At 52.2% G+C, this 70,728-nt stretch overlaps 1 protein-coding gene across 1 annotated transcript; it reads left to right on the forward strand.

The window, feature by feature from the left end:
- Positions 1–528: 528 nt before the first annotated feature.
- On the forward strand, positions 529–31,033 carry LOC135885786 (alpha-2-macroglobulin-like protein 1). The gene is made up of 35 exons (XM_065413725.1): positions 529–587; positions 4,008–4,191; positions 5,293–5,458; positions 6,297–6,349; positions 7,714–7,734; positions 8,428–8,587; positions 9,071–9,155; positions 10,083–10,203; positions 10,425–10,539; positions 11,045–11,154; positions 11,927–12,094; positions 12,422–12,652; positions 13,414–13,477; positions 13,913–14,058; positions 14,971–15,120; positions 15,385–15,537; positions 16,529–16,640; positions 18,241–18,322; positions 19,704–19,929; positions 20,061–20,187; positions 20,864–20,985; positions 21,538–21,592; positions 22,426–22,509; positions 23,734–23,910; positions 24,499–24,580; positions 25,390–25,546; positions 25,900–25,974; positions 26,604–26,766; positions 27,673–27,887; positions 28,368–28,583; positions 28,710–28,834; positions 29,355–29,445; positions 30,321–30,389; positions 30,749–30,851; positions 30,993–31,033. Exons 1-35 carry the CDS (start codon positions 529–531, stop codon positions 31,031–31,033), a joined length of 4,308 nt encoding a protein of 1,435 aa, XP_065269797.1.
- Positions 31,034–70,728: the final 39,695 nt, after the last annotated feature.

A 70,728-nucleotide genomic window follows, 5' to 3' on the forward strand; every position in this document is an offset into this window, starting at 1 on the left:
GGGATCACAGGATTTGAGGGTGGTATGGTCAGAAGCATTCGCTATGAAATCCAGCCAAGTGTACATGCAAGAGGGGACTCATGATGATCCATCTCAAGGCAAAACAATGGGACAGAAGTTGCAAGCGGAACAGCGAGTGGGGTCAGCTTAGCAAACGTGAAATCTGCAGCTGCTCAACAGGGTGAAAAGCCAATTTGTCTGAATGACACTAATCGATGTGCGGGGGCGTGGGAAGCAGAGGGGTGCAGTGACTATTGGACAGAGTCCAGGAAGGCTTGGATTGGCTGGGGAGCATCCTGTATGATACACCCCTGGATCTGGGGGACTATAAATACTGGAGCGAGTGAGAGACAGGTGATCCCTTGGACTCTTGTTCCGCTTGCCCGTCCCCGGGGAGAAACAGCAGAACACAGGAGGTCTGGAGTTCTCCGAATGAGAGAACAAGCTTCATCACCAGCCTCCCTTCTCTCCTGACCTCCATCCTGAGACACTCCACCTCCCTGTGCTCCCCACGGGTCTCCCATGAAGATGTGGGCTCCCATCATCCTTAGCTGCATGTTCTACACCATGGTGACAGTGGCACAACCGTAAGAGATGTTGAAATACTTGATCAGTAGAGGTAACATTGAGGGGGTCAATGGGACCAAGATGTCACAGGAGGGAGGCAGCAACCATGCCTGTCCGTTCTCTGAAGGGACAGGCTTGGGGGTGGTTTGCAACATCCTACAAGCCCCATCTTATAGGACCAAATCCTACCAACCTGAGAAAGTCCCACTAAAATATATCAGAGAAATGTGATGATCATCTGGGTATATGGAAAGTTGCAACACCAAGGAGGGAGGGGTTGGCAGCTTGAGGGGGGAGGACCTAGGAGTAAAGGGGATGACATTGAACAAAGGAAGGGGGATGGAGGATTTGGGTCTGGGTGACCAGAAGATACTGCCCAACAGCAGGGCCTGTGAGACTGTGGAAGAATCTCCCCCAGGGAAGGGATGGGAGCTTCATTGCAAGTTGGGACATTGGGAACTAGGACTGGACAAAGCCTTGGAGAATAGACTGAACAATCCTGAGCTGGCTCCTGGGAGAATGGTCCAGATGTTAGAGATGGGTCCTAATCAGACCTGAGATTGGAATGACCCAGAGCTCTGGGACTGGTTTGGATTGGAAGTACACAACTGGTCCTTATCTCTATAAGGGCAGAGCCAAGCCCCCAGGTCTAAGTGTCCCCAGAACTTTGGCTGGTTTGGATCTAGATCCAGACCTGAACATTTCAGTCAGGCCCATTAGGTCTGTCCCCAGCTCTGATTTCTAGGACTCCAACAGGGAGCGGGGCCCCACTGGGGATGGTTCCCTTGTCCCAGGTGCAGGTGATTTCTCTATGCCAGGAGAGCTGTGCAGGCCCCTCACCTGTGCTACTGTATTGTGCTCCAAAGGGATACAGCAGTAGCCCCTGTGTGACATGTGCTGGTGGCTCTCAGTCTTGCTCCAAACAGGGGAGGTGTCTACGTTGTAAACCCTGCAATACTGCTGGCACTGATTGGTGCCGTGGGTGGCAGTCGAAGCAGAGAAGCCATGGACTGCATGGGGCCTGGAGACTCCCCTCTGCCCCCAGGGCAGAATCAAGTCCCAGTGTCGGGGCGCTGCCTTTCCTGAGGGATAAACACAGGACTTCAGCCTGTGGGTTTGTGGTTAATGCATAGGCTGGGAGTCTGGAGAGATCTGGCTCTACTGGCTTGGCCAGTGACTCTGTGTCCTTGGGTGGGTCACTTCTCCACCTTGGTTTCCCCGTCTCTCAGACGGAGTTAATGCTGCTGGAGGTAGGAGCAGGGTTCTGAGGAGGTACAGAGAATTATCTCAGGGGTGTGGCAGATGGAGCCTGCTCGCATACGCAGGGTCTAACTGATCGGCATTTTTAAGGTCGGAAAAGAATTGTCCCCTGGGTCAGATTGGCAGGGACCTTGGGTTTTTGCTTTTTGTTTTGCTTTCCTCTGCAGCATGGATTGCCCGCTAGGATCACGTGGCTATATCTCATCGAATCAATTCCCTGTCATTGTGGGGGCCTTGGGCACAGATGCAACCTTGGTCCCTCCTAGATGATCTGGTGGTCCCTTCTGGCCTTAAACTCCAGACAGGTCCGCACAGAGGTTTCTGGGGACTTGGGGCAAAATCTGAAACTGAGCCACACACCCCTTCCAAAACATAACCACTGAGGGGAGGCTCTGGGCAGGAGGGTTTGGAGAGCGAGCCCACCTAGCACCCTGCAGTGGCTGCTCCTGTCCTTCAGGGCAGGGCACAGCTCTCTGCTCTGGATGTTGCAATCTGGCACATGGGGTCGCAGAGCTGCTCAGCTCTGGCACAGGTGGGCCCCCATCATGACGGAGGGATGGCTGGGCCAATCCAAAGTGGCGCTGCAATCCTGTGTGCCAGGCCACAAAGCCACTCACTCAAATTTGGCCCAGACCGGCCCCCATCATGACAGAAGAGTGGCCGGGCCAAACCTGAATGGTGCTGTGACCCCTTTGCCCTGCCACCACCTCCAAGTGGCCCTGACTCTGTGACCCACTTCAAGGGGTTGTGAGGCTAAATCCATTAATGTCTATAAAGTGCTTTGAGCTCCTGTGATGGAAGATGGTATGAGACAGATGAAATCCCAAAATATTTGCTCAGAGAAAACTCCCATTGGTGTCAAAACTGCCAGTGACAGAGTAAGAAATTAGTACAGACCTTAGGGTTTGACCTAAGGTTAAAAAATGGACTTAAAAGGGAAAGGGGATATATAGATATTCCATCTTCTTTTTTAAAAAAGGTGAGCTGCATTTCTAAGCCATACAGCATCTTCCCCACTTCTCCCCACCGTACCTGCAGGGCTTGGTCCTTCCATCTTTGCTCGGGATATGTTCCAACTTCACCACACGGTGGATTTTGATAACCTGGAGATCACAGAGTTATCTGCCACCTCTCCGATAACATACTGATTTGCCTCTGCAGCCATCACCATCCCATAGGAATTAGGAGATTATGGGCTGATCCCCCCAAAATGTTTGCCTAAATTTCTCTCTCCTTTGAGGTCAAAATAGTCTCTGGACTCTTTTCCCTCCTTCTCCCCACCAAATCATGCAGGGAGATCATCCTTCCACCAAGGAGTCATTTCTTTTGTATTTTACACCTAGGTGTAGTTTGGCACATGGAAAATGTGACACATCACTTGATGGGGGGATTTGTTCTTCACCTCTCCAACAGCCCCCGAGCCCACAGAGCTTCCTGCACTCACCCATGATCACATACACGCCCCTGAGGGTGAGACTCCTCAGAGAATGGATGCAAACATAGGTGCCAACTCCGTGGGTACTCCGGGGCTGGAGCACCCATGGGAAAAAAATAGTGGGTGCTCAGCACCCATTGGCGGCCCCCCCCCCGATCAGCTCCTCTCCCTTCCCCCAGCCCCTCCCAGCTGCCAGCGGGCCCCGCTGATCAACACCTCCCCCTCCCTCCCAGCGCCTCCCACCCACCATGGATCAGCTGTTCATCAGCGTTCAGGAGGTGCTGGGGGGAGGAGTGAAGGGGGCACACTTGGGGGAGGGGATGGATCGGGGCAGGGCAGGGGCAGGAGGGGAAGAGGTGGGGTGGGAGCTTGGTGGAAGGAGTGGAGTGGGGGCAGGGCCTGGGGCAGAGTGGGGGTCTAGCACCTCCTGGCAACTTATAAAAATGGCACCTACAGATGCAGAGATCAGGGCGAGATCCTGTTTTCTTTCCATTGGCGGCTTGCTCCTCATTGAATTTATTGAATTTATCACATTCCCCTCACGATTCTACATAATTTGTCAAATCCACTCCCTGATCCTATAGACATTGTTATACTCTCTCCCAGCCAATCTGATAGATGTTGTCACCCCCATCCCTATAAAAGTTGTCACATGGATCCTATAGCATTAGTCCCATTTGTTCCCATGAGGGTGAGCCTCCTAATATAAACTGAATTGTTCTTCTGTTCTTTGTGCCTCCTGCAGGAGATACCTGATCGTTATCCCAGCTGAACTGACCTTCCCATCGGCCCAGAGAGTGTGCTTGGACCTGAGAGGGGTGGAGAAGCCCATTCGAGTGGCCTTGACTCTTGTGCATGCGTCCAGGAGCCTTGTCCTCTTCCGAAGGGTCATCCGGAACAACAGGATCTTGGAATGCTCCAAGTTTTGGGTGAGCAGCTCTCCCGGGGACGAGCCAGGCTCCCACTGCTGACAGCTCCCAGGCTGCTGGTCACATCATAGGTTCTCTCACCAGAGAAAGAGAAAGGAAAAGATTCAGAGAATGAGAAAGTAAAACTGATGCGGGAAGGTGAGAAAGGAGGAGGAGGGAAAGTGAAGCAGAAAAAAGCCAGGAAGGATGGTAAATGGCAGCCTGCATAGTCTCTTCTCTGTTTCTGCATTTATCTGTGTGGCTTCATCGTAATGCTCCTGTTTGGTGAGGTGAAATGTGTCTGACATGCTGCCCTTAGTACCAGATACGTGACCTAGAAACAGCAGAATTCCCCTGGCACGCTGCCTATTAAGGAAGCTCTGGCCATCTTGGCTTTTCCCCACTGTGTCTCTTCATTCACCTCTCCAAATGTCTTGCCTTAAGTTCTCGTCTCTCCCTGATTTCTTCCTTGATGGGCATTTATTGGCCTTAAAAGGTCTGAATTGGCAGCCCTGGGGAGTGGTGGTCTCTGGTTATCCCTGAGTAGGCAAAGCATGGTGCTTCCTACATATCATGTCCACCACCCATGTGCCTCTGTCCTAAACCATCTCTACGAGTGAGGGGGAATTTCAGCCCCCATGAGCCATTCAGTCACTGATCTCCATACAGAGATGGCCAGTGAGGGGGACCAGTTAGTGCTGATTTGTGGTGTCCTGCTAAGGATTGGAGTGAGCCCCCCACAACTCATTACACTGGTGAGACCAGGCAGTGCACAGGCCATCATACAGGCTGCTCCTGCACTAGGGCAAACACCCCCCCCCCCGCTAACATCTCTGCCGTTCACACACCTGCCAGGGCTCCACAGCCCAAACCCAAGAGCAGAACAAAGGCACCATTCGCTGTTCCAGCAGACGGAGCCCCTGGCCACTGAGAGAACGGATTGCATCAGTGGCAGGTGTCCTTCCCGGCAGGGAGGGAATTAGTTGGACGCAAGACACCAGGGAGCAGGGAGAAGATCGTCTGCTTTGATACCATTGGGACAGGGGAGAATGCGCTGCGCTCCTTTCCCATCCCCCGGTTCTCCCCAGTGAGCAAACGATGGCTCCCTCTCTCCGTGTGCAGGTCCCGTCTCCCACTGGGGGCCGGGAGGAGGTTTGCACCGTGCAGCTGACCATCTCCAACGGCCGCTACTTCAATGTGAAGGAAGAGAAGAAGGTCCTGATCCGCAGGGGTGACAGCAGCACCTTCGTCCAGACGGACAAACCCGTTTACACGCCAGGGCAGAAAGGTGAGAGCTGTGAGTGTATCACACCTGCAGCTCTCCGGGCTTGGTCAGGGCTGCCCCACGTTTGTCCCCACAGGCCTGAGGCAGCTGCTGTACGTGTTGCCTGCTGGAAGAAGCAACGGTGGGGAGCAGGTAGGCGGGAGGCCTGACTTGCTGGTCCTTCCTCAGTCAGTGCCTGAGCTGCTCCACCCTCTGCTGGGGGCTCTGGCCACAGAGCATCAGCTGCGTGGCCTGTCCCTGTGGTTGGCAATGGGGGCTGGGGAATATTTGGGGTGCTCATGCATGTGATGGGAGCACATGGGTGGGAGGGAAGACAGACCACATGGAGGATGTACAGCGTGGGGAGACAGGCACACAAGGATGGAGGATATTGTGCAGGGCCTCAGGACTGCCAGGGGACACATTGGTGCCTGGGGGCGGGGGAACAAAGTCTGGAGATACATACAGTCAGCGATGGAGAACACTAGGGTCTAGGCAGGAATTAGCTGGGAGATGGGGACATGCAAGGGCCTAAGGATTGGGGAAAATCCACTCTTGTTCACCTCTCAAAAGGAGGAGCTTGAAGGCCTCCACCTGAGCTTAGCTCATAGCTGTTTATAGGCTTCACTGAGGAGAAAATATAACAGAGACAGACTGCGACCCATAAGCCTCGCAAATTGTCAGAGGAAGTGGGACAAAAATGTTGGGTGTGGGGTACAAATGGTAGAATTTCCTGGGTCTGGCAGAGCTGTGTGGGGAGCCCAGGACTGGACTAGCAGGGGCTGCAGGGCAGGACTGAAGTCCATTTCTGAATGTGTTCCATCTTCATAACTTTTCTTTCAATATTCTTTTCTCCCTTCAGTGAAGTTTCGGATTTTGACTCTGAATGAGGAGTTTGTTCCCCTTAACAGCAAGGTAAGGCACATTCAAGCGGACAAAGGGAAGTTTCCTGACTCCACATCCCCCGCCCTTCCTCCAGTCATCTCCACTCCCTGGCAATTCCAAGTCATGTCTGTCTCTTTCTCCATTAATGTACACAAGGTCTAATAGGCCCTACCCCTCAAGGTAACAGTCTCTAAACTGTTATTAACATTGGATGGGAGCTGGTGCCCGACTGCTAATGCTGAGGCTTAGGTCCAATGCTGTCTGAATCACCACATGGCCACTCCCCAGCATGCGGCTCAGAAATGCCGATTCTCTATTGAATGTATCCCAGCTCTCTTTTCTGGCTGGTTGCGGGATAGTCCAGAGATCTGCACCACACTCCCCTACCAAAGAGGACATGCCAGCCTGTGTAAGCGTCTGCAGACTTCAGCCATAATTACTATACAAATCACATGCACAGCAAGCTGGGACTAGAACTCTTGTCCTGCAGCTCTGAAAAGCTCCGGATTCTACTACCTGAGCCCAAAGAGAGCTTCTTCTGCTAACAACATTACTAATATTTATTTATATTATTGTCATGGGGCAGGACCCCATTGTGCTAGGTTCTGTACAAACACAGATCCGAAGAGGAGGAAATGTCCTCTTTTCGAGCCATCCACTAGAGGCTGCTATCACATGCTCACTCATACATACAGATAGAGCCTGAATCTCCTGTGCCTTGCACATTGTGTAGTCCTTTGCATCCTTTGTAGTCCTTTCCACCTCAGACCACATTAATACTCATTTTGCACAGGTGTAAATGATGGTGCAAGGCAGTGAGAAATCAGATCCAAAGCCAGTAATTCGCACCTGCTCCTGTGTTTATAATTCTGTAACCATTTCCCCTCACTAGTGGCTGGAAGAGTAAATACCCACTATAACCCTTCCCTGTGAAGCCAGTGATTTTAGAGCCAGGTGTTCTCTCCCATTACTGATGCTGTGTTGCCAACGCTCATGATTTTATTGTGAGTCTCGTGGTCTCTGAGTGCTTCTCTCAAAGCCTCAGCTGCTGGAATGATATTGTAAGAGAACATCAGCTTTCATTTGGTTTTAAAAAAGTAAGTTTCTAGCCCTTGTTGCAGAGAAAAGCTTGAAAATGTGAAGCAAGTGCACACCAAAGGCTCAGAAACCAGAAGACAAAGACAAAGAACCCAACCTTTATTACTTTAAAATATCTCATGAATTTTAAAGTCGATCTCGTGATTTTTTGGGAGAGGGCTGGACTAATTTTTTAACTTTTGGGGATGGCAATGCTGCTGCAGCATGTGTAACTAGCTAAGTGACAATGGCATTTTTCACATATCTGTCTGCTGGGTCATTACATTTTCTAATCCTGCTATCTGTTTACTTTTCAGTACTCTGTGATAGAACTCCAGGTGGGTATCTCATAACACCTAGATACCATGGTGATGGATGCTCCATGATACATACATAGATAATTTGAGTATTGAGTTAAAGATATTTCCCTTTGGACAGGTTGTGTGTGTGTTTTGTCCAGTCACTTTTCACAGCAGACATCCCAGAACCTCATGATCAATCTTTTATGAATGGGTAGGTTCTAGAGCTTCAAGCAACCTATGTTGATTCTTGAATTTCATTCCTAGATAAAGTGGGAGGTTCTAGAAGTAAGGGCCCTTAATAGTCTCCTTTTAAGCTATAATATGGAATAGAATTCTGAAGCTTTGAAGACTTCAGCTTTAAAACTTCATATACTATAAGATCTAGGCTCTTTAAAATTAGCAGCAATAAGGTAGAACTTTATTTTAGGCCTATTTAGTACTTAATGGGCAAAGAAACTAAAACCTTTATAACTTTGTGGGTTCTGGGATCTAGGCTCCTCTGAAACTTGGAACCTTTACCAATTTTTGTGTTATGAACTGTGGCTGAATAGACTTTAATGAGAAAAAAAAGCTAGTAGACTTAAAACTTTGAGTTTCACAACTCAGACCATTTTAGAACGTAATGAGCAAAAGCAACTAGAATTGTTAGAAAGTTCTGGACTCAGCCTTTTTAAATAAGCAAGTAGGCCAGTGCTAAGGTTAGCTGCCTTTTTTTCTCTCCGAGAGCAGGACCCCAACAGTAACCGGATTGGTCAATGGCTCGATGTGCGGCCGAGGCAGGGCATTGTGGATCTATCCTTCCAGTTAGCTGATGAACCTTCCCTGGGGACTTACACCATCAACGTGGCCAGCACAAAAGCTTCCAGTACCTTTAGTGTCAAGGAGTATGGTATGATAAAATGTGGAGGGGAGAGATATGAGGAGAGGAAACTCTTATCGATTGATTGTATTTCTAATGTCCAAAAAAATGTGAAGGCAAAACATTTTCATCTGAGTAGTGGGATAGTGATCATATACCATCTGAGAGCCAAGATTAATCACATGCCAGTGGAGGAGTCACACCTGGGGAGGATCGCACCTGATGGGGTGATGCGGGAATCATAGTCAGGACAAGTTGAAATGTCACTTCACCAAGTTGCCTAGTTAATACTTGGGCTGGAATAGTATGACAGCAGTGCTGGAAATTCCTCCAACACCATTTCATTGAGGGATCCCAGCAGTGACCTATAGGACATACTCCTCCCCTTGTTCATTCACTCCTTGCCTACACCCCCCTATACACCCACACACCCTGTTCTCTTGTGAGACCCCTCCCTAAGCCTATGTCCTGGCAGCCTGTTCTTCACCTGCTCTCTCTGGCTTTTCCTTCTAGTGCTGCCAAAATTCGAGGTTTTCTTTGAGGGGCCAATTCACATTTACGCATTGGATAAAACCTTCCCGCTCCGTGTGTGCGGCAGGTGAGGAGGCTGCTTTGCGGGGAGGGAGCTGCTAATCAATGGTCACACACCCCTTCCCCAAGCCCCCCTTCCCCTGAGTCCATCAAAGGAAGGAAATGGGAAAGGAGAAGGGGCAAACATTGGGTGCCTCTTCAGATACCAAGAGATTCACTGGGTAGTGCAAGATCCAAGCCATTGTCTTTCCCTGTGGAAGATCTACAGGAGTCCAGCTGGAGAGTGGTCCTCACTCGGAGTGGGGAGCCCTGTGCTAGGCTGGAGAGACTGTCCCCTGGGAAGATACACATGCCCACCTGGAAAGAGCTGGGGTAGGGTGAGGTACGCATACCAGCCTAGAGAGACCCTTCTTGAGGTGAAGGAACACGCACCATCATGTTTGGGAAGAACACACCACTTCTTATTGCTTAAACTCTGCTGATTGTATTTGCTTCATAGGTGGAGCGGGGTGGGTTTCAGTGGAGCCATAACTGTTAGCAATGGCTAAGGGGCGGGGGGAAGGAGGATGTGTGAACGCTCCATCGCTACTTGGATGGTGTAAACTCCACGGAGAGGGAGAAAATATTCAAGAAGGCACTGAATGGGGAGAGCCAGGAGCGAAGGGGTAAATTTCAGGCTGGGCAATGAGGAAACATTCCTATCACTGAGTTTCTAGTCTGTGACATCGTCCCCCCACCCAAGAAGTGTGGAAGCCCCAACTTGGGTTATTTGAAATCAAACTGAGAAAAGCCCTGAAGAAGAGACTGTAAAATGGGGATAATGGTACTGACCTCCCTCACAGTGGAGGTTTCATTTGTGAGTGTTTGAGATCCTCAGGAGGGAGGCAACCATAGAGGAGCACAGTGCTCATGCCACTGCACACTCTACAATATTTCTATCTTTCCTTAGTGTTTCTCTCCTGGTTTTCTTTCCCCTCTGCCCTGCTCCTCACAGGTACACCTATGGGAGAGCAGTGCAGGGCACCGTCCGGGTGACCCTGTGCCAGAAAGCTTGGAGGTACAAGCGGCCTCCAAGACACTTTGGCACAGATATCTGTGAAGAGTACAGTGGCCAGGTGAGCTGGTTAGCCCGAACGGAGAGGGTAAGCGGGTAGGAAGGGAGCACTGTGGAGACAGAGGTGTCAGGGAGAGGGAGAGACAGGAGAGGGCAGCAGCCCTGCCCATTTTGTAGCATGGGAAATAGTTGCACAAGGCCTGTGTGGCCCAGTAACTCCTTCCTGTCTCCACAGCCCCTCCACCCAGGCACAGCTAATGCATGCACCCTTTCCATTTCCAGACCACCAGCCGGGGCTGCTTCTCCACTTCTGTGAGCATGGCAGTCTTTAACCTCACCTCCTACGAGTATGACAGCAAGCTCAGTGCAGAGGCCTCTCTGGTGGAAGACGGCACAGGTGAGCATAGATGCATGAGACATGTGGGAGCACATGGTACAGGGAAGGTACCGAGATGGAGGTATTTCCAGACTGGTCGCACCAATGGAGTGGGAGGGGATCAGGAGCTCTTCATCCTTCTTTTTGTCCATTCCTTTCAGAGTGTTGCGTCAAGGCATCAGGAGAGCCAGAGAGCATTCTGGGCTGTGTGTGTCCTGCAGAGATCTCTGCTCTGAGGCAGTGTTGCTTCACAATGGGGTTGGGAGTGGCTGTGGATGTAGGGAGTGATTTTACAGAGGTGTGTTTGACAACTCTGGGGAAACACGCCATGCCAACAGTCTCCATGTCTCTGAAGGGTACACACGCCAAGCAGGAATTGTTTAGCAGGCTCCCAGTGGGGGTTACAGGAATAATGAAATGAAATTGAACAAAGGCTGGATAACCAGGGGCCATTCTCTAGGTGGAGTCATTCCCTGGTGCCAGCTTCACTAGCTCACATTCCTCACCCTCTCTCCCTTTCACTTAGGGGTGCAAATCAATGCCTCCAGCCAATTCCTCATCTCCAGGACAGCGGTGACTGCCACATTTGAGAAGCTGGATGATTACTACATCCCTGGAGTCCCCTACAGAGGGAAGGTGATTCTCCCCCTCTCTTTCCTTCCCCTAGTTTGCAAGTGAATTTAGTGGCTGATAAATTGTGCTGAACCAACACCTGGTGGAGAGCTGACAAGATCTCTTTGGCCCCACTATGCATACAGCTTCCCTCCCTCTCCCCCCTGCCAATGGGCCTTAGCCTTGCTTTAGATGTACTCCCACTGGGCTGGCAGAGATGTTCATTCAGCATCAGCTCCAGAGGTACAGCTACCTGTGGGGGACATGTCCCCTCACACCAGGGTCTTCCTGTGCTGTTATTGCTCTCTGCACTCTGCAGGAGTTGGGCATTTTCATGCCACATCCACCCCCCTTCCCCAGTTTGCTTAGGTAGTTTCACCTCTGATGTCTGCTGAGAGTCAAACAAAGGGGTTAATTAATGCCATTAGCAGATGCGGTTGGACCCCTGTCCAATAGGAACTGGACTGACCCACACCAACTCTTTTCACACAGGCCACCATATAGCTGAGGGTGGACAATTTTCAACCACTCTCAACTTGGCTGATGCTGAATACTTTGCTTTAGAGGTGGGAAAGCTTAATATCCCTTTTGCCTGACGTGGCTCCAGACTGGAACCAGTGCCCTAGAGGTGAAAAGAACCAGCTCCAATTCCCCTGAGCCAGCCAGTGCCCCTGCTCTGGGGCTAGATTGGAATCAGTGCTCTGGAGGTGCATTAGTCATGGGCCGGATGCTGATGAGTAGGACACTAAAGGAGATAAGTGATCTTAGTTTTTATGTCCCTCTGTGGTGCAACCAGATTAAACTACAGGATCATCGTGGGGATATTATGAAAAGCACAAAAGTTTACCTCATGCTAAGTTACATGGGGCGACGGTTTAACAAAACATACATCACAGATGGCACTGGGAGAGCTTCATTCAACATGGACACAACTGCCTGGAATAGCTCGTCGGTCTCTTTGGAGGTAAGTCCAGAAGATTCAACACTTGTGTTCGTGAACGTGAAGACTTGGAACTAAACAACCCAGCCAACACCCCTGAGTCTTGCCCTGCAGCCCCCCTGCTATTCCAGTCCTGGGCTCCCCACACAGCTCTGGCAGTGCCGAGTTATTAGGAATAGCCTTTCCCAAGGGAAGTGGTGGAAGCCCTATCTCTTGAGACATTTGTAGCTGGTCATGAACAAAGCCCTGGAGCATAGACTGCCTTGGTGTGGGTTGGGGAGAAGGAGGAGATAAAATGTGACTGTACAGGTCTTCATCCCTAATTTCTATGTGTCTGTGACCTTATCCTAGGGAAGATTCAAACTGGAGGATCTGGTGCAGGAACCTGGGAAAATCAACGTTGATTATGTGAACACTTACCAGTACCTGCAGCCGTTCCATGTCACAACCAAGAGCTTCCTGAAGATACACCCACTGCCGGGAACGCTGCCCTGTGGGCTGCAGAAGAATGTCCAGGTTACATTTGCCCTCAGCCGGAAGGACCTGGGAGAAGGAGCCAGCCGCATGGATTTCGCCTACTACGTGAGTCACAGTGGAGGGATAATCATGTATGGGGAAGGGGAGAGCAGCCCACATTGGGGTGGGTTGCCGAGCTGAAGCCTATAGGGAAATGCTGTAGCTGCCACTTAATTTGGCACTGAGGGAAAGTGCCAGATGGACAGGCACTCAGAGACCTCTGGGTGCAGTATGTGGAGCAGCAGTTCAAACTTCTCCACAACATGACCCTCAGCTGGGCCCTGGGGACATCTCCATGGGTGAGAGAGGAGTTCAGTCTGTGTGGCTTATTCCATCCTTGGCCTCTGCTGAGGCTGCCGAGAGTAGGCCACTCAGCATCAATAGGCATGGTGGGTTTTTAGGATGTGCATACTTCTCTCACTAGGAACTGGACTGAGAACCCCTCATTCCTTTCAGACAGGCTGCCAAACAGCCACCCAGTGGGAATGACTTCTGGTCACTATTCATCCAGGCTTGATTAGAGTCTGTTCTCTGGAGGTGAAAGACCCCATCTCCCACACCCTGATCCCCTGACGCACTCACTATCCATCCCTTGCCCCTGACCTGGAGTCGACTCATAACTGGTTCCCTTGGGGGGAAAGACTCCTCATCCCATTCCCTGATCTCCCTGAATCAGCCAGTGTCCTAGCGGTGAAAAGACCCTTATCTTAGAGCCTCAGTTCCATCAAGGGTACAACCTGTGTGCTATACTTGGGTGCATGGGGTGGGGTTGATTGCATTCTGGGGATAACAGCATGCAGGTTCATCCAGTTTTTCTCCTCCCTCAGGTCACTGGGAAAGCCGGGATTGTTGTTAGGGGCCAGAAGAACATACGGATTGGGAAACTGAGCAGTGAGTTCTGAAACCTGGTCCCAGGGCTGATCTAGAGGGTGGAGCCAGTTCCTGAAGGGCTCCTGGGGGCCAATGGATGTTTCATAGGTTTCCCTTGAAATCTCCCTTGGTTCTGAGTGACCTGGTTCCATGGCAGAGCTGTAACACATGGGCAATAGGTGAGAGAGAGGCTTGTGGGAAGAAATCATAGCAGCTGGGACAAAGGAAACTGAGGATGGAATGATGGAGTGGGGAGGGAGCGAAGGGAAGAGAGACTGAAAAGGATTGAGGGAAGGATAGAGCAGAGAGGAGGACATGGAAAAGAGAGTGGAGGGATAGTGGGAGATGCCTCGATACCACAGTGATGGGTGCATTAGACATTCAGGGAGGCAGAGGGGATAGGAGGAGATCTTGGTGGAATTGTGATGGAAACACTTTTTCTCTCTCTCTGTCAAGCACTGAAAGGCTCCTTCTCCATCCCTCTGACCTTCACCTCCGACTTCACGCCCGCCCCTTCATTAGTGGTGTATGCCATCTTCCCCAGCAAAGGGGTGGCAGCCGACAGCATCCAGTTTGATGTTGCCATGTGCTTCAAAAACCAGGTGAGACTCGCAACTGGGGGTGGTGCTGAGGGGAAAGAGCCGGGAGGGATTGGTGCACCTTGGGCAAACCGGAGCCCCAGAATCTTCAGAGGGGAGAAAATGGGTGCAAGCATTGTGTGAAAGCGCAGGTCCCAGGGGCACAGAGCTTCCACCTAGTAGTGACCAGTCTGTATGAGAGTATCCAGAGTGGTCAAGGCACCGGCTCCATCTAGTCTGGTCTCACTCCTTTTCCTATACCAGATCAGACCATAAGTCTGCCTAATGCAGTACCCCACCTTCCACTGTGCTGGATCAGAGCAATGGACCATCAAGTCTGGTTTCTTTCATCCAGCCATGGCCACTACCTGCTGTTACAGAGGAAAGCGAGGCATCAGGATGCATGTGGTCAGTTGTGCAGTGCTGTAGAGCCATTTACCCTGGGACTTATCACTGCATTGCCTGTCCCAGAGATCTCTTGCTGTCAGAGATGGCCTTTGGGGCCCCCAGAATCTGCGTCAAAGGGAGCCAGTGAATCCTGGGGGGAGTCGGCCTCTGTGGGACACTTCGGAGTGTGAAGTGGGGATCAGCTACTGTCTCAGTGCACGGAGCAGTGCTCTGCTAGCTGTGCCTAGCCTTGGGGCAGAGTTACAAGAGCAAAGGTCTGGGTGATCTCCACTGAAAAGACCTAGCCACCATGCCTTCCCAACCAGAACACTGGGTGGGGCTGAAAGGAAAGACCCACTGGCCCCACTGCCAGCCAGATCAGAGGCACAAAGAGTGAGTGAGCAGAGGAAAGAGCTGGAGAGGGTGTTTGCCATCTGTGAGTGGGGATGAGAAAAAGGAGGGGTGGAGATGGAGGGGTGGGAAGGCCCATAAAGGTAACATATCTTTTTCTCTTCCACTGTTGCTTGCTTTCCCCATGTGCTGATCAAGGTGAAGATGGGCTTCTCAGCTAAAGAAACTCTCCCAGGATCGACAGTCCAGCTCCAGCTTCAGGCGGCTTCTGGCTCGGTGTGTGCAGTCCGGGCAGTGGACAAGAGCGTGCTCCTCATGAGGCCAGAGAAAGAGCTGACCAACCAAACGGTGAATGACTATCTGTCCCTCAGACTCATGGTCACCCAGGACCAGGGATGGATTGAGGAGACACAAAGGGGGAGTGACTTGTGAACCAGCAGGTCTGCCGGGGAAGGGGCTGGAGGTGAAAGCTGGGGCTCTGGGGTGAAGGGTGAAGGGGAGTTTCTGTGCTAGGGAGGGGCAAGTGTGGGACATTTGTCTCTGCGATGGTGTGAGGGTGATAGATACCTGCTCCTCCCTGCCTGATTCTTTCCGTTCTGTTGGTTTCCCTAGGTCTATGAGTTATTCCCTTTCATACACCGCCATGGGTACCCCCACGAAGTTGAGGAATACCCAGATCTATGTGTGCTACTTCCACCTTTATTACCACTGGTGTCACGGAGGCCTTGGTATCCCTATCAGCCGGATGTCTTTAACCTCTTCAGGGTAACTGTCTCTGATCCTTTCCTGGAATTTGCATGGAAATGACATCCGGGAAAACACATGCGAATGGGAAAGTGCCCTCCCCCAACAGCTTTACTCTCTTCAGTCTATTCCCCCGTTCTTAGCTTTAGCGTCCCAAGTGGTGTGTGGCTTCCACCTCATCCCTTGGGGAGACTGTGCCGCAGCGCCTAGAGGTCATCATTACAGGACACTCCCGATTTCTAGATCATTTTCCTCCAGGGATAAGTGTTACCCTTCTTTACTCTTTCCCAACTAATAGCGAGGCAGTGACACTCACTGGCTGGGGCAGGGCAGGCGAGGTGGGCACCTCAGATTGGTGGCAGTAGAACACAGCACTCCTTGGCGGTGCGACCACATTGGGCAGGTGACTGGAGTCACTGGACATTAAATGGCCAATCCGAGTCTCTGAGACTCCCCCTTCTGATGAGGAGAGAGGATTGGAGGCTTCAGTCAGTGCTTGGGGTTGAGAATCAAATGGGGCCTTCAGGAGGTTGTCTGGGTGACTCAGTAGTGGGCACTCTCCCACCATGTGCAACGCAGCCCCAGGTGCCCATAGATTTGTCAAAGCGGGCAAGGCTGTGCCATGATCCTACAAGGCCATGCAGGGGAATCACGGGCAATGAGGCTCAGACCTCTGAACAGCCACAAAGCACGGATGGGCTACTCCTTTCCAGTGTGCCGAGAGGGGGCAGGCAATGGCTTTGCCCCCATGTGCCTGCCACTGGAGCTGGCAGGTCCAAGCGGGGAAGTAAACTGCACCCCAGAAAGGGACGCAGTGATGTGCCACCCTCCCAGAGCAAGCGGGGAACAGGAGTCTGAGGCGCATCCCCTCCTGAGGCAGAGCAGCCCCGCACCACCCCAGACGCAGGGCTGATCCCAGCAGCTCAGATTAGATCACGGTTATTAATGAATCTGACCTTGCCATATTGCAGCTGCTGCTCTCCCGCCCCATCACTCTTTTTCTTCGTAACAGAGCATAGGCCTGAAAATCTTTTCCAACCTCATGATAAAGAAGCCGACTCAGTGCTATTATCCCGTGGACAAGAGGCCGACAGCACCCCCACTAAGGCCCATCGGCATCCTGGGTAAGCTTTATCCATTCCCTCCCTCCAGCTGCTGGATGGGTATCCCTGCATCTGCCTGGCCAATGGATACTGAGAGAAAACCAGGGCTGAGGCCAAAACCCAGAAGGGGGAGTTGCCCAGTGCTTAGTCCTCAGCACAGGGAGTTCTGAGACCTGGGTTCTCTTCGCATCTGTGCCACTGGCCTGCTGTGTTGCCCTGAGCAAGTCACTCCCGCTGTGTGCCTCAGTTTCCCCATCTGTAAAAGGGGGATAATGATACTGCGCTGTCTCACAATGGGATTATAAAGCTTAAATCATTATTGTTTGCAAAGTGCTTTGAGCACCTTTGTTGCTGAGCAATGCAAAGTGTTATAATTTATAACTATAATTAACCTTACCTGATCTGCTCAGTTGCTATCAAATTATTCTCAAAACTCTGCCTCCGCTGGCCAAGGTAACAGTGATTTCCTTTGTAGCTATTCACTTTGCACTCTCTAAACCCTCTGGCTTCTTCAAACATTTCATGGCTGTCTGTCTCTGCTGTTTCTTTTCAGTACTTCCTTCCTCTTCCCCAAGCTGCTGAACAGATCCTCCACTCTCCCCTTTTCCTTTCTCCTTTGTTTGTCTTTCTTTCTGCTCCTTCAGAAGTCCAGGGGGGAGGGGGCAGCGGGACACCCCAGCAGTCAACTCCCAGCAAAAGAGCCATCCAAAACCAAGACAGAGTGAGCACAGATCCCGTTGAACTGGGACAGACTTAAACCACAGATCCATTGTGGGGGTAGCACTCTGGAGAAGCGTGATGCCAAGAGGTGGAGATTAGGGTCGGGTGGAGTTGTCTCCATGTTCCCTCCCTAGTGCATCTGGGACACTGCGTTAAGGCCCTGGTGACACTTCAATGGCCTTTGGATCAGGCCCAGAATTCAAACACAGTAGGCTGCCAATGGCAGGAGAGCAGTGATGTGACTGGTCATGCATTGAGGCAGCAGGGCCCACCAGAGGATCACAGTGGCACTTGCAATTCTCCCAGCGTGAAGGGAGGAAAGCCGAGCCCCACCGGCAGTGCCCTGGTGCTGATGGGTAGGCACAGCATAAGCAACCTCTGCTAAGGTCACCCTATGGAGGCCTCCCCTTCTCTCTTTTCCCCAGGGCCCTAGCCTCCCTAGGACAATGCAGCTTTCCTTTCCCCATTTCCCCTCCTTTCCCAAAGGAGCTCCCATCACCTCAGCCCAATCCCAAGTGCATCTCTCTGCCAGGCTCCTCTTTCCAGGTCCTTGGGACAGCCTAGCTGCCAGCCATCTCTCACCATGTGCCCCATGCTGGGAACACCCACTGCCCCTAATGGGTGCAGCACCCACTTGTCAGTGAGGGGCAGGGCTCCTTCTCAGCTTTGGCACTTTTGGGGGCATTGCGTAGAGACTAATGGGGGGCCAGTCTCCAGAAGTAAGCGTTGCTTTGTCCTTAATCTTCCATCTCCAGTGCCAGACTAACCCCTCACTCACAGACTATCAGCCCTTGCACCCTCCCTCTGCCAGCTGAACCTGCCGTCCCAGTGCTGGACAGTCTGTGACTGAGGGGGATAAGCTGCCCAAAACCTGACGGGGAATCTGTATTCTTTGTTTCAGAGGCTCCTCCAGAATCCACTATCCCAGGGAGAGTTCGCCAGTATTTCCCTGAAACCTGGCTCTGGGATTTGATCTCTGTCGGGTAGGTACTGGCAGCTGGAGGAATGCCATGGGGGCTGAAGGGAAACTGTGCCCTTTCTTGTTAAGTCTGAGTGATTTCTCCCCAGCATTTGTATTAAAGGCCAGATGTAAGAATTCTTAAAATCCCAAATGGAAAAGATTTACCAGTCCCTCCACTGTCCCAGCCAGTACAGGTTTGTTCTCACAACACATTCTCCAGTGCATTATCTAGTCCTGGTTGATGGTGATTCAAGCAATGGAGTTTCCATTGCTCCGTTTGGGGAGGTTTTCTCCCAGTCAGTAGATCCTAAGTGTTAGGGAATATTTCCTGATCTACATCCAGAATCTCTTACTTTGCTCAGTTTCTATCACATTTCCTCCTACATTATCTCTCTGTAGCCTCCTGAACCTACCTGGTCTTTGCATACCTCCAGACAGTTATCACCCCTTTGTTGTCCTTAGTCAAGCAAGACACATTTAATTCATTTGTCTTTGATCATAAATATCATGGCAGGTCCCTTCTACCCACATACCAGATGTACCAATGGAGTCACTGTTGACTCTTGAGAGCAGATCAAATGTATTTATACTGACTCCAAACACCTATTTTTGTCCCAGAGCAAGGGGTTGTCTCCTTTGGTCTTTCTCTTTGAAACAGAAGGGTTTTCTGAGTGTGGATCACATGATTAGACTCACTGCAGTGGAAGCAAAAGCCCGAATTCAAAGATCCCAAAGATCTTTGTGGAGAGGGCCTGAATTCCCCCATCTTGGGTCTGAATTTTGTAGCTGAACTCTATATTTGTAATGTGCCAAACCAAAACCCAGCTGTGAACCTGGGGAGCAAGGTTCAGCTCTCACCACACTTAACACAGAAAAACACTCCTTTTGGTTCAAGACCAAGCATCCCCACTCAGTGGGCATCCTCTACTTGGTTCAACACCAAGTTCTCAACTCGGTAGACACTCCCAGCTGAATGCAAAGTGTGGCTCCCACTCCCAGTATGTTTGGGTTGGAACCCACAAATCTGGAGTGTACCAGGAAACACTAACAATGAGGGTCTGCTGGACTATAGAAGAGTCTCCGCAAGGGAGGAGATGGAAGCTCCATCACTGAGGACATTTAAAATGAGCCCTGGACAAAGCCTAGGAGAACAGACTGTAGGGAGCCATCCTGGCCTGGGGGATGGACCAAATATGGCCCAGTACGAAGTCTCTTTCCATCTCTTTTTCATTCCTAAAGAGGGCTAATATCAATGGACTAGAGAGTTGTCCTGAGATTAGGGTTATTGGCTGCTCCATAATATCAGGATTGCGACTGCACACACTGAGCCTGGGACCCTGGCTTTGCTTCCTTTGTAAGGTGGTGGGTTAAATTGCTTTATGTGATGGCTCTCCCGCTCTCAGTCCCACTGGAAACAGGGACGTCCCAGTCACAGTGCCTGACACCATCACTGAGTGGAAAGCCGGGATGTTCTGCATGGCCAGGCTGGGCTTTGGACTCGCCCCAACCACGAGCCTTGTGACATTCCAGCCCTTCTTTGTGGATGTGACGCTGCCATACTCTGTGGTCCGGGGAGAGACCTTCACCCTAAAGGCCACCGTCTTCAACTACCTGCGGCAGTGCATCCAGGTGAGTGCCCTGCCATTCCACGTGGCAGCACGCCCGATGGAGCAGTCCCTGCCGTGCCCGAGAGCTCTGCATCCAGCAGCTGGGCTTTCCAGGCTGTGCTAATCACTTGCCTACCTCTATCGCTCGCTCAGATCCAAGTGTCCCTGGCTAAATCCCCCGACTTCCGGGTGGAGCTGTGCAGGAGCTGCAGGTACATCCACTGCCTGTGTGCAGAAGAATCCAGAACCTTCTCATGGAGCGTGACAGCCACAACATTGGGTAAGGCAGGGACAGTGGCGGAGGCGCGAGTAAGTCCATCACCACTGGACTGTGACGAAGAGGGGCTGGGTGGCACAGAGAGACTGGGGAGTGTTATATGGAGCCTTTCACCTCTGGGTCCCCACTTGGCTCTCAGTCCAGTTCCTAGTGGGACAAGACACAAAACCACCTTGGCACTAATTGCCTCCCCCATCCGTTGACAGGGTGGATGGGGTTTGGAGTCCCTCTCTCATGTCCCTTGAAGGTGGGGCAGACTCTTATTGACCTGGGGCACGGAGAGGCACACAGGTACATGCAGGGCAAGCTCGCATTGTTGCTGCCATACTGGACCCAGCCTGTCAATAAAGAGGGACTCCAGTTTCCAAGGAGCTGCTGAGTCTTCCCTCTCCACCTGCGTTGAAGTGCACTTGCCATTTACAGTGATCTTCTTAATGGGCCAAAATCACTCCTGGTGTAACATCACTGAGTCACTTACACCAGGGGTCAGCAATCCTGACTAGTCAACTAGACCAGCTGGCCGATCCAGGCCAATGAGACCATTCAGACTATCAGGACCAGCTAGAGTAAGACCTTCCAGCCCCCCGCCTGATCAGTGTCAGCAAAATGTCAGCTGGGGCACATGGCCTCAGCCTGGCACTAGTTGTGAGAAACAGACACTGTTCAATTTGATTGACAGGGGCGGTGAATATAACGGTCAGCACAGTGGTGATGGACAACACGCCACAGTGTGGAGGCAGGAGGACCTTCCCCCCAGCAATGCCACGGAAGGATACACTGATCAAACCCCTGCTAGTCCGGGTCAGTATGAGGCCAGGCTTCCCTCTGTCCCCATCTCCCTAGTTGAAGGGGAGAGGAGAGTTTGGGGAACAAACTTCTCATTCTGTGCCATTGGCTGGAGCCAGCATCCCAAAGCCTTTGCACCAGTCACTGCTGTCCCCAGCGCTCCTCTAACTCTCCTGCTTATACCCTCCCCGTGGCACCATTTCCCATGCCACCCTGCACGCCATACCCACGCTCCCATCTGTGCTCTTCTCGCCTCCATTCTCCATCAGACGTCAGCTCCGGCATGTGATCACAGACCAGGGTGCTGCCTCCCTCTAGGTTTGTTCTTCCTGTTCCCTTGACCTGACTGTGACTGGAACACTGGGGTCCTTGTGGTGGGCGGCTCCAGCCCAGCCCTCTGGGGATAAAGGAGAGAGACCCCAGCCCGAGGCTAATGGGGGTAAAGCTCCTGACAGCTCGGGCACAACCCCTTGAGACCCGAAATCACACATGGATTTTGCGGCTGTTTGGAAATCTTGTTTGTAACCCTGTTTGTCCCCTCCAATGCCCCTGTCTCTGCTCCAACAGCCGGAGGGAGTGCTCGTGGAGAAGGCTCACAGCTGCCTGCTGTGCCCTAGAGGAGGTAGGAGGGCTGCACCGGAGGGGTCTCAGGAGCCTTGTCCCTGCACTCATTGGGGGCAGGGAATGGGACTGGTGTGCAGGGGTGGCAGATAAAGGAATATGTAAAACTGTATTTCTCATTCCGCGTGACAGGAAAAGACAAAAAATAATCCCTCCCATTGGCATTCCACTGCGTCTACCACGCAACCTGGGGAGAGAGCGCCCTCTGCTGAGCCACCCATCCAGTTACCTCTAGCACAGCGCCCCCGAGCACCACACTGGGGCATTGAGGCCAGTGATAACTCAGAGGGAAGAACCCCTCCCCCATTGAGTCCCCCATGCCCCTCCCTGCAGCATTCTAGGTTTTTCCCAGGAAGATGCCCAGCCAAGTGGTGACCAAACTTGAATCTATATGCTTGGAGTTTGGGGTAATGGCTTTCATATTCTGATGCCATTTTATCTCCATAGTCACTCTGCCAGTGCCTTGTAAAGAGTTAGTGCAGGATCTACAACTACTGCTCTAACGGGGATCACAACAAGTAATTAAGGGCTGTTGGTGAGGGATGTGATGGAATAAATGGGGCTAGCCAGGTGAAAATGAGCAAAGGGAGGTACGTTAGACAGGATGATAACAAAGCTGGAAGAGTCTCCCCCAGAGGAGTGTTGGGAGCTCCATCACTGGGGAATTTTTAAAACTGGGACTAGCCAGAGCCCTGGAGAGTGGACTGCACTGGCCGGGATGATGGGGGCGATCAAGATGTGAACACCTCTGATTTATTGCTTACCACCTCGTCTCTTTGGGTGGATTCCTACAGCTTGATTTCTAATGCTGTTTCTTTAACGTGTGATCATCAGGAAATACAGTCAAAGACCCTGTGTCCCTCACCCTCCCTGCTAATGCAGTGAAAGGATCAGCCAGAGCTACCATCTCTGTCTTGGGTAAGTTGCCCCAGTGTGTGAGCTCACTGACCCCTGTTACAGACAAACAGGTGCTGATCTGGGCAGTCATGTCCCATTAGTGACAGGGGAAGCCTCAAAAGATTTGATGCTTGTTTATTAGTGAATCTCTGCAAGATTTTCCAACCACCTTGTTTCAGAAGTTCTAGATTGGCACCCCAACTTTAAAGGGGAAGGGAGTGTCCTGGGGGAAGATCCCCTGCACCTTCCTGAGCAGGACTTTGGACCAAAGAGGCTGCCCCCAGAGAATGCAGGCCAAGGCCTACAATGAGCCAGTGCCGGCTGGGACAGGACTTTGGGAGCCTGGCTGGGATATACTCAATAATGCTCACAGCCGTGTTGAGTTTCACAGCTATAATGCAGCCTTGCAGTGGAGAACAGACTGGCCTCGGCTGTACTGAAGACGAAGGGGATTCTTTACTGAGGCTGCTGGACACAGCCAGACCCTGAGGTTCTCTCTGGCTCTGACTTGTGGCTTCATTCATAGACTGTGCTGCCTAGTGACCCAGTACAGGGCTGCTACCGGACGAGGCAGTCATGGTCGGGGCTCCTGTCTGCACTATAAGAGACTTAATTTAAGAAAGCCCCTGGGATATAACAGAGAACAAGGCTTTCCCTCCCTCAGATTTACAGCATTTTCCACTTCCAGTCAGGTGAGAACAGCTACTGTCCTGTTTGGATTTCAGTGCTTCTGATCTGGCCTGATAAAAGATTGAGGCAACTGCAGTGATGAAACAGAATGACACCCGAGCTGCCACTTACCTACTAACACTATCTGATTGCCTTAAAGGCCAGTAAAATCTCAGGCCCTGCAAAAGTGCCTCTGTGTTACTCTCCCTGTGTAACCTGGTCACCTGTCAACACAGCCAGAGAAACAGCCCCATTGGTGTCCTTTTACAAGCAGGGCTCATTGTAATTAGAGTTCAGTGCAGCTTTTTTAACTGCAGGATTGTGGCAAAGGTTTCCAGTCGGTTCACATTGTATCCAACCTGTGTTGTTTTCTCCAGGTTAGACATTTGCCAAACACCCATAACTTCCCATGAGTCCCCCTTCTGCATTCCCTCCAGCCAGAGCTCTCATCCTGGTAATTAAAGATTGAGCTGTCAGATCCGGACTGGGCAGGGCACCCCAGGTTGTTTTGAATGATCAGCCACAAGAAAGCATTTAAGATTGCACTGAAGGTTTTTTTCCCCTCCGCCCCGGCAGGTGACATCATGGGGACGGCGCTGCAGAACCTGGACCGGCTGGTGCAGATGCCCAGTGGCTGTGGGGAGCAGAACATGGTGCTGTTTGCCCCCATCATCTATGTGCTGCAGTATCTGGAAAAGACCAGGCAGCTGACCCCGGAGATCAGGGAGAGGGCAACGGGATTCCTGCGCAGCGGCAAGTACCCTGAGCCCAGCTCCACTAGCATCCAACCTGGCACCTGCTGTGCCAATAGCCTCCTGCCCCTCTCCTGCACCCCCTGTCACTACTGGCACTGCTGTGCAGTATATGAGTTCATGGGTGCTGAGTTCTGCTCCCGCCGGTGGGTGCTTGACCCCACTCTGCCCCCAGCTCCGTCCCGACTGCACCCCTTCCATGAGGCCCCGCCCCCATTCCAACCCCTTCCTCAAAGTCTCCACCCCAACTCCACCCCCTCCCTGCCCCTATTCCAACTCCTTCTCCAAACTCCCACCCCAGCCCCGCCTCTTCCCCGCCTCCTCCCCTAAGCGCGCCACGTTCCCGCTCCTCCCGCTCCCTCCCGGAGCAGCCAAACAGCTGTTTGGTGGCAGCCAGGCAGGAAGCACTGGGAGGTAGGCGGAGGAGTGGGGACGCGGCGCGCTCAGGGAAGGAGGCGGAGGAAGGGGGGGGAAAGCTTGGCTGCTGGTGGGTGCAGAGCACCCACTAATTTTTCCCCGTGGGTGCTCCAGCCCCGGAGCACCCACGGAGTCGGCGCCTATGTATGAGTTTTCTTTCCTCTCTCCCCAGGGTACCAGAGGCAACTCCTGTATAAGCACAGACATGGTGCTTACAGCGCCTTTGGGGAGCACGATAGAGAGGGGAACACGTGGTAAGAGCTGGTGCCTTCCCTTGTTCTGATGCTCAGCCTGAACAGATGCCTGCTACCACAGCTGGGGAAAGATCATCTGATACACGCATGCCTTCACTGGGAGCAGTGACGCTGAGAAAGACCTAATGAGAGCAGATTAGATTGGAGTTGCCAATGTGATAAGGCTGCTAGATGGCCAGTGTGGTTTTGGGTGGCACATACAGAAGCATTGCCCCACAGAGCAGGGCAGGGGTGGGGAAAGCTAGTGCCCCTCTCTATGGCTCTGGGCATCCTAGGGGCAGGAAGCCATTGACGGACTGGAGAGAGCTCAGAGAAGAGAAACCAAAATGATCCAGTGGGTGGAGGAGAAATGGAAATTGCTGAATCTGCTTGGCGTGGCTCTGTGATGCCATAATCACCCCCCGCCCCCAGTCCCTTTAGACAACTGCCCACAGGTATCTGCAAGACATAAACAAGAAGGAGGGAGAGGAATTAGTGATTGCGGCATGACGGGCTACCTGGGGATCATGGGATGGAATTAAGAAAGGGGGAATATAGATTGAAGATTAGGAACTCTTCCTGGTAGTAAGAGGTGGGGACTGATTCTCAGGAGAAGAAAGCAAGGGCCCGTCACATCTCAAACTAGACTGGACAAAGCACTAGACATGTGCTGTAGGGAGGCCATGCTGAGTTAGTCCAACAGAGAAGAGCTGGATGGGCCAAAATGGGGAACTTCTACCTCTCACTTTCAATGGGCTTCTGCTGGGGAGCAATTTAAGCTTTTGTGTCTGTCTGTCTCGCCCCATGCCTCCCCACCCCCACCTTCCTAGGCTGACGGCATTTGTGGTTAAGAGTTTTGGACAAGCCAAAAAATCCATCTTCATAGATGATAAGAACATTCAAGATGCCCTGAAATGGCTGGAGCTTCACCAGCTCCCCAGCGGCTGCTTTACCAACAAAGGGAGACTCTTCCACTCTTCCATGAAGGTAAATAGCAGCCAAGCCAGACAGGAGAGCTGGGGGACTGAGCACACATGGGCAGACGCTGTGACTGCAAAGGATTGTGGGGGCCAAGGAGAATCCTGGGAGATCAGCCCTGGGATTCCTCTCACCAGCCCTATAGGGAACAGAGTCTGGGGTAGATCCCTTAGGATTCTCACAGGGGACACACCCCAAGGAGACACCTCCCCAACCCTAGAAACTCCTTTAAATAGGAAAATGGGTCTTGACTAGGCCCCGGGGCTCTCCATAGGGGACACGCCCATTAGAATGACATTTGATTGCTAACCTGTGCTGTGTGTCCACTCTCCCATCTCTCTGTGTGCTGGTACTTCCCACAGGGCGGTGTGAATGATGAGATCTCTCTGGGGGCCTACATCACCGCGGCACTGCTGGAGCTGGGGCAGCCACTGAAGGTGAGCCCGCCCGCCTCATCCCCCATCTCTCACTTTCCTCCTCTAGGGCCCCAGCTGGGCGCTGCTGTGAGGAAGCCGAGCGGGCTGGAATCCCTCTGGGCAGGCACTGACGGGGCACTGCTTTAGAGAAGCTCACACTGCTGCTGCAACCGTTTCCATGGCTGGGCACCACGCGGGCAGGGCTCTGAGGGTGTTCCACTGCTGGCACCTGCCAGGCCAGGTGTTGATAAGGCACTGCCTGGAGGAAGCTCACACTCAGCATAATTGGTCTGGTGTGACAGAGCAGTGGGGGTTAGTAATGCAGGAGTCCTGGTGCAGCTCCAGGGCAGGCACATTGTAGAGCTGTTGCGGTGTAGAGTTAAAGTCCACTCAGTGGGGCAGATTCTGCTCTGTTGCACAAGTGTAGCATTCGTGGAGTTACATCCGTTTCACAGAGATCAGAGTCTGGCCCATAGTGTTGCTGTGTCAGTGTAGCTGTTGTGCCAGTGCAGTCTCAAGGGGTCTCATTCATCCCTGGTGTAAGCCCATTGAAGTTAGTGCAATTGTCCCCAGGTTTGTACGTGCCTGCAGATAAAGAAATACCAGCTGTCTGAGATGTGACCTCTGTGTGGTCATCTTCTCCTGCACAGGGCAGCATGGTGCAGGCCGCCTTACGTTGCCTCATTCACGCCGTTCACAATGTCACCAACATTTACACGGAAGCCGTGTTGGCCTACGCCTTCGCCCTGGCCGGGGACTATGAGGTGACCCAGGAGCTGCTGTACAAGCTGGATGAACAGGCCATCAAATCAGGTACTAGGTTAGACTGGCAGCTCTTCAGGGCAGAGACTGTCGTCTGATTTGCTGGGAGCAAAAGCAGCATACACCTGCCCAGTGCGGTGTGAATGGTCAGTCGGCAGCAGCAGCGCTGGTCAAGCCCTGTGGGGTTTGAAGTCTGTAAAGCCAGGCAGGCTGCTTTGTGAGGGACTGAACAGGGGCTCAGGAGGCTGCTTTCGTGGCCTTTAACTGCACTGCAGGATCCAGGAGTTAGACCTGCTCAGACATACTCAGCACTAAAACCTAACACGCAAGTGCAAATGGCAAAACTCTCACCGACTTCCATGGGAGCAGAGGTAGGCCAGGGCTGAGTGCTTTTGAACCGCCCCCCCTCTGATTACAAACGCTCTGATTTCCTAGGATATTTAGGGCTGTTGGAGCACTTCCAGGAGCAGGTCTCCTGCTGGCTGGCTGTACAGTCACAGTGAACATGGTAACAGGCTACCGTATGTGAAGAGTGTGATCACCAAGAAGGAAGAGGAAGTGGATTGTGGGGTCAAGTATCAGGGGGTAGCCGTGTTAGTCTGTATCTACAAAAACAACAAGGAGTCTGGTGGCACCTTAAAGACTCCTTTAAGTGGGGGTGGATCTCACGGGCTGCAGTAGAGCAACGGGCGGCATTTCAGGTTGGACAATCAGGAAACACTTCCTAACACAGAGGAGTCTGTGAGAATGAGCAACTTTCCTCAAGGGAAGGGGTGGAAGGCCCATCATTCAGAACACTGAGATCTAGGACTGGACAAATCCCCAGAGCACAGACTGTAGGGAGCAATCCTGGGTTGGGCCCCCGGGGATGACTGGGATGATTCCTCTAGGGCTTTCCCCATCTCTGGAGATGCGTTTTCCCTCAGGTAACTTGTGTGTTATTTTTTCCTTCCCTAGGAGGCCAAATCCACTGGAGCCCCAAGCCCAGCACCCCGGCTGCCACAGATTTCTGGCCTAGGACTCAGTCAATGGATGTTGAGCTGACAGCCTATGTGCTCCTGGCTTACCTCTCCAAACCACGCATAAACGCAGGGGACATGGCCACTGCTGCCGGCATCGTGGCCTGGCTGGCTCGGCAGCAGAACGCCCGTGGAGGGTTTGCTTCCACGCAGGTGATGAGCGGCTCCCAGCAGAGACAGAGCCCCCCTCCCTCTAGGGCCTCAGGCAGAGGAATAGGTTGGGAGGTGAATCTCCACACAGGGCGGCTTTTTTGAACCTTGTGGCCCTGGGAGAGCAAACACCAGCACTGCTTTGCCCGGGGGGAGTTATCCCACTGCCTGGGAGGGTGAACGCAGGTGCTAGTGCCTTGGGGGGTGGTTGTTCTTGGGAGCTGGTGCCATGTACCCAGTGCTAATGTTGTGGGCTGTGGCCCCTGCTGCACTCAGGAACAGAGAATGTGAATCCTGGGGCTAATTCCTTTGGGGAGCGCCCCTGTACTCAGGCAGAGGGAGGAGAAGCCTAGCGCTCGTACCCAGGGGTGCAGATCCCGCTGCGCTTGGGGAATGGAGGGGGGTATCCCCCAGGTTACAGATCCCTCCCTGTGCCCACAGGGTTTGACACAAACAGTGAGGTAGCGGTCTCTCCCTCGCCAGGACACAGTGGTCGCACTGCAGGCCCTGGCTAAGTACGCAGCCCGGACATTCAGCACATTGGCACAGGTGACAGTGACGGTGAAGTCTCAGAGGAGCTTTGAGAGGAAGTTCCAGGTCACCCACAAGAACCGGCTGCTGCTGCAGCAAGCGGTGCTAACGGAAATCCCTGGGGAGTTCTCAGTGCAGGCCCAGGGCAGCGGCTGCGTCTACGCCCAGGTGAGTCACTGGGGAGTGTGTCTGAGACAAGGGGGAAGTGCTGCTGGTTAGGGGGTGGGAATTCTGCCCCTTCCCTCTGCACGGCATTTCCGATCTGTCGCTTCCCCTCCTCTCGCTCCTCTGCAGACAGTGCTGAGATACAATGAGCCTCCTCCACGGGTCTCCATGACCTTCTCTCTGCGTGTCACCACACAGCTGATCGACTGCGCCAAGGGCAATGAGCACTTCCTCACTGTCCAAATCCACGTCAGGTGACCCTGCAATTTCCCCCCATGTATACACCACTCGTCTGGGACGCAGCCCCTGCTTGGAGCAGAGCAGGGAGTGTTAGAGCTGGGCAGAGGATCAGGCCACCTGGCTGGGGGATGCAGAGAGCTTTGGCAGCTGGGAACGAAGCAAGCCAAAGGGCTGGGGTGCTTATCCATGTGGGGAAAGGAGAGCAGGGAGGGATGGGGAGGAAGGTCAGGACCAGTTGCCTGTCAAGGGGGTGAGACAGTGGGAGGGTCCTGCAGCTTTAACCAGCCGGGGGAGGAGTCTGATAGGTACAGAGAAGGGAATCGCTGAGGGATACCCAAGAGGATGGGGCAGCTCTGAGCAGGGTGATCCCATTAGCCCCCAGATCTTCGAATGCCAAGGCCTCATCTCCCTGCCAGGACGCTAAGCACCAGTCCCTGTGCATAGGAGGGATAGTGCTGGTGAGGATTGATGGGGAGGAAATGTTACAGCCTCATTTAGCCCTTGCTCACAGTCTGACCATCTCCCCACTTCCAGCTACATCGGGAGCAGAGTCACTTCTAACATGGTGATTGTGGAGGTCTCCCTGCTGTCTGGATTCAGTCTGTCTTCGGGCTCCCGCACATCGGTAAGGAACCTTGGCATCAGAATGGGGGCCATGGCGAAGGGTGAGATGGTAAATCACTGGTGGGATCTGTCCTTGCTGAGCGGGGAGGGGGCTTCCACAGACAGAGGCTCTTAGACAGCTGTGGGGACCCCTCTGTTCACTCGCTGCTCAGCCCTCACTCAGCTGCTCCTGCACCCTCCATAACACTTGGAGCCTTTGTACCACCTTGGGCCACCGCTGATCTCTCTCTACACACTACTCCCAGGCTGCCTAGCTTCTGGGAATTTGGAGCCTCCCCTCCCCTGTGTTTGGAGCAGTACTAGCATTCATGAGCTGGGCGAGGAGTCAGACCAAACAGCAGCTGGCCTGATTGTGAATCAGAGCTTATGTCCAGCAGGCAGATCCAGAACTGCTCCAGCTGCTGCAAAGAGGATTTACAGGCTGTAGCCATGTACACCATATCCATGCCCCTCGCTCCTGGGAGGGGGAGACTGTCCCAGCTCATTTGGAGAGCATCCGGGCAGGACCCTGCTCTTCCCTGGGCCTGCAAGAATTATCACGAGTAAAGCACACATTTTTAACAGTGACAGTAATGAACCACTGGAACATGTTACCAGCGGTCATGGTGGGTTCTCCATCACTGACAATGTTTAAACTAACTCTAGGAATTATTTGGGGGATGTTCTATGGTCTGTGTTGAGGTCACAGTGGTAAATTCTGGACTCGGAATCTATGAATAAACTCTCCATGAGGGGATGCCTGAGGAAATGAAACCTGACATAAGGGCAGGGGTGGGGCACTTCTCACACCATCCCTCCAAACCTATAGACCCTCTCACACTCCCTTCCCTGGGGGGAGGAGGAGGAGCTCAGAAATTCTCTTATCTCCTATCTCAGCTGCAGCAGAGACCCCTCGTCAGGAAAACGGAGGTGAAAATTGATGCAATCTTCATTTATCTGGAGAAGGTAAATTTGAGCAATAACTTTTGGTCTGGACAAGAAGTGGGGGTGGCTGGGCTACAGGGCAGGACTGAGGGGCATTGGCAGAGCTGTGTGGGGAGCCCAGCACTGGAATAGCAGGGGGCTGCAGGGCAGGACTGAGGGGCATGGGCAGAGCTGTGCAGTGGGGAAGCTTGTATAGCCCTGTTCCTCTGTCTGGTGTTTGCCAATCCTAGTAGTTGCTCCTTTTCTAAAGTCCTGACCCTCTAACACCCTGGAGAACTTTAAGTGGAGAAAGTCACATCAAGCCCTGATCAAGGCAGGTGTGTAACTTCTTTCTCTCTATCCCTCCCTTTCCCTGCTGGTCTCCCTCCTACCCCCACAAGCTGAGCGATGAGTCACAGACTTTCATCCTGCAACTGGAACAAGAGATCGAGGTGAAGGGCCTGAAACCAGCCAACATCAAAGTCTATGACTACTACCAGCCAGGTGGGTTGTGGTGGCTGCAGTGTATACAGGCAGGGAGCTGAGGCTCTTCCTGGCCTCCAAGCTGTGGCTGAAGGGAGCTGGTGTCAGACTCTGCACACTCTCCCCCAGGTGTAATTCTAGCTTTCTTGTTTCCCATTGCAGAGGAGCAAGCCCTGGCTTACTATAATGCTGTCTGCAGCTGAGGTAGGTGTGAGCTCTGGCCCACAGTGAGGCTAACCAGTGGCTCGGGAGCTGACAGCTGGGTGCGGGGTGGGTGAGAGTGGATGTCTAGGGTGGGGTATGATGGGAATCCAGAGGGCAGGAGGTGCCCCAGGAGAGAGTGGGGTGGCTGCTAGGTCATGGGGAGCACTTGTCAGGACACAGTGAGGAAGCCACTGCAGGGGACTGGAGAAGAGGGGCTGAGTGAGGGTTCTCCTGTAGGGGTGGAAGGACCGCTCTGTTGTGCTGGGTGCTGAAACCCTTGTGGTGGGAGGGAGGAGTTGTGGGGAGGCAGGAGCCCTGCTTGTTATGGGGTAAATAGGGAGCAGCAGCTGGGATGGTGCCACCTTGTCTAGGGGGAGGAGGAGGGATCTGGCCTTTGGAGTGGGGCTAAGCTATTTGTCCCTGCCACCTGGTGGCTCCTGCAACCACTGTGCACACCGGGCAGCTGTAGCTGGCTCTGTGCAAGCTGCCTCTGAAGGGATAAAATGGAGGCGCACTCCAGGCAGGGGCGGCTCTAGCTTTTTTGCTGCCCCAAGCATGGCAGTCAGGCGGCTTTCCGCAGCATGCCTGCAGGAGGTCCCCAGTCCCGCGGATTCGGCGGCATGCCTGCAGGAGGTCCACCGGTCTTGCGGCTTCGGTGTACCCACCGCCGAATTGCCACCGAATCCGCGGGACCAGCGGACCTCCCACAGGCATGCCGCCAAAGGCTGCCTGATTGCAGCCCTCGCAGGGACCAGCAGGGCGCCCCCTGCGGTTTGCCGCCCCAGGCACGCACTTGGAGCGCTGGTGCCTGGAGCCGCCGCTGACTCCAGGAAGCACTTCATTGGGGCTGGATCTAAGACAGAACTCTGACCAAGGAGCTCAGGAGCCCACCCACTGCTGACCAAGGCAGGGCCTGCGCCAAAGTCCACTGAGGCCAAGGGGAGTGGTTGGGCTGGATCACACCCATCCTGCCTGCCTTCTCTAACACTGCAGCCGAGCTGCTTTCCCAGATGATACCAAGGGGGACAGACTCTCCCAAGTGTTTGGGGTGAGCTGCTGCCCCCTGTCTGCTGGGTAATGGCTCTGCCCTGTCTTTCAGCGCAGGGGGAGGAGGCTGGATGGAAGCGAGGCATCCAGCAGTGACTCCCACCACAGCTCGATAACATTCCTGCAGCCTTCGGAAGGCAATGGCTGTGCTGCATTGTGGGGAACCTGTGCGGGATTCATGGAGGAGCTTCTGGCTGGGGAGCTTGGATTATGGCTTCCTGCCCTGCTCACAGTTCCTGTCTGACTTTTCTTTCCAGGGGGAGGGTGTCTTTGGCTTCAAGTCAATTTAAGCTGGGGAACTGCCCAAGGAAAAGAATTAAAACAATTGCATGCAAGGTTGGTTTGATGGTCATTGCAGAATGATGGGATCCCACAGGGATGATGTTGGTGCATGACCAGCAGATGCGAGTTCCCTGGTTCTGGCAATTGATTAGTCCCATCACCCATAATCTCTCACTATGGTATCTGACATCAGCGGGACATGATTGACAAAGGACTGTTGGAAAGCTGTCAGCAGCTGACTGTCCCAATCCTGTGAAGAGAAAAACAAACGACTTACAAAGTGTCCCTGACTGAGGTGGGGAGGGGAAAAGAAAAAAGAAACACACACATAACCCTGAGAAAAAATAACATAAGCAGCCGATGGAGATTTAGGACATTTTGGCCACATGGAACTTGACAGCAACAGCAAGGATAGCAATCCCCTCCTGCTGCTTCAGAATCCCAGGCCGCAACCACTTGAGCTAAAGCTAAAGGAGACTCTCACTCCACTGACAGCATAGGGTAGTGCTGATTCCATCCAGCAGAAGGTGGGATTGCCTATGCACACCAGCCTGTTCATTACAATCACATTCTCCTCCCCACCCCCCAATCTTTCATCTGAGAATGTTAAAGCACTTTGCACGCATGAATAAGCTGAGCATCACCTCACCCTTTGGAGACAGGTATCTTCCCACTCCCATGCCCGTTGTACAGATAAGGGGAAAGGAAAGGGCACAGATCAAATTATTTGTCCAGGGTCATCCAGCAGAGCCAAGAACAGGGCCTAGATGTCCAAAATCCAAGTCCAGTGCTCTGCTCATACACAGCCCTGCCTCACGAGGAGGATCCTGAAACAGACGTTGATCTCTGTCTAAATACAGAGTGATCAGGATCCATTCTGGGGCTCAGTTTCTGTGGGTGATCTGCCGGTCCGTGGCTTTGGTGTACCCGCCGCCGAATTGCTGCCGAAACCATGGGACCGGCGGACTTCCTGCAGGCACACCGCCGAAGGCCGCCTGACTGCCGCCTCACAGCGACCGGCAGGCTGCCCCCCGCGGCTTGCTGCTCCAGGCACGCGCTTGCTGCACTGGTGCCTGGACCCGCCCCTGCTAACTGGACAATCAGCGCACACAGATCCAGAAGGGGGCGATCTCTCCTGTGGCCACTAGAGGGCGCTGCAACATTGCACTTTCCCATTCTCCAGTTGTTTGGATTTATGTTGATCTGATCTGGCCACGGTCCCAATTAGATCAGATAAACAGGGTTCTGCTGTATGCCAGTCCCCTCCCACCCTCAACATGCTTTAATCCAGGTTGGTGTTTTTCTTGAATGAAACTTTCAGGCCTCCCAGCGTGCGCCAGACAGTCACATACAAAGCATGAGAGGACGCACCACCTACTCATCTCACAGGCAGGGAGCACCATAGTCTGGCACAGCATTTTCTTCTGTAAGAGGCAGGAAAATTGACTATGCAACACATTTGTCAGAAACCATGAAAGTAGAGCCAAATGCAATGCCAGCACACTTGCTCATAATAAAGAGAGAGCCTACCAATAACCTAGACTGGCTAGACTCCGAATTGCTGATCTGTGTGTCATAGGCTCTGCACTGGTAACAGCTATTGGGGATTCTCCTTTAGCTCAAGTGGTCAGGGCCTTGGCTTTTGGAGCAGTGCATTCCAAGAACAGTGATGTCCTTGGTGGCCACAGAGTTGGACCAGAACAACACCACTCCCTGACACGTCTCTAGCTCCTCTCCTCTTGAAGATCCCAGGGCAGATATGAGATGTTATTTCCCCTATTACCTAAACCACCCACCAGTGTGCATCTGGCCTCTCGGTTTACATTCCTTCACACAAAAGGAAGCTCCTTTGGGTTCTGGCCTCTTCTTTTGTTGGAAGGGTCAGGCCCCCAGAGGAGACAGCATCTGTCCATCCATTATGAAAACACTGGCACTGGCAGCCTGCCCTGAAGTTAGCAAGCTCTGGGCTCAGCTGGATCCACATGAAGAGCAAGTTCTACAGCCTTGGGTCTCTGGAGGGAAATCTCTGCCCACGGCCCCTATCTGCTTCACCCTAGCGCTCACTCCGCTGCAGTGCCCAGACTGCTCACTGGGACACAGGAGAGCACGCTCAACTAGCCAGTGTACAGCAGGGGGCAGGCCTGCCCCGGGACGCAATGCTGAGGGAGGGATTAGCCAGATATTAGCTATCAGACAGGTCTCACCAGCAGCTTCGATTTGTAGGAGTCTGAGGTCCTGAGCTGCCACTACAAATTGCTCATTAAGGGCCTAATCCTGAGAGGTGTGGAGCTACCATGACAGGCATCGACTTCAAGGGGCGCTGTGAGTGCCCAGCGCCTAGCAGGAGCAGGCCCCAGACTTCTGCAGTAGTATAGCCACTGGTCAGCAGTTCTGAGCTCACCCAGCATGTAGTAATCATAGACCTTCACATTGGCAGGCTGTAGGTCCTTCACTTGGATGTCTTGCTGCACCACAAGGGTATAATACTGAGAGTCCCAAGTCAGCTAAAGAGCAGAGATGCAAAGGCAGACGTTACAGCCAGAACCAAGATCTTGTGTGATAATCCCTCATGTTCCCCTAGAGCCAGCCTCTATAGGGAGGGGTCACCCACCATGGCAATGCAGTAGTCTCAGGGGAGGAACTGCGCTGTCATCCTAGTCCCATTTAGAGAGTCCGCTTTTCACTATACACCATGGTCACCCCTGATCTCAGCTGTAGTCCCACGGGAGATCTCCCCTTTCTTTATACCTCGATGCTCAAATGTGCAAAAGTGGCCTTGAACTGTGGGTGCCTTCATTTGTGCCAATCTTTAGACACCTGGGGCCTGATTATCCCCTGCCATGCGCCTTGTGCAGTTATTTCCACCGGTGCAACGTGCAGTCAGAATGTTAGCACCAGCGTGAATGGGTGGAGAATTCGGATTTGGCAGCATGTCACATACTGTGGACTGGTGTAAAACAGAGTCAGTGTGCAACTGTCAGAGAGACACAGAGTTTAAAGCCAGAAGGGACGCCCCTCTTCTCCCCTGATCACCTAGTCTGACCTGCTGTATATCACAGGCCACCACTACCACTCAGCACCTACACACATTGCTGGCTTCATGGTGAGCTGGGGGTGATCAGCACTGCCCAGGTCAGGGCCGCAGCATGCACCGCTCTACATCCCATAAGGTGAGGCTCACCCCAGGGCTAGTAACATCCATGGTGCTTGGGAAGATGAGGGAGGACCCTGTCCTAGGAAGACTGGGTCCGCAGCAGCACTTAGGCCTCCCAAGAGGAGTGGGAAAGGGGGACCCTGGCTGGCTGGAGATTGCTACAGAGCTGGAGGCTAACAGAGCCAGAAGCCCCTGTGCACAGGGATGGCGAGTGGCAGCTGCGGATCTCCTACCGGCTATGAATGGTGACAGGAAAGCGGGTAGCCTTCAGGCCGATGCACTCCGTCCGCAGACAGTACAAAGGTGAGGTCGCTCCTTGCGGGAGGGATGTTGTATCACAGGGTGGTCTGTCAGGAGACACAGAGAGAGGCAGACATGGACAGAGAGCCCCAGTGCAGGGGCAGATGTCACAGAGCAAACCGTGCTCTCCAGGCCTTCTGCTGTCTCACACAGTCGGGGGAAAGGACCATTCAGAGGACTGGGCAGGTTGGGTGGCTGCACTGGCCTGCTGTGTCTGGCAATTGGTCACCAGGCCTCCTGGAAGACAGCAGCTCCTCCGGCCTGGTGGGGAGGGACTCCACCATCACTGACTGAGAGACATAAAACCCCCTCTTAGACCCCTAGCTACCCCATCCACCCAGCCCTGGGGACCTGGGGCAGGGTAGTTCCCAATTGCCTGCTCTCCAGTCCAGGCTGAATACCAGGGAGTTCGCTCGTCTCCTTCCTACACCAATGGCTGTCTCAATGGGGTCTTCCCCCAGAGAGGACCCCTCTCCCTTGCCCAGACTGACCTGGAGGAACAGGCACCCGTGGCCTTGAGCCTGCACTGTGTAGCTACTGGGGATGGCTGGCAGCTGCACCGTCTGCAGCAGAAGCTGGTTGGTGTCGTTCACCTGGATCTCATGGCTGAAGCCCTCAAAGGAGATGGAAGCGTGGAGGTCAGGGCCATCTTTGCTGTAGGTCTTGAGGCCATACAAGGCTAAGGCTTCAAGGGCAACCACAGTGCCCTGGGGAACAGACATATGATGGGGGAAACAGAGTCACATGCTTTCTGTGAACTCCCATCCCTCCTCCTGCCCCACCCCTCACACAACAGCGAGGGGCAACGTGGGGAGAGATAGAGGCTTCCCCTAGAACAGACAGCATGAGCTGGAGAAAGATTTCCCCCTCCCAGCCCCCATGTGCAGGTAGCTCCACACAGCCTCCCAAGCTAGGTGGTTTGTTCCCCTCAGGACAGCATTACGGCCTACAGCCCATTGCTCTTACAGGCCCCCAGATCAAGGTGGGTTCTCTGCCTGTGAGGGAAACAGCAGGTTACCTGGGTTGAGGCAAAGCCTCCATCGTGTTTCTGTTGCTTGGTGAGCCAGCTCACGATCTGGGACGCTCTTCTGATGTCAGCAGAAGATAAGTCCCTCAGTCATGCCCTGCAGCCCCCCTGCTATTCCCATCCTGGGCTCCCTACACAGCTCTGCCAATGCCCCTCAGTCCTGTCCTGCAGCCCCCTGCTATTTCTGTCCTGGGTTCACCTCACAGCTGTGTCAGTGTCTCCGTCCTGACCTCCAGATTGTCATACCTGCTAGGATGGCTGATTGATCCAATCTGTTTACTATTTCTTTCCTCATTACCTCATCCCCAGCCAGAGCCAAGGCAATTGCTGCTAGTGCCTGGCTGTAGAGGCTGGAACTGCCAGGATCAGCATTGACTAGGTCCTTTAGGCACTTCAGAGCTTTCTGCAAGACTGGGTCCTAGAATGCAAACAAGGGAGTAACAGATATTATCGAGGTACCTAACGGAGGGCAGTGCAGACAGAATGTGTGCAAAGTTATGCAGAGTGTACAGAGCGTGTGCTCTGACTAGGCAGTCGGCGAACACCTGGAGCACATGCAGATCATGCTGCCAGCGAGCATGCGTGCGTGCAGAGCTCACTGTTTTCAGAGAGCATGTTCCTGCTGCTGATACTCACCGACTGCTGCACCCCCGAGCGAATGAGGGCTGTGGTAATGGCAGTGCTCAGCCCAAGTCCTTCCTCCACTGCACCCTATAATTCCCCAACAGCCAGAGCAGAGGAAAGGAAACACAATGAGCACAGAGCACCGGGAGGTTTCCAGTCTCTGCTTCCCCAGCCCAGCTCTCCCTAAGCCACCTCCCTAAATGAAACACAGCTGCACCTTCCACAGCCATGGTACCATTCACCTGGGAGGAGGTGGTCTGGGAAGGGTGTTTGAGCTTCCCCCTCTGATGAAGCAGCTTTCACCTCACAGCACACACCTTCCTAGCACAAACTGCTCTCTTCTTCTAGAGAGCACTGGGCTGATTTCCCTTCCCTGACCACCTTGTCTCCCAGTGTGCCCAGTCTCCCATTCCCAGCTTCTGGGAAACAGAGGCTACGGACACCATCCCTCCCCATCCTGGCTAATAGCCACTGATGGACCTATCCTCCATGAACTTATCTAGTTCTTTTTTGAACCCTGTTATAGTCTTGGCCTTCACAACATCCTCTGGCAAAGAGTTCCACAGGTTGACTGTGTGTTGTGTGAAGAAATACTTCCTTTTGTTTGTTTTAAACCTGCTGCCTATTAATTTCATTTGGTGACCCCTAGTTCTTGTGTTATGCGAAGGGATAAATAACACTTCCTTATTTACTTTCTCCACACCAGTCATGATTTTATAGACCTCTATCATATCCCTCCTTAGTCGTCTCTGTTCCAAGATGAAAAGTCCCAGTCTGATTAATCTCTCCTCATACAGCAGCCGTTCCAGACCCCTAATCACTTTTGTTGCCCTTTTCTGAACCTTTTCCAATTCCAATATATCTTTTTTGAGATGGGGCGACCACATCTGCACACAGTATTCAAAGTGCGGGCGTACCATGGATTTCTATCAAGATGCACCTCGTGTTGGTGATGCACCCGCCCCCCCCCCACACACACATTTCCTTTCTGTCACTCTCTGCCCTCTGAGTAGGATTCAGTACTGGGGAAGGCAGACCAGGCTGCTTGCTGAGGGTTCACGGGACGGTCTGGCAGCAGGGGCGGTTGCTGCGAGGGTAGTAGGCAGGGTTAGTTGGAGATGGGGTTGGTTGAGGACACTTCTGGGCTGTCCCTTTCCCAGAGGAGCAGGGATCTCCCACAGCCACTGTTAGAGAGCAGGGAAAATAACCAAATTTTGGGTTGCCTGCCAATTCCAAAATATTGGATTGGGGGTGGGGGGGAAATCACTTTGCATCAAATTGAAAATGAAACTTTTTTGCAAATCGAAACATGGAAAAATATTTCCTTTTGGTTTGAACAAAACGTTTTGTTCCGATTTTGAGCCTCTCTGTAACGCTTGCATTGTTTTAAAAATTAAATGAAAAGAAACTTTGAAACAAAAAGTTGTTTTGAAGCCCCCCAAAAAATCAAAATGTTTTATCAGTCCCTCCCCCCCCCCCCCCCCCCCCGCAAAACAATTCAGCAAGACCCACCCAAATTCGCAAACTGTTTCGGTGCTGCTCAATTTGCATTTGTCACCAAAAAAGTTTCAGCCAAAATTTTTGGCCTAGCTCTACATTTACAACCCCCGTTAAATATGGCCCCGACCAAGCACAGCCCTGGATCAGAGGAGATCCAACCCTGATATTCTATGATTCTTTGGAGCCAGGAACGGATCTCAGGAGGTCATCTAGTCCAACTCCCTGCTCAAAGCAGGACCAATCCCCAACTAAATCATCCCAGCCAGGGCTTTGTCAGGCCTGACCTTAAAAACCTCTAAGGAAGGAGATTCCAACACCTCCCTAGGTAACCCATTCCAGTGCTTCACCACCCTCCCAGTGAAAAAGTTTTTCCTAATATCCAATCTAAACTTCCCCCACTGCAACTTGAGACCATTGCTCCTTGTTCTGTCATCTGGTACCACTGAGAACAGTCTAGATCAGTGCTTCTCAAAGCCGGTCCACCACTTGGTCAGGGAAAGCCCCTATCGGTCCGGGCCGGTTTGTTTACCTGCCGCGTCCGCAGGTTCGGCCAATCGCGGCTCCCACTGGCCGCGGTTCACTGCTCCAGGCCAATGGGGGCTGCAGGAAGCGGCGTGGGCCGAGGGATGTGCTGGCTGCCCTTCCCGCAGCCCCCATTGGTCTGGAGCGGCGAACCGCGGCCAGTGGGAGCTGCGATCGGCCGAACCTGCGGACGCGGCAGGTAAACAAACTGGCCCGGACCGCCAGAGGCTTTCCCTGAACAAGCGGCGGCCCGACTTTGAGAAGCACTGGTCTAGATCCATCCTCTTTTGAACCCCCTTTCAGGTAGTTGAAAACAGCTATCAAATCCCCCCTCATTTTCTCTTCTGCAGACTAAACAATCCCAGTTTCTTCAGCCTCTCCTCATAAGTCATGTGCTCCAGCCCCCTAATAATTTTTGTTGCCCTCCGCTGGACTCTTTCCAATTTTTCCACATCCTTCTTGTAGTGTGGGGCCCAAAACTGGACACAGTACTCCAGATGAGGCCTCACCAATGTCGAATAGAGGGGATTGATTACGTCCCTCGATCTGCTGGCAATGCCCCTATTTATACAGCCCAAAATGCCGTTAGCCTTCTTGGCAACAAGGGCACACTGTCGACTCATATCCAGCTTCTCGTCCACTGTGACCCCTAGGTCCTTTTCTGCAGCACTGCTGCCTAGCCATTCGGTCCCTAGTCTGTAGCAGTGCATGGGATTCTTCTGTTCTAAGTGCAGGACTCTGCACTTGTCCTTGTTGAACCTCATCAGGTTTCTTTTGGCCCAATCCTCTAATTCGTCTAGGTCCCTCTGTATCCTATCCCTACCCTCCAGCATATCTACCACTCCCATAGGCGGCAGGTTTGTATAATTTTTGGGGGTGCCCAAAATGGTGGAGCCCCCCCCCCGCCCTGTAAGCCAATATATATATTTTATTAAATAGTGTAAACATGGACTGGAAGCCGTAAGCATTTAAGTGCAATGTTTCTCTTTATTGCACAATATCACTATCAGAAAAATCCATTGTTGATTATTAGTGGTCCTACAAATCAAGAATTTGTTGCTGGGATAAAATGAAGCTACAATGCATTGGCGCCACAAGATTACAAGGGTCAATTAAAAGTGGAAAGTCAGAAGCAGCACTTGCCTGCTTCAATATACAGTATTATATTTTGTTGCACCTGTTGTGACGAAGTGGGAATGTTCTTAATGTTTTCTCTGAATACTGTGTGGGTGCCTCAGTTTCCCCTGCAAGGTGCCAACTGAAGGTGTTGGGGACAAAGAGATCAGGTGGCCTCCTTGTCCGGAAGAGACACAAAGGCCAGAGGAGGGAGTGTCAGTTTGGAGCTGGCTCGGGAAATGGGGAGAGGCCCAGAACTTGGGTCTGGGCTCCCCGCCCCCCAAGATGGACCTGACTGAGGGGTCCTGTTTTCTGTACCTACAAGCTCTGTTTTAGACTGTGTTCCTGTCGTCTAATAAACCTTCTGTTTTCCCGGCTGGCTGAGAGTCATGTCTGACTGCAGAGTTGGGGTGCAAGGACCTCTGGCTGCCCCAGGACTCCGCCTGGGCGGACTCGCTGCGGGAAGCGCACGGTGTGGAAGGGGATGCTGAATGCTCCGAGGTCAGACCCAGGAAGGTGTAAGCTTCTTGCCCTGGAGACAGTATGCTCAGAGAGAGGAGTCTCCCCCAGAGTCCTGACTGGCTTTGAAGGAGTGGTTCCAGAGCATCCCAGCATCCCCTTCCACACCATGCGCTTCCTGGAAGTCCACACAGGCACTAACACTCCCTCCTCTGGCCTTTGTCTCTTTTCCAGGCATTAGGAGGCCACCTGATCTCTTTGTTCTCCAACACCGTCAGTTGGCACCTTGCAGGAGAGTGGCCTAGGCCATTAGTTGTCCGGAGACAGGGTTTCGGCCATTCTCTGTGCAGACACCATCACACTGGCCCTCTAGGGCTCTACAACAATCACACCCCCTTATCCCACCATCTAGATCCTTAAGAAATGCATAGGGGAAACTGAGGCACCCACACAGTATTCAGAGAAAACATTAAGAACATTCCCACTTTGTAACACCTATATACGACTAGTTATATACTTTAAAGGGTGTAAAATAATCAAGTATTGTGCTAAACACAATGATACTCCAAACTGACCACCAACTTTAAGTTGTGTGTTTTTCCCCTCAGGTGAGGGCTCTGGGGTGGGGCTGGGGATGAGGGGCTCACAGTGCAGGAGGGTGCTCAGGGTTGGGGTGCTGGGGGCACAGGCTCTGGGGTGGGGCAGGGCTGGGGATGAGGAACTTGGGGTACAGACAGGCTGCCCCAGGGCTAGGGCCAGAGAGGACTCACCCCCCACTGGCAGCAGCAACCTCCAGGGGAGGGACCCCTCCTCTTCCCCCGCAGCACACTCACTCTGCACCACGGTCACTGCACATGCTCCTAGGGCCTCTCTCAGGTCCAGAAAGCCCACTCGCCTCCCCTATGGTGGGTACCGGGGGGGGAGGGGCGGGTTGCCATAATGTGTGGCCTCCCATGCTGCTGCCCCTCACCATAGCCTCACTGGGGATGGGGCTGCCCCTTGCCCAGCGTGGGGCAGGAGTGGGGACTGCAGGGTGGTGGCTGTGGGGGGGTGGGGCAGGGTGTCACAAAATTCACCCAAGCCCCAGCTGCTCAGGTCTAGGAAGCCCCCCTCCCCAGTGGCGTAGCCAGGTTCTAACATCAGGGGGAGCGAACACATTAAAAAAGGCGCCACCCGACATATCAAATTACTAATCAGGTAGTAGGGTTTACAATGTTATAACAAGAGATTATGCTATTACCATTATCCAGTCAACTTGCACACTACTATTTTGAATTAGTGATAATTCACAGAGAGAGAAAGAAGAAAGCTGAATTTAGAGAACAATTATTAACCAGATTCCTGGTTATTCACCAGCCACTTTGCTCCAGTCCATAGCACAAAGCACCATAAACCCAGTAGAATCTGGCCAAGGGACTATTCACCTTAAATTGGCATCTGCTACACTCCCCCCCTCCCCCATTCCCAGTCACCACTATTCAGGAGATAGCTAAGTGAAAAGGTGGCATGGCTGAAGCATTTAGCAGGCAATTGAAAACTAGTCTAGAGTCTGTACAGTCCCTGAGAACACTGCTTAATTCTGAGCACTGGGTCTGCAGCTAGTCAGCAGTGAGACTGAGGAGACATAACTGGCACCTTAAAGCACATTTACCCCTCCTTCCTTCACAAGCTGCACTAAGCAGAGTTTCACAGCCCGGGGCGCAGCACGGGGGGGGGGGGTAAGTACGGGAGGGGGGGCAATAACCCAAAGTCGCGCCTTTGCCTCCTGGGCCTGCCGCTCCCTCAGCCCCCTCCGCTGAAGAGAGACCACAAGGAAAAAACATCCCCCCCCTTTTCCTTCCTTCTCCACCGGCACCAGCTGGGCTTCAGAGCCCCCTTCCCTGCCTCGCGGCTGCCTCGCTCTGCATGGGGCTGCCGGGGACCGGGGACTGCTGCTCCTCAGGCCCCCGCTGCGCTGGGGGGGCTGCGCTGCCACCCCTTCCAGTCCACCCCGGCTTAGGGAGCCTCCTCCTCCTCATCCCCAGGGAGCCCAGCAACCAGACGATGCCGCCTGCAGCCCAGGAGCTAGCGAGCAGGGCTGGGGATGCAGGGGGCGGTGCGGAGCCCAGAGCCAGCCGGCGGCCACACGCAAAACCCGGCTCCAGACTCCGAGTCCGGAGCCCAGTGCTGGCTGCCTGGAAACTGGAAAGGCGCCGCTTTTGGAAAATGTGCACAGAGGGGAGCGGCCGCTCCCCCCCAGCTACGCTACTGGGCAGGAGGGGACGCTCCGGGGCGGGGTGGTGGTGGCAGGGGCCGGTGCCCACTCCAGGCAGGTCCAGGGGAGAAACCCAGCTCCAGATATTATATATGGAGATATCCTATCTCCTAGAACTGGAAGGGACCCCAAAAGGTCATCAAGTCCAGCCCCCTGCCTCCACTAGCAGGACCAAATACTGATGTTGCCCCAGATCCCTAAGTGGTCCCCTTAAGCATCGAACTCATAACCCTGGGTTTAGCAGGCCAATACACAAACCACTGAGCTATCCCTGCCCCCAATAGTGGTAGAGCATAGCCCCCAGCCTTGAATATTCCTGGTGCTCGGGCACCACAAGCCCATATAACCTGCCGCCCCGACCACTCCTCCCAGTTTAGTGTCATCTGCAAACTTGCTGAGAGTGTAGTCCACGCCATCCTCCAGATCATTAATGAAGATATTGAACAAAACCGGCCCCAGGACCAACCCTTGACTGCCAACTAGACATGGAGCCATTGATCACTACCCGTTGAGCCTGACGAGCTAGCCAGCTTTCTATCCATCTTATAGTCCATTCATCCAGCCCATACTTCTTTAACATGCCGGCAAGAATACTGTGGGAGACCGTATCAAAAGCTTTGCTAAAGTCAAGGAATAACACAGCCACTGCTTTCCCCTCATCCACAGACCCAGTTATCTCCTCATAGAAGTTAATTAGGTTAGTCTAGGATTACCATAGTTCCACAAGCAAAAAAGAGGACACTGGGGGGGGAGGAGCCCCGCTCTAGCCCCGCCCCTGCCCCACCCCCATCCACTCCCTCCCACTTCCCACCCCCTGATTGCCCCCCTCAGAACCTCCAACCCCCCCCGCTCCTTGTCCCCTGACTGCCCCCTCCTGGGACCCCTGCCACTAACTGCCCCCTAGGACCCCACCGCTTATCTAAGCCGCCCTGCTTCCTGTCCCCTGACTGCCCCCTCCTGAGAACGCCCTACGATCCTACCTGTCCCCTGACTGCCCCGACCCTTATCCACACCCCCACCCCATATTCACACCCCCGCCCCCAGACAGACCCCCGGGGACTCCCATGCCCTATCCAACTGCTCCCCACCCCCGACAGGACCCCCAGAACTCCTGACCCATCCAACCCCCTCTGCTACCTGCCTCCCTCGACCCCTCTCCACACCCCTGCCCCCTGACAGCCCCCCCAGAACCCCAGACCTATCTAACCGCCCCCGCTCCCTGTCCCTGACTGTCCCAACCCCTCTCCACATCCTTGCCCCCCTGACAGCCCCCCCCCAAACTCCCAACCCATCCAACCCCCCCTCCCTGTCCCCTGACCAGGGCCGGCTTTAAAGAGCCCAGGAATCGGGCTGCGCTCCGGCTGGGGTTGCGGGGCTTGGGGCCGGGCTGGAGGTGCTCGGCCGGCGCTGCTGGGGCCCGAGCCGTGCCGGGGGTGCTGGGGCCCGAGCCGAGCCGGGTCTGGGCCGGGGGTGCTGGGGCCTGAGCTGGGCCGGCGCTGCTGGGGCCCGAGCCGGGCGGGGTCCGGGCTGGGGGTGCTGGGGCCCGAGCCGGGCCGGGTCCGGGCCGGCGCTGCTGGGGCCCGAGCCGGGCCGGCGCTGCTGCGGCCCGAGCCGGGCCGGGTCCGGGCCGGGGGTGCTGGGGCCCGAGCCGGGCCGGCGCTGCTGGGGCCCGAGCCGGGCCGGGTCCGGGCTGGGGGTGCTGGGGCCCGAGCTGGGCCGGAGCCGCTGGGGCAGCCGGGCGCCGCTCGGCCCGGGCCGGAGGGAGCCGCTCGGCCAGGGCCGCGCCTCCCCGGAGCTCTCCTCCTTGCGCCCCCCCGCCCCAGCTTACCTGCTGCTGCCTCCCGCTTGCCCCTGCTTCTTTTCAGACTTCCCGCGAAGATCTGATTCGCGGGAAGCAGGGGAGGGGGAGGAGCAGGGGGCGGAGCGTTCAGGGGAGGGGAGGAGGGGGAAGACAGCTGCAGGCCGGACAGCATGGTAAGGCTGCAGGGGATGGGGGGAGCCGGGAAGGGGCTTTGGGTGCCCAGCGGCGCTTGGCCGCCGCTTTTCTATCTATAAATAGCCGACCGGGGGGAAATCCCGGACATTTTTAGATTTTTAAAAATCCCCCCCGGACGGCTATTTATAGACCGAAAAGCCGGACATGTCCGGGGAAATCCGGACATATGGTAGCCCTAGCTCATCTATGTGGATGAGGTGCTGGGCTTGGCGAAATGACTTGAGGACAAGAGCGGTCAGCCTGAGGCCAGGGAAGAGATGGGAGGGGGGACAGAGAACAAGTGGGGCGCTAGTCCCAGAAGAACCGTTTCTAAAAGGACACAAACGTCATGGTGTCTCCCATTGTATTTTGCACGTGGGGTGAAACAGGCTGCCCCCTGATGTAGTATTAGGAGAGTAGGAGGGGGCAAACAGAAGCAACACAGACACAATAAAAAAGATCTGAAGCTTTCAGCCCTGAGCTCAGACTCACCTCCTCCCACCAGGACATTTTGGAGCGTCTGAAAATTCAGTGTTGTTTCTCCCTTCTGGTCCCTGCTATTCTCACCTCATGCCCCAAGTGCAGGTAGGGCCAGTAGGGCTGAAATCCCAGCTGCAGACCTGAGTCAGAAGCTCTGTGTAGTGCAGTATGGACGTGTCAGCATGACTGAGGGACCTAACTGCAAACCCAGGTGTGCAATGCAGCGCGGACGCTTACGCACGAGTTTGAAAACACTGAGTCCGCAAGCCAGGGTCCCACAGATCCAGGCTCAGCGTGCAGCACAGACTTACCCCAGAGAGCCATGGGAGTCTTGTGAGAGGATAAAGCTTTTGCAGTCAGATTTTCAAAGGTGGCATCTTACATCTTACGTTGGGATGCCCAACTTTGGACACCCAAACATGGAGACCCCCCCAAATCAGTACATCAGCTCCCGAGTGAGATTTCCCAGCCCCAGTGTCAGTTCAGAGCAGCATCCGAATCTCTGAACCGTCTCAAGTTCCCTATACTTAGGGCAGTGCTTCCCTGACCAGATCTGCTCCTCTTTGCCATGCCTGAACTGAACTAGGCCAGCTCTCAGCTCATGCTCTGGGGATCTCTGCTTACCAGGTGTTCCCTGGCCCAGGGCCTTCCCCAAAGACGCTGTATGAGCCGTCAACATGCTTATACTGGAGCTGCCGCTGGTATCCTGCGGACAGCCAGACAGACAGTGAAGATGTTTTGCAGCCATCTCATTCTTTGGGTGAGTGATCTTTATAATAATAATGTTCAGAGTTTTGCACCTGAGCAGCGCAGCCAAAGGGATCTGCAGAGGTATGTAAGCATTATTGTCCCCATTGTGTAGATATGGGATAAAGGAGGATTCTGCACTCATTTACACCAACGTCAATCTGGAGTAACTCTTGTGACATCAGTAGAATTATGCCGGATTCACCCAGCTTGGAATCCAGGAGCAGGACTCTCCTTACAGCTCCATCATGTGATTAATTAATTAATGGAGATATCCTATCTCCTAGAACTGGAAGGGACCCTGAAAGGTCATCGAGTCCAGCCCCCTGCCTTCACTAGCAGGACCAAGTACTGATTTTGCCCCAGATCCCTAAGTGGCCCCCTCAAGGATTGAACTCACAACCCTGGGTTTAGCAGGCCAATGCTCAAACCACTGAGCTATCCCTCCCCCCAGCTTAGGGCTGCTCTAACCTAGGCTTTGTCTTCACTACCCGCCGATCCGGCGGGTAGCAATCGGTTTATCGGGGATCGACTTACCGCGTCTACTGAAGACGCGGTAAAATCGATCCCTGATCACTCTGCCGTCGACTCCGGAAATCCACCTCGGCAGGAGGCGGCAGCGGAGTCGGCGGCAGCGGTCGACTTTCCCGCGTCCTCACCGCTAGGTAAGCCGACCTAAAATACGCAACTTCAGCTACGGTATTCACGTAGCTGAAGTTGCGTATCTTAGGTCGGACCCCCGCTGCAGTGTAGACCTAGCCCTAGAAAATTAGATTGAGCCAGTTTATGTTGTTCTGGGGTGTGAAAAGTCCACACCTCTGAGCAACATAGTTAAGCCAATCGAAGGCCCCCGTGTAGACAGCACTAGGTCGACAGAAGAATTCGCCCATTGGCCTAGCTACCACCTCTCGGGGAGGTGGATTACCTCTGCCAATGGGAGAACCTCTCCCAGCAGCATGGGTAGCATCTACAGTGAAGCACTACAGCAGCACCACTGTAGTGCTCTAGCTGTGCCACTGCAGTATTTCTGGGGTAGACAAGCCCTTAGTGAACTCTCACAGCTTTCAGCCCAACCTACATTCAGATCCGCTCACCACTTTCCAGGAAGCCAGCAGCTTTCTGTTTGATCTCTGGGGTCAGCTGTCCTGTCTCCTCCAGGTACCGTGTGATGAAGACATTGGGGGCGAAACGCACCATGTTCTGCTCTCCACATCTGCAGGAGGACGTCGATGTTCTGCAGTGCTGTCCCCATGATGTCTCCTGTGATACCGAACCGTGCCATAGAGGGCTTTATAGATTTATATACATAAAAATCCTTTTTGCTGACATAGCCTGTGAAATAACCTAGAAACATAGGGCCTGATTCACCTCTCCCCTACTCTGGTGTGAATCAGGAGTCATGCCATTAAAGCCAATGGAGTTACATCAGGGTAAAATTGGTGTGATAGGCGAACCAGGGCCATAGGAGATATCATTACTGTTACAGATTAAGGACCCATCCAGAAGTCCAATGTCACACCTTCTACTGTGCTGAACCAGACCACAAATCCTACTAGTCCAGTATCTGAGGGGCCAAGGCAGGATGAGTCACAGGAAGGCATAAATTCCCCATAATCCATCTTGCTGTGCAATACTTCCTCTTGGGGGGTTGGTGGGGGGAAATTTTCAATTGATTCCCAGGTGGAGATCACTTTATTCACTAGATCATGAGGTTTCAGAGCCCTGGTCATTATTATGTTAGCTAACAGCACTGCAGATGCTGTTCTCATTCGTAGGTCTACTTTTTAACTCTCTAAAGCCATTTTCCTCTAAATCCTGCAGCAAGGAGTTGCGCAGGTTAATTACGCTTTGTATGAAAAAAGTATTTGAGCAGTGTACTGTCCATTTTATCCTGCTCTTTTAGGAAGTAGCTTCATAATGGGGCTTCTCCCATTCAGATGCTTCCAAAGGACATGCATATATTTTAAATATTCAAAGAGTGTGTGAGAAAGAGGCTCACTGACTGGGCAGTGATCCTGCAGGGAACAATCTTGCATTGGCTAAGGGGATTCAGGGCAGGAGGATGGACAAGAAGGGGGCTGTGGTAACAGAAATCTTCCACCTTTAGTTCATACAATTCTACGCATGCTGAGCATCACAGTAAGTGGAGTTCCACCCCGGGTGAATTTGCTCCTCCGTGAGAAGATGGCATTAGAAGGAGAAAGTCTCCTGCATGGAGAATCCTGCTTTCCAAGAAGCCCTGGCTGAGACAGACAGACAGTCACTCCTCACCTAGAGCGGAAATGTGAGCTCTCTCTGACCCTGGCACCACATCCCCCGGCACAGCCAGAGTGCTGGTCTCTGAAGTGGTGTTCCCTGCAAACAACAAAAGCACTGGCCTGTCAGCATGGTGGAGTGACATGGGAGCCCAACCCACGCTAAGCATCCCCATGAGACCACCCTCCTCAAAGGGCGAATGAGATGTGGGATCCTCTGGCCCTGAATGCGCCAATAATTGACATCAGAATTCAAAAGATTCCCTGGACACTGATGATCTCCTGTGACACAAAAGGGACGGTGAACATTACAGCAAGTTACACTGACAGGCAGTCCCGGCACCTTCCCTGAAGCCGTATCGATGGGGGGACGAAGGTGGAGGGTTTGCCTTCTTCCAGTCCATGGAATGGCGGGGGGTCGTCTGTTATGCTCCTGTGGGTAAGTGCAGTGGATTAATAGCAGAGCGGCATAGTGTTGCTGGGGCGTCGTAACATGGTATCATGATGGCCTGATGGAATGGATGCAGTGGTGCTGGGGCTTGCTGGCAGAATGATATGGCCAGATATGTCTACACTGCAATGTAAGTACAAGGTGTCAAGGCTGTATCCCTACTTTGAACTTTAGGGTACAAATGTAGGGGCCTGCATGAAAACTGCTAAGCTTATCTACCAGCTTAGCTCTGGTCCCGCTGCCACCATTCTCGATGGATTCCCTTCCTGGGAAGCCTTGAGAAACCTTTCACCAATTCCCTGGTGAATGCAGATCCAAACTTCTTGGATCTTAAACAAGGAGAAATTGACCCTTCCCCCCTCCTTCCTTTCACCAACTCCTGGTGAATACAGATCCAAACCCCCTTTGGATCTTAAAACAAGGAGAAATTAATCAGGTTCTTAAAAAGAAGGCTTTTAATTAAAGCAAAAGGTAAAAATCATCTCTGCAAAATCAGTATGGAAAATAACTTTACAGGGTAATCAAACTTAAAGAGCTCAGAGGAATCCCCTCTGTCTTAGGTTCAAAGTATAGCAAACAAGATAAAGCACTCTAGTAAAAGGTACATTTACAAGCTGAGAAAACAAAGTAAATCTAAGACGCCTTGCCTGGCTTTTACTTACAATTTTGAAATAAGAGAAACTTGTTTAGAAAGATGGGGAGAACCTGGATTGATGTCTGGTCCCTCTCAGTCCCAAGAGCGAACAACCCCTTAAACAAAGGACACACACAAAAGCCTTTCCCCCCCCAAGATTTGAAAGTATCTTGTCCCCTCATTGGTCCTCTGGGTCAGGTGTCAGCCAGGTTACCCGAGCTTCTTAACCCTTTACAGGTAAAAGGATTTTGGAGTCTCTGACCAGGAGGGATTTTAGTACTGTACACAGAGAGCTGTTACCCTTCCTTTTATAGTTATGACACGCCCCCCAAATTACAGATAGTGTTGGACGTTTGGTTCCACACTGGCTGTGATTTCTTTCCTGGAGCTCTAGGAGAAAACAGAGTTAATAAGACACACGTACCTTTGGACATACTACTGATTATATAAAAACTAACAATATGTTTCATTCCAAAAACAATTGTTAACCAGTTAACTCTGGGAAACTTTCCCGGGAGAGTGCATCAGCCACTTTGTTAGAAGCTCCCGAAATATGTTGTATTTCAAAATCAAAATCTTGGAGAGCTAAACTCCACCGAAGAAGTTTTTTGTTATTTCCCTTGGCGGTATGAAGCCACTGTAGCGCAGCATGGTCTGTTTGTAGTTGGAAACGCCGTCCCCAAACATATGGGCATAGCTTTTCTAGCGCGTACACAATGGCGTAGCATTCCTTTTCGCTGATTGACCAGTGGCTTTCCCTCTCAGACAGTTTCTTGCTGAGAAACACGACAGGATGGAATTCTTGATCTGGTCCTTCCTGCATTAAAACTGCTCCCACGCCTCGCTCGGAAGCATCTGTGTTTACTAGGAACGGTTTGTCAAAGTCTGGGGCCCTTAGCACAGGGTCAGACATGAGTGTTGCCTTAAGCTGGTTAAAGGCCTTTTGACACTTATCAGTCCACTGAACTGTATTTGGCTGTTTCTTTCTGGTTAGGTCTGTCAGTGGGGCGGCGATTTGGCTGTAGTGTGGTACAAATCGCCTATAATATCCGGCCAAGCCTAAGAAGGATTGGACCTGTTTCTTTGACTTTGGAATCGGCCACTTTTGGATAGCATCCACTTTGGCCTGTAGGGGATTTATAGTTCCTTGACCCACCTGGTGCCCCAGGTACGTCACTCTGTTTTGGCCTATTTGACACTTTTTAGCCTTAACAGTTAGTCCTGCCTGCCGGATGCGCTCGAAGACTTTTTTCAGGTGCTCCAGGTGTTCTGTCCATGAATCAGAAAAAATGGCCACATCATCGAGGTAGGCAACTGCAGATTTTCCCAATCCTGCTAGGAGACCATCTACAAGTCTTTGGAAGGTGGCGGGTGCATTTCGCAACCCGAAAGGGAGTACATTGAATTCATACACCCCTGCCTGGGTGACGAAGGCTGACCTTTCCTTAGCGGGTTCATCTAGTGGTACTTGCCAGTACCCTTTGGTTAAGTCTAAAGTAGAGATGAATTGGGCATGTCCCAATTTTTCCAATAGCTCATCTGTGCGTGGCATTGGATAGTTGTCAGGACGAGTTACAGCATTTAGCTTACGGTAGTCCACGCAAAAGCGTATTTCCCCATCTGGTTTGGGAACTAGAACCACTGGAGATGCCCATGCACTGGTAGAGGGGCGGATTATACCCATCTGTAGCATGTCCTGGATCTCCCTTTGTATAGCCGCTTGGGCATGAGGTGACTCCCGGTAGGGTGGGGTTCTAATTGGGTGAGCATTACCTGTGTCAATGGAGTGGTATGCCCGTTCGGTCTGCCCTGGAGTGGCTGAGAAAATCGGTGCAAAGCTTGTGCACAGCTCCTTTATCTGCTGTCGCTGCAGACGTCCCAGGGTCGTGGAGAGGTTCACCTCTTCCACGCCACCATTCCTTTTTCCTTCATAGTAGACACCTGCAGGCCACTCCGCGTCATCAGTTTCCTGGGCTGTAAACTGGCAAACGTTTAATTCTCTAGAATAAAAGGGCTTAAGAGAATTAACATGGTATACCTTAGGCTTTATGTTGGAGGTGGGGGAGGCTATGAGATAGTTAACAGCTCCTAGGCGCTCCTGGACCGTGAATGGTCCTTCCCACGACGCTTCCATTTTATGGGCCTGGAGCGCCTTTAAGACCATGACTTGGTCTCCTACTTTGAAGGACCGTTCTCTGGAATGTTTATCATACCAGGCCTTTTGCTCTTCCTGAGCATCCTTTAGGTTTTCTTTAGCAAGGGCTAAAGAGTGTCGGAGGGTGTTTTGTAGGTTGCTTACAAAGTCTAGAATGTTAGTTCCTGGAGAAGGCGTAAACCCCTCCCATTGCTGCTTCACCAACTGTAATGGCCCCTTAACCTCGCGGCCATACACAAGTTCAAATGGTGAAAACCCTAAACTGGGATGTGGTACAGCCCTGTAGGCAAAAAGCAACTGCTGCAACACTAGGTCCCAATCATTGGAGTGTTCATTTACGAATTTACGTATCATGGCCCCCAAAGTTCCATTAAACCTCTCCACCAGACCATTGGTTTGATGGTGATGAGGGGTGGCAACCAAGTGATTCACCCCATGAGCTTTCCACAGGTTTTTCATGTTCCCTGCCAGGAAATTAGTTCCCGAATCTGTAAGTATGTCGGAGGGCCACCCTACCCTGGCAAAAATGTCTGCTAATGCCTGGCACACACTTTTAGTCTTGGTGTTGCTTAAGGGTACAGCTTCCGGCCATCGGGTAGCAAAATCCATGAAAGTCAGTACGTACTGCTTTCCTCTGGGTGTCTTCTTTGGGAAAGGACCCAGAATATCCACAGCTACTCGCTGAAATGGGACCTCAATTATGGGTAGTGGCTGGAGAGGGGCTTTAACCTGGTCTTGGGGCTTTCCCACTCGTTGGCACACCTCACAAGACCGGACATAATTAGCAACGTCCTTGCCCATTCCCTCCCAGTGGAAGGACTTCCCCAACCGGTCTTTGGTTCTGTTCACCCCAGAATGGCCACTGGGATGATCATGGGCTAAGCTCAAGAGCTTTACCCGATACTTAGTGGGAACTACCAACTGTCTTTGAGGATGCCAGTCTTCCTGGTGCCCACCAGAAAGAGTCTCCTTGTATAAAAGTCCTTGTTCTACAACAAACCGGGATCGGTTAGAAGAGCTGAGAGGCGGTGGGGTGCTCCGTGCCGCCGCCCAAGCTTTCTGAAGGCTGTCATCTGCTTCCTGCTCGGCCTGGAACTGTTCCCTTGATGCTGGAGACATCAGTTCCTCCTTGGACTGTGGACTGGGGCTTGGTCCCTCTGGAAGCGATGTAGGTGCTGGGGCTTTTTCCATTGACTGTGAACCGCTGTCCGCTGGTGCACTATGTGGTATTTCAGGCTCTGGCTGAGCCTCTTGGGTAGGGTTATCTGCTGCTCCCGCCAGTTTAGGCTCGCTGGTGTCCTCTGGCATTGGAGTTGTAGACGGGGTTGCAAGCGCTGGACTCAGTGCTGGCAATGGTTCTGGTGCTGGTTGCGTTGCCAGTTCCGGTTCTGGGACTGGCTTTGGTTGGGTCTCTGGGATTGGATCCACTACGGCTGTTGCAGTCGTTGGCAGGGGATCCGGTTCCACCACCTGGTTTTGGGTCTCCGGTAACACAGACGGGGCCCTGGTGAACGGCTCAGGAACAGGGATGGGGGTGAAAGCTTGCTTAGCCTGGCTGCGGGTGACTATTCCCACCCTCTTGGCTAGCTTCACATGGTTGGCCAAGTCTTCCCCCAGCAGCATGGGAATGGGATAATTGTCATAGACTGCAAAAGTCCACATTCCTGACCAGCCCTTGTACTGGACATGCAACTGGGCTGTAGGCAAGGTTACAGACTGTGACACGAAGGGTTGAATTGTCACTGTAGCCTCAGGGTTGATGAGTTTGGGGTCCACTAGGGATTGGTGGATAGTTGACACTTGTGCCCCAGTGTCCCTCCAAGCGATAACCTTCTTTCCGCCCACTCTCAAGGTTTCCCTTCGCTCCGAGGGTATGAGAGAGGCATCTGGGTCTGGGGTTCTTTGGTGTGATTGGGGTGTAATGAACTGTAATCGGTTGGGGTTCTTGGGGCAGTGAGCCTTTATGTGCCCCAGTTCATTACATTTAAAACATCGCCCTGCTAAGGTATCACCGGGGCGATGTTGGTTGCTGGAGACTGGTGTGGTGGGGTGAGAAGGCGTCTGGGGTTTCCCTTGGGATGTGGGTGGGGTCTTGGGTTGTCCCCGGTGATAAGGTTTTGTTTCGGCTTGCCCCTTCTGATATTCGCTCCAACTGCTACTAGCTTTTTTCTTTTCTGTCACCTCCACCCATTTGGCTCCAATCTCCCCCGCCTCGGTTACAGTTTTGGGCTTCCCATCTAGGATGTACCTTTCTATTTCCTCAGGAACACCCTCTAAAAACTGCTCCATTTGCAATAGGAAGGGCAACTCTTCCGTAGATTTAACATTTGCTCCTGATATCCAGGCATCCCAATTTTTCCCAATGTGGTAGGCATGTCTGGTAAATGACACATCAGGTTTCCACCTTAGGGCTCTGAACCGCCGACGGGCATGCTCAGGTGTTAGCCCCATTCTGATTCTGGCCTTGTTTTTAAAAAGTTCATAACTGTTCATGTGTTCCTTAGGCATTTCAGCCGCCACCTCTGCTAAGGGTCCACTGAGCTGCGGCCTCAGCTCTACCATGTACTGGGTTGGAGGGATGTCGTATCCAAGGCAAGCCCTTTCAAAATTTTCTAAGAAGGCCTCAGTATCATCGCCTGCCTTGTAGGTGGGGAATTTCCTGGGATGGGAAGTGGTACCTGGAGAGGAGTTGTTAGGATGGTCTGATGCACCCTGCCTAGTCCTTGCTGCTTCCAGTTCCATCTCTCTTTTATGGGCCTCCTCTTTGGCTTTCTCCTCTCTTTCATGGGCCTCCTGTTTGGCTTTTTCTTCTCTTTCATGGGCCTCCTGTTTGGCTTTTTCCAGCTCCATCTCTCTCTTGTGTGCCTCCTGTTTGGCTTTTTCTTCTCTGTCTCTCAGCTCCATCTCTCTCTTGTGGGCCCCCTCTTTGGCTTTCTCTTCTCTGTCTCTCAGCTCTATCTCTTTTTCTTTCAGCTCCATAGCTCTCTTGTGGGCCTCCTCTTTAGCTTTTTCTTCTTTGGTAGTCATTTCCCTGGTTTTCTTGTGCTGGGTCTCACCCTCTGCAGTTGACTGAAACTGGGATGTATTTAGCTCAGGCTCCTGCTGAGTGCTGCTGAGTTAACAGAGAGTTTCTAACTAGCTACTTCCGAGGATGTAAAAAAGAAAAAAAACACAATTCACCTTGTAAATTATCTTTACCAGTTGTTTGCTCATTCATTGAACCCTTCTCTTAACAAAGGACCTTGTTAAAAAAAACTTAACACCTCTGCCTTCAGGCAAGGAGAGATAAGATATGCATCTACCTTCAGCTCTGCTTTCCAAGCAGCTAGAAGGGAAAAAAAATCTTACTGGCTTTTGGGTTTAAAACGATCCCACCGCTGTGCCACCATGTCAAGGCTGTATCCCTACTTTGAACTTTAGGGTACAAATGTAGGGGCCTGCATGAAAACTGCTAAGCTTATCTACCAGCTTAGCTCTGGTCCCGCTGCCACCATTCTCGATGGATTCCCTTCCTGGGAAGCCTTGAGAAACCTTTCACCAATTCCCTGGTGAATGCAGATCCAAACTTCTTGGATCTTAAACAAGGAGAAATTGACCCTTCCCCCCTCCTTCCTTTCACCAACTCCTGGTGAATACAGATCCAAACCCCCTTTGGATCTTAAAACAAGGAGAAATTAATCAGGTTCTTAAAAAGAAGGCTTTTAATTAAAGCAAAAGGTAAAAATCATCTCTGCAAAATCAGTATGGAAAATAACTTTACAGGGTAATCAAACTTAAAGAGCTCAGAGGAATCCCCTCTGTCTTAGGTTCAAAGTATAGCAAACAAGATAAAGCACTCTAGTAAAAGGTACATTTACAAGCTGAGAAAACAAAGTAAATCTAAGACGCCTTGCCTGGCTTTTACTTACAATTTTGAAATAAGAGAAACTTGTTTAGAAAGATGGGGAGAACCTGGATTGATGTCTGGTCCCTCTCAGTCCCAAGAGCGAACAACCCCTTAAACAAAGGACACACACAAAAGCCTTTCCCCCCCCAAGATTTGAAAGTATCTTGTCCCCTCATTGGTCCTCTGGGTCAGGTGTCAGCCAGGTTACCCGAGCTTCTTAACCCTTTACAGGTAAAAGGATTTTGGAGTCTCTGACCAGGAGGGATTTTAGTACTGTACACAGAGAGCTGTTACCCTTCCTTTTATAGTTATGACACAAGGTTTGAACTCAGGCTCAAGCCAAACCCCCCTCCGTCTATGTACAAATCGCACTAACCCAGGGCTTGGTTCCAGGGGCCCAGGACCCCACAGAACGGAGGGTCCAAGCCTGCGTCAAGCTGGGACTCAGGGTTCAAGCCCTATTGCTTTGCAGTGTAGATTCGGCCCCACTGGAATCATGCTCTGGAAGTCGGCCAAAAGTATCCCACGATCCCATGGGCTGACTTTCTTTGTCCTCTGGACAATCAACTTTTCCCACACGGCCCAAGAACAAAAGGCTAGAGCGGGCATATTTTGGGAGGGTGCTAGGAAGTCTGGGATGGGGTGGTTGGACTTGCAGTGTAGCTGCTGGAGCTCCAGCTTGGGTTCAACAATTCCTAACCTAGGATTACAAGACAGTGAAGATGCTCAAGCCCTACGTTAACGAGCCCAGGGTCTGCTAACTCGAGTTCTACTAATCCTGGGCTCACCCCGCAGTATGGACATAACCTTCGAGGCAGGTGTGGGACAAGCTGTCAGTGACAGGGTGACATAGTGGCTCTGTGATATGGTTATTCAATTGTTCAGTGGTACCAGGAGCTTGTGCTGCCATGAAAGACCTTATTGTCTGACAGCGGCCCCCTTCCCGCAAACGTCCCACAGCTCCTGTCTGTGCCCTCTCATCAGGGCTCCTCTTGCCCAGCCCGATATCATGGGGGTTGCTGGTAGATCACATTATTTCTGTTTCACCTCCCATCTCCATGCACACATAAGTGTTCAGTAGAACATCAGCCGCCTCCCCTCCCCCCCGATTCCCAGTGCCCAGGAGCGCCCCCCCCATCTTTTGGGCACAGGAGGGAGGTGTGGGTGTTCTCCTCTGGCAGTCCCTCTGCCTGGCGGGAGAGTGCAAACAGGCTCAGAAGGGGAAATACTGACAGATGATAAGGCACCATAAGCACCGGAGCACCTCCTGGGATCCCCAAAATACCTCTCAGAGTGGCCAGGTATCTGTTAGACACCAAACCCTGGGGACTGCACAGGGCAATCTGTGCTCATCAAGAGACCCTAGTCAGTCTCACCACGAGGCATTGGGCAGGCCTGGACTGTCCCTGAGAGGGCTAACCAGGGGTTATCTCCCCCCTCTCCGCCGCATAAGTGAATGGCTCAGTGTAAGGCTGTGACTGACACAAAGTTTTTCAAACCCAATCCTCAGAGGACCCCACAGCAGGACCTGACCTTGACCAGCAGGGGTTTAATCACTGTACTTTTCCCTCCTGTGTCTAGCACAACAGTCATGTTCTCTGTGCAAATGTTCAATTGCCTCAGCAGTAATGGTGAAATTCACGTCCCCTGTAAAACCAATTGTAAATATATCGAGCTATACCATCTAAAACCTGCACTGGAATTTGGTCAGCTGGATCCTTTCCTCCAGTTCACCCAGGCCCTCAGTCCTGCCCTGCAGCCCCCTGCTATTCCGGCCCTGGGCTCCCCACACAGCTCTGCCAATGCCCCTCAGTCCTGCCCTGCAGTTCCAGTCACTCACCCCTCCTTACCCAGTTTTGTAGCCTTCACATCCCAGGAGAAGGTTTTTGCCAAATCAGGGCAGAGGCAGGCGGTGAAATCGACATTCGATTGCACAAACTCAAAATCCCCAGAGTCCTTTAGGCTAAGTAGGATCTGAGGTGAGACAAAAGGGGAACTGGGGTAAGATTTATTTCTGCCTCTTCCCCTCAAACTTCTGATCTGGATGTTAGTCAGGCCCCTAGTCCCAGTCAGGGGGCATTGGCACCTAATATGGCAAATAACCTGGGAGCAATTAATCCCCAGCGGACACCACAATTCCTGTGGGGCTCAGCCCTGCTGGAAAAGGGCAATGGGAAAGACTGGGGTGGGATGGGGTTGTGAAGAGCTGTCTGGATCCCCAGCGATCCTGTTTCAAGGTGACTGATTAGGTCTACCCTTCACTGAGGTAACACCTTGTCTGGATCTCTGTCAATGGGGAAAGTGGTATTAGAGGGCCCTTCCCCCCGGATAAGCCACTTACCCCCATGCACTGCGTTAGGTAGCTGAACACTTTGACCTTCAGGGGGAATGACTCCCCCCGGATCACAGAGTAGGGCAAGGCCAGTTCCACAAAGAAGGGCTTGAAGGTCCACAGGCTGATGGTCTCAGAGATTCCCAAACCACTGTGCTCTGAGGTACAGAAAGTCCTGGCCTTCCAGTCAGTGGTTGTGCAGCAGCTCAGCAGCCCCCCGAGTCACTGGGGAGAAAAGGAGAGGTGCTGTTCAGAATGGGACTGTGCAACCCCATGTCCCATCAGCACCCCACTGTTGCCAACACACTACAGTGGGCGGGGGTAGGGGGAGTGTAAGGTTATGAGAGCAGTTGCCACTTGATAATTAAGACTGAGGCTAGTGCTCCATTATACGCTTGATTTTCAACAGCTCCTTCACTTCACCCGAAAGAACCAGCTGCCCTGAAATTTCACATGCTATATCTCATCCTAGGGTTTTCTGGGTGATTTGATGGGGACGGGAGGGGAATCAGAAAGGAAGTGATGGTGTTTCAAAAATTACACCCCTGGAGCTGACTTTTTGGAAAATATCCCTGACTTTTACTGGCTCATGATATCTCCAAAATGGCCAGGCCTCCAAAGTCCACGTTTGTTTTGTTGGCCTCACTGAGAAGAGGTGTATTTAAGTATTATGGGGTTTGTTTGGTTTTAGTGGGGAAATGACAAAGTGTAAGGAGCTTGTGATGGAGTGTACATACTCCACACTAACACAGAGCAGGGGTGTAAAGAGAAGCCATAGGGTCTGTCTGTAGTAAGAGGAGGCCCTGAGATATAAACCTTGGTATCAGGGGCCTGGTATGAGGCCTAAGGCCTGAACTAAAGTAATGGTCAAGACTTTGCTAACATAAAGCAAAGTTAAGCTGTGAGCAAGAGGCAGGCCCTGCTCACAGAAGCTGGCAAGGAAAGGGCTGATGTTGCATAAAAATATATCCACTTAGCATAGTTACAGTATAAACATGGTACCAAGACACACTATACCGAAACATTCCACAGATAACATGGAACAGGCCGACCCATCCCAATGACAGGGGCAAAAGGGTAAAATGATGGATAGAGTTGTTTTGATCGAACCAACAGGTACAAGGTGCGAAGCGGCACCTTACTACGTAGGGAGGTTGTACCTTGCTACGTGAAGGGGTTGCACCTCAATACGTCAGGAGTGATGTGTAACTTGTTTGTACCTGTGTATAAAAATGTATCCCTGGGGTGGTGTCTTTGTCCAGCCGAGGGGGCAGTGGAAAGTCCCGCCACTGACTGAGCTGAGTCCATTGCCGAGCGGCACTTTCTAGCAGTATGCCCGGTAGACTCAGTAATCTACGGGGAACTGAAAATGTGTCAGGGTCGCAATAAACCTGGCCGAGGTGCCTTTGTACCTTACTAGACTTTGTGGTTATTGGGGGTTCTCGTCGGGTTTGCTGTATCAGCTATCTGCGCAGAGCTGGGGCAGCACACAGAGGGAACATACGCACGCAGCCGAGTGATATCAACAGGAGAAAGCAGAAGCACCACACCGGTAGCATCTCACAACACTGTCTACACTGGAGTTGGAGCTTGAGGAGACATACCCATGCTAGCTCTGATCAAGCCAATACACTAAAACAGCATAGCCACCACAGAGCCCCAAGCAGCAGGAGCGGCTAGCACCTTGAGCCCTAGGTAAGTACTCACGTCGGCTAGCCCCTCCTGCTGCTGCACATTTTATCACATTAGTTCGATCAGAGCTAGCGCGGGTATGTCTCTCGAACTGGGAATTACACCTCCAGCTCCAGTGTAGACATCCCCACAGGCAGACTGGAAGTGGGAAGGCTCTCAGCAAGGGGGGCCCACCCACCAAGGACCATATAGCTGTGATTGTGGCCTGGGCCAGATGTCCACAGGCCGGATATCCCATGTACATAGAGCAATATTTAACATTTACACAAAGAAACTGAGCTGATGCTCAGCCCAGGCTGTGCGGCTGCAGCTGCTGGCTTGAGCAGAGGTGGAGGTCTGGATGAGTGGGATAGGAGGCTGAGAGAAATTAGGAATCAGAGGGTTAGGAATCTGGGACTGCGGGTGGGGGGCACAGAGGTTGGGGAGAGGACTGGGAAGGACATTGAATGGGAGACACATGCAAACATTTTGCAAACAGAAATTTGCTTCCAACCAAGGCCCCAACTGAAAATCCTGGCTGGGAGCAGTCTCCCCTCTCAGGGCTGGGAGCAGTCTCCCCTCTCAGGCTTGCTCCCTGGGATACGTGCAGACGACAAGTGCAACCTCAGCCAGGCCTGCGGTACTGGGCACTGGAGCACACAGAGCAGAGATAGCACCTGTCCTGAAGTGCTCACAATCGAAACAGATCCAGCAGAGAAGTGTTGTTAGCCCCTTGTACAGAGGGGAACGGAGCCCAGACCTCCTGAGTCCCAGCTACTCCCTCAACCACAAGACCAGCCTTCCTCTCAAGAGACATAGCAGCAGCAGCAGCATTCCCCTGCCTCTGCTCCCATCCAAGCCCTGTTAGCCTGAGGGGGCTTGTGAGGTCTGAAGAGGTGACAGCCTGTGGCAGTACAGCTACTTATTTGATGGGAACCAGACTCCACAGGAAGGTCTCCGGGAACCAGGTGCCTGCCTGCACTGCCTCATTGCCTTTTGGCTCGTTACTGTTCTTAACCATGTCTGCCTCAGTGCCCGAAGTGTGGCTCACAGGTACCACCATAGCTAAGGTGAGGTACATAACCTAGTCAGTGCTGGAAGGCATCACTAGGGTCAAGGGCACACTCAGCTGGGGGAAATAAAGTCACTGCTCTTTCTAGTGCTAATGGCGCTGTCCCACATCACACGCACTGGGCATGCCACACCCTGACCCTTGGGGTGCTAGTGACCTGTAGTCAGCTCCCCATCTCTCCCTCTTCCCACTCTGATCTCTTCATAGGCCCTTCCGCTCGAGCCAGGACCCCCTGAAAGCACTCCCCACCTCCTCCAACCTTGTCTCTCTCAACAAGACACCTGCTCCTAACCCAGCACCCAAACACATGCCCATACTCCCCTCTGAGGGACCCAGCCTCCTTACAGCTGCTTTGTGTTCTTCCTCCCCCAAAGGACCCCAGACTCCCACCAAGTGCTGATCTTTCCTTATTCTCTGTTTTCTAGACAGAGGATCCTGACCCCTCCCACTTCCCAGTCGTTTAACCAAACCCTTCCCTCTTCTGCCACTTCTCTCAGACTCTCCTCCCTTGGCCACGCACTCACCAGGTGATCCTCCTCCCTGCTGCTGGAGCCCTGCCCCGGTTCCCCAGGCGTGTGTATCCCAGGCCATCCACTTCCACACCACCAGAAACTTACCCCGCCCCTCCCCAGCTGCATGCATCCCATGAAACCCACCTGTCCATTTCTGGAAGCCCTCTCCAATACTCTGGACATGGTCCTACGTGACCAACATCTTAAGCCTCTTTCATACTCTCACTTTCCTTGGGTTATCCAGCAGCTCATTATTATTAAAGGCAATAGTGATAAAACAAGACGTACTCATGAGGACTCCATGGTAAGTGGTCCCACTGCACACTCAATGGGAGACTTGATTTTAAGGTTGGTTAAAAGTTTCATCCCTGTGTTCTGGGTGTAAAGGAAGAGAAGGGAAATGCCAGGATTAGATGGAGGGGTGGGCGGCCAGTTTCCCTGGGGCACAAACCTGCTTGGTTTGTGTTGTAACAGAGCCACGACTGTCTGAAAGTAGGGTCTACACCAGCACCAGTGCCTAGGCAACCAAACAAGCACAGCTGGCTCATAGCAGGCTGCCCGATGGGTGGGAAGGGTCAGCTATCAGCAGACCGGCTCTTGAGCCCAGCAGCAACAACTGCTCAGCAGTAGCTCAAGCCAATTGCCCATGGTTGTGATGGTGCCTGCTTGTTTCTAGCCTTTTCCCCAACCTTGCTCCTACTCTGCCTCATTCCAAATAACCCGGGTCTGACCCTCGGCTCTGATTCTTGATCTCTGATTTTGACCCTGACCTCGACTGGACTCTGATTCCTGACTACTGACTCCTGCTCCAACCACTAGATGTGACTGCCCACATCCCAGTCAGTGACAATGACTTCTTAGGATGTCACGGCTGTCCCTCTGCTGCACTCCAGGGCCACTCAGAGCTTTACAGCAACATCTAGGCTAGAACTCAGATCCTTCTGCGCCAAAAGTCCAGGCCTTGACCACTCAAAATGAAGGAGAATCCCCATCAATTGTCAGCTGTATAGTGCCTATGATACACAGATGAATAGTTCTCATTGCAGTCAACAGAGTGCAGTGGCTCACACATAAACTCATACATGTTCATCGCAATAGCCTGACCTTTGTAATCTGTTTCCCATATGACCTCTCAGACTTGTGCTCTCTCACTTGATCCATCCTTCAATTGTTATTACTCTCCCTTATCTGTTTCACTTACCTCTATATTCATTCTCTCTCCAGCTCTCTCTCTCCTCTACACCCCAGCCTTCCTTGCTTCCCTCCCTCCTGTCCAGAAGTCTGAAGGTCTGGCACTTTGAGTTCTGGTGGCCTAGGAGATTGAGATATGGGGGAACTGGGAGCTGGGGAATCTAAGGTTCAAGAGGTCTGGAGGACAATGGGTCTGGAGTTCTGGGGTATTAGGGAGCTGAGAGTGTGGGGCTCCAGTGATCTTAGTCCAGGAGCTTGGGATCCAGGGTACTGGGAATTTGGGAATCTGAAGTTCTAAGTACTTGGGAGGCAAGTGATCTGAGAATTTGATACTGGATGTCTGGGGGTTGGGAAGGGCCACAATCTGGGAGTCTGGAGTCTGAGATTCTGGGGTCCTAGGACACCGGTTGAGGGTTGGGAAGAGACTTTACCTTCAAAAGTTCATATAGATCAGGTAGCGATACAGCATAGGAATAGGTGTGATAATATTCATGCATGAAGGGTGGAGTAGTAGTTGTAGAAGGAGTTGTAGGAGTCTCAGTCATCCGATAAGGAGAACTAGAGGTCCCTCGAGAAGCAGAAGCCTCAGGACTCCTCCTGCGATGCCTGTGACCATCACAGGGGTCATTGTAACTGTCTCTGATGATGTAGAGGTACTCCTTGGGATAGCTGAACATACTGTATACCTGGAGACAGGGATGGACACACACACAGGCAGGTGGAAACAGACAATATTAGGGTGGAGAGGCAGAAAACTTTCACACTCTAAGGATAGGGTGGGAGAGTCCATCTGGGACCAGGCTATGGTAACAATGACCACACCGAGTTCATAGGTCAAAGCTGAGACCTTAATGCAAACCGGGAGAAGCTGATCTTTCCTATGGCCATAGCATGAGCTCGGACTCCATCGAAGGCATTCAAATTTAACTGACAACTCATCCAGAATCCCCAAAGCCAAGGCCAGGGGATGGCCTGGCTCTGGGAGATCAGGGAATAGGATACATAGCTGTCACCACTAGATCCAACCCAGTCTCAGGTCAGGGGGAGAATATACAAACCCTTTTACTGGCAGGGCCCCAGTTCCAACCCAGGCTCAGGGCGAGGGGCGATTGGATGGCTCAGGAGAGCTAGAGATTGGTGTATGAGGCCTTTCCTGTTTAGGGCATTGTTTCCAATCCAGCCCAGGCTGGGGGTACCTGAATGGAACAGGATGCAGAGTTTTCCACCTTTAGGGTCCCACTCTGGCTGTGCTCTAATGACCAGGTCCTACAGCATTTAATAAGGATGAAACAAAATAGGGTTCAGTCCTTCTGCTAAAGACCTACAGAATGTAACAGAGGATGACAGCCTCTCTGTAGAATGCGGAATCAAATCCCATAGGATGGTTCTTTTATAAGATCTCTCCATAGGAGTAAGCTGGGGGGTTGGATTTGGGTTGAAGGTTGGGCTTAGCTTTTTTTTCAGTCTGATCAGGCTGTACCACGTCCCTAGTCACATGCCTAGTGATGTATGTGGCCCCAGAATCCTCAGTGCCTGCAGCCAGAGGCGACACTGAAATATTTCTAACGTTGGTGCAGTTCAGCCTCCCCAGCATTGGAGTGACTCACACTGGCCCTGGACAGCTCTGCCTCTGGCCTCATTAGAAGGACACTCTGGTCCACGGTACGGACGCTGCACAGGGAGCCCGGGGCGGCCTTCACCTGGAGGCAGACAGCCGATCCTGGGAGAACCATCTTCTCTGAGAAGCATAGCTTCACCTAGAATGGCACAAGGGGCAGGCACTCAGCAAATGGAGAGAGAAAAACCAGGGAGGAGAGAGGCTGTTTGGATCTTCCCTGTGGTGACCCTCTTTCCTAGGCAGGTGACAGGCAACAAATTGTCCATTCCACATGCTTCCCTTCCCCGTGTTGCACTCCCGACTTACATTGTTCCCGAAGCACTTGGAGACCTTCACATCGGTGCTGTCGGCAGCCACCCAGCCTTGGTGGAAAACAGAGTAAACAAGTATGGTAGCTGAGGGTGAGATGGCGTTGACAGGAAGGCTGACGTTGAAGGTCCCTTTATATTGAGCTGCATGGAGAAGGAGATCCAAAAGAGAGAGGAAAGTTTAAAGAATCCATTATCACGCTGGGAAGTCAGTTATGGCTCCAACATTGGTTGTAGCTCAGGCCTCAGCACATAGCTGGTGCAAATGGTCATAACACCCCTGGACTTGGTCCATGGAATCTTCAGCCTTATATGCTGCTAACTTGAATGCCTGAATATAGACAGGCAGAAAACTGTGTTGAGGGACCATTAAGTTTACACGAGTGTGCAAAAGTCAGGAAATGCCAGCACTACAGTTGTATGCAGAGTTCAAGTCCAGAAGGGACCATGAGATCATCCAGTCTTCCCTCCTGTATGCCACAGGCCACTAAATGCCAGCCAGCACTCACACACCAAGCTCAACAACTGCAATTAAACCAAAGTACCACAGCCCTCAGGAGACTAACTATTGTGTCACAGGCAGAGAATACGAGGGGCTTAGGTGCACTAGTGCCCAAGGCCCCTGCAATGGTGGGGAAATGATTTAGTGAGACACACCCAGATGATCCTGGCGAGTGACCTGTACCCACATGCTGCAGAGGAAGGCAAAAACAACCCCCAGAGTCACTGCCAATCTGAGCTGGGGGACAATTCCTTCCCAACCCCACACATGGCCATCAGTATGGCCCTCAGCATGTGAGCAAGAACCAGCCAAGTACCTGTGAGTGATAGAATGCTCAGTGCCACTTCGAGCACCAGCCCACCCCATCCAGTGTCCCACCTCCAGTTGTGACCATTTCTGATTCTTCAGAGGAAGGAGAACGCCCCTCCCCCAGAATACATGGAGGAGAAAAGTTCCCTTCCTGACACCCCCCCCTCCCCCAATCCCTCAATGGTTTGAGCATTGGCCTGCTAAACCCAGAGTTGTGAGTTCAATCCTTGAGGGTGCCACTTAGGGATCTGGGGCAAAATCAGTACTTGGTCCTGCTCTAGTGAAGGTAGGGGGCTGGACTCAATGACCTTTCAGGGTCCCTTCCAGTTCTATGAGATAGGTATATATCTCCATATATTATCTGCCTCATTCCATGTATATGTTAATGCAGTCTTTAATAACATAATCATGTATGATTTCCAATACAATACACCATCATACAATTTTTATTATAAACATAGATACATGTAGAATCTTTTATTGATTGTTTTAGCCCTTGTATGCTTACTCTGATTTAACTGCCATAATTAGAGCTGAGCAAGGAATCCATAAATAATAATTTATTCAACAAGTGTCACCTTTTTCTGTCCACAGAGAGATCACAATTTTCTTGAATTTATTTTAACTCCAAACAGCTTCTTGGGAATAACTATTGGCCTGCAGAGCATTTGTAACAATCCACTGTAAGTATCAGACATTCAAAATCGGAGCTATTTTGATTGGACACAAGTTGCTTGACTGTGTGAGCATAACTCTGCTGGGGCGCAAATGCCTGAAATGACAAATTTTGTTGCATTTGTTTAAAATTTGCTTTTGAAACTCGCTTGCTGGGACATTCATGGGAAGTGAACACAAACAAGGGCATATGAACAGCTGAAACTAATTCATTAAAAACCCCTAGTGAATATTCCTGGAACATTTTTGTAATAGTCATCCAACTTTAGTCATCACAATCCTATATAACTTTAGTGTCCTATGCTTTTTTATGGCAAGTTCTTTTCTCTCTAAGGTTTACTGTTAATCATGTTCTTATAATCAAGTAGAATACATATAACAGGGTATATTTCCTTTGCAGTCTCTGGCCAGTGCTCTTTTATTGTAGTATCTCACGAGATGTTTCCTTGGAGAATACATGTAGAGAGTTGGATTAGCAGTTTATACGCTTTGGGACCAATTTCATGACTTTGGAGGGACTGACTCACGATTTTTGAACTTTTGAGATTGGCAACAACGAAGGCTGTTAGGAAAATTGTAGGTTACTCTATATATGCAACTTGAAAAATAGTACATGATGTATTTGTGTATGACATGATGAAGACTGTATCGTAATGCAGATGCACAGGGGGCAGAGTTAACTTCTGTCCCTGCTGACTTTCGAGTGCTACCCTTTGTGACCTTAGTGTTTCTTAACGTTGTTTTTTGCATGTAATTGCCTATGTATTTTAAAAAGGAAAAGAAAACACAAGTGAAGAAACTTCAGTCACCGTAAAAATAGCTTGGAAGCTCTGCTGGCTTGCAATAAATGGCAAACAGAACATGCACATTTATTAATCTCAGCTGTAGTGGCACTGCACAGAAGTGATGCTGCCAATCAGGGTAGGAGCTGCACAAGAGAACACCTGCCTGCTCCCATCCTGCGCAGCTCAGGTGCTCCGTGGCTGTGAAGTGACACTCATGTAGAGTTCCTATTCTCTGTAGTAGTGGAGCTCCTTAGCTGTTCTGCTCTTGGTTGGTTTAGTATGTGGACAGCCATTTACTTGCATGATAGAGTCCTGTAGTAGTAGAGGGGAGCTGTCCTCCCATTTGCAGCAGTTTGCCTGGAAACTTGAGTTCCACAAAGTGTCCCAGTTCCACAGGATGGGTGCTATGTCCCCGCACTTTGGAACAGCCTCTGGGAGGAGCCCTTCAGTGTGCCAGACCATGCGGCTTAACTGCCTCCGTAGGCTGGACCTCTGGTCCCTCAGCACCCCTGCTTCACACAGTGATCTCTGTTCGGCGAGTCCAATTTAGTGGACTGGAACACAGCATAGAAAGTCCTTGGTTACAGAGCAAAGAAAGTTACAGCACAGTCCATCCTGGTCAGCACAGAGCCCAAAGCCCTGTCCCTGTGATCTCTCTTTGTCCGAATTCCATTGTACCCGGACTGCTTCCCACAGCCAACACTTCACTTCCTCCTCATACCCCACAGTCCTTTGATCCTGAGCTGGGAGATGTGGCTCAGCCGCCTGGCAGCGAGGTGGGGAATCCATATCACTCCATGGTGTTGCTTGCTAGGTGTCCATATCCAGGCAGTTGGATTCACCATTGTTTTCTTAAGAGCTCCATTGATATGGAAGCATAGGTCTTAGCCTGCCTTGAGAACACACAGTCCCTTTTCACCCAGTAGGTAACTGCAGCACATAGGGGAAACTGAGGCACACATAAGCTTCATAAAAATATTATAGAAAATTCCCACTTCGTCACACAACATTGCAGGTTAGCACTGCTCCTGCAGAGCTTAGGATCTCAATAGGGCTCTCCTAACATGCTTCAGTTCTGCAGTGCTCCTGACTGACTGAACTCCTGTGGAGCTGTAGATGAACTCTGCTCCTGAGGAGATTAGGAACATACTGGCTGGCCCTCCTAGCTACCAGCTACAGGCACATTTCCCCAGGCAAAGGGAGTGTTTTTAGGTGGAGAAAATCGCAGGAGGAGGATCCCTGTTGTCCTGCCAGGTTGGGGCAATTCAGGGAGTAGGCTGTTCACTACGCAGCTCAGAGAGCTGCCTGCAAATGCACACTGGGGTCTTCCTTAAGTGTGAATCCAACTAGGTTAGCAAAAACATCTGCTGTGCATGTACAATATGCAATTTTCAAATGCTAATGATTCAGCCAAACTTAATTCAATTTCCTCCTGTACAAGGCTGTGCACTGCTCCTTGAAGGGCTATCACTATGACAAATGGCAAACCACATTTAGGCATTGGAGTCAATACTGACTCAGAGGGGAGAGCCCCCCTATTGAGTCCCCCCACCCTGCAGCACAGCACCCCCTAGCGCCACACTGAGGCATTGGGGTCAGCACAGACTTGATAGGAGAGTGCTCCCTAAGGAGTCACCCCCACTAGTTTCTACATCATCCTGCCTTTTCCCTTGGAGGGCTCCCAGCCAAGAACTGACCCAAGCCATGGCTGCTTTGAATGTGAGATCTAACAGGATCAGGGTCCCACAAGTTGGTCGGGGAGGAAAAAGAAGAGAACAAAAGGAAACAAAGACAGGATATTTCTGCTGCCATGTGGCACTGCACGCACCTGTAACTTGCTGTTCACTCCTGTACTTCTATGCCCTCCCTGCTCTCTTTTGTTGGTCTCAGACTCTCTGATCTCTGCCCTTTCCTTCCAAATAACTAAGACGGCACAGATGGAGGGTTATTTTCTATAAGCTCCCTATTCTGTCACCCAGAAAGTAGCTGGGAGCTTACCTAGCTGGGCATCAAGAGGGACTGTACTCTGGCCGTGAAGAGCAAGGGATCCTCTGGCCAAGACCTGAGAAGAAACATACACAGAAGTGGGCTGAGGGTTTCTCGTCTCCATGGTTTGCTGAGGCAGTCACTGGGAAATCCCCAGGGGAGGGATGTGCCCCCACCTCTGCTCACTGCCCCTCTCTGTGTACTCACCAGGTTTTAGAACTGCACCTGGGCAGCCCCCTCTTCCAGCTCCTTTGCCAGGATGTTATAGAGAACGGTGACCTGCTGCACGTCCCCGCAAGGCGGCATGCCCTGTGTGGGGTGGATCTTCACTGAGCTGTTGCTGGAGGAATAGAAGGGCCTCAGTGAGTGGAAGGCCGTGCCGTAAGATGGGGCCACCTTCGTAAAGCTGTGCCTTGGGCTCTCCAGCATGGACTTCACCTGGGACAGAGAAAGGGCAGTGGTGTGCTTTGAAGGTACCTCCCAGTATCAGGGCTAGATGTCCACCTGACAAGGCTGGAAGGAGGGTTGTGGGTCTATCGCCGCCCTTCTGCATAGGACTGGCATTTCCCACACAACCCTGTTCAACAAGCTGATCCACATCTGGCTGGTATCTAGCCTACTGCCACAATGGGCTGTACCATGGCAGTGTCCCTCCTCCCACTGGAACAGATCAGACCACTGGACTCTGGTATCCTGCCTCCTGAGTTACTGGATGAGACCTCTGGTCCTTCTACTCCTGTCTTGTGTATAGAGGCCAAGACTAGATGCTTATGGGGAAGGTATAAGCCACCTGTAATGTCTCCGTGCAATGCTCTCTCACCTGGACAAACGCTGACCTCAGCACTCCTGCAGCATCAGCCAGTGATCACTTTACAAACTAAAGCATGAGGAGTGACAGTCCTGGTAGCCTTTGTCCTGGTGGCAGCTCTTCAAATGCGCTTATTTGCTGGAGACTTTATTAATATTTGTATTACACTAGCACCTAGCAGGGCCCCAAACCAAGATCAGGGCCCCATTGTGCTGGGCATACAGAGAATAAGAGACAGTCCCTGCCTTTGACAGCCTACCGTTGAAACAGCCAAAATATGGTAGAAAGGAAGTATTATTATCACCTTTTACAGATGGGGAAGCAAGGCACAGAGCGGTTAAGGACCAGATCCCTTGAAGATACTTAGGTGCCTAACTCCCATGGCAATCAATGGGAATTAGGCTCAGATCCTTGAAAGTATTTAGGTGCCTTAGTGCCTTCCCCAAGGCCACAGAGGGAGTCTGCAACAGAGTCAGGAACTGCACCCCCCTCTCCTGAATCCTGAAACAGAACTTACCCACAGGGCCACCTTTCCTCTCCTTCACTGACGGCTTTGGAGCTCTTTACCTCGAGTCTACTTTGCAGCAGCAGGTTCCACAGTCTGACCAGACGTTCCAAGAAAATCATTGCCTCTGCTGTGTTCTACGCCTTCTGCTTCTTACGTCCCAAGTGCCTCCTTGTTCTGCTGTTACAAGGACGGCATAGACTGTACCACCCGTGGGCCTCCTCTACCCTGTTCATCATTTCACACCTTTTTCCCCGTCTCCCCTTCCCATGCAGGATAGTCCAGCTCTCTCTAATCTCTCCAGCTGGCCAAACTCACAGAGCCCTTCCATGCCAGCCCAGGAGGAGTCACCACCTGGATGCCCCCAAATCGCTGACTTGCAGGAGCAGATGTTGTGTTCCCCCCATCCTCCCATGACACATTACCCCAAACCCTAGTTGTAGTGATGCCTTCCCATTTAGAGACAGCTTGGCCTACGGCACTGCACATGGAACTAGGGGCCAGGAATTACTCAGTGCTAATGCTGGCCCTGCCATGGACTTCCTCTATAGC

Source organism: Emys orbicularis, chromosome 1 (genome assembly GCF_028017835.1).
Source record: "Emys orbicularis isolate rEmyOrb1 chromosome 1, rEmyOrb1.hap1, whole genome shotgun sequence".
Taxonomy (NCBI): domain Eukaryota; kingdom Metazoa; phylum Chordata; order Testudines; family Emydidae; genus Emys; species Emys orbicularis.

Excerpts from the sequence above, each read along its gene's own strand:
- LOC135885786 (XM_065413725.1), top strand. The coding sequence starts at position 529 with ATGTGGGCTCCCATCATCCTTAGCTGCATGTTCTACACCATGGTGACA. Across the intron at positions 588-4,007 it reads ATGGTGACAGTGGCACAACC|GAGATACCTGATCGTTATCC; the intron begins GTAAGAGATGTT and ends TGCCTCCTGCAG. Across the intron at positions 15,538-16,528 it reads ATGTCTTTAACCTCTTCAGG|AGCATAGGCCTGAAAATCTT; the intron begins GTAACTGTCTCT and ends TCTTCGTAACAG.